We start from the raw sequence: 72,089 nt of genomic DNA on the forward strand, positions 1-72,089 counted from the left end.
CTTGATTAACGCGGTAAGTGTTAGGCAAGGCAGCTGAAGCGCTGCATTATGGGATCTGTAGTTTATTGTGTTACCAGCGCTTCATATACCGGGCCATTAATAACAATAATACAGTATATAAAATGATCTCGGGGCGGATATAATTACGCCGGGCGGATGTGGCCCGTGGCCCTTGAGTTTGACACATATGGACTAAATAGAACTTGAAAAGATATATTTTTAAATGTGATCGCGCAATTCAGATAGAGTTGGCGCACTACAGCCTGCATGCCTCAATAAGTCATCCTCCCTCGCTCTTACTTTTTACCGTTCATCTAATGAATACACTGAGTATGGCTTTACCAAAACAATCATTGATGGCGAATAAAGTATCCATTATTCGAGTATGTAGATCGGGATATATATATATACATATATATATACCCGTATCGCAGCGAGAAGTAGTGTGTTAAAAAGCTAGAAAAGAAAAGGGAACATTTTAAAAATAACGTAACATGACTGTCAATATACAGTATTTGTTTTGTGAGTGTTACTGAGTGTTGCTGTCATCAAGGATTTGATTATCATTATTTCTTTCAATCAGGTTCGTATTTGTAGGATGTGTTGTGTTCAAGTTACATTCCGTGTTTGTCAATCGTTGTAAAGATGACAGGTTTCATTCATCGATTCGTTTCTTACTGCATCAATAAACAGCTCGTCTTCTTCTTTATCTGAGACCTGACACACTGCATGCACGGGTTTTTTACACTGTCTTCCTTTAGCGGGACATTGACTTTTTCCACGTGTGCTTTGTTTCCGCAGTAGCTGGATTTATGAATATGCTTATCAGGCGCTTCATATTTTTGCTGCCTTTTCAATTGTGTAATTCGGTTTTGTTCAGCGCTCTTTGGAACTGTTGCTTTTATCTGTGCACTCGTCAGTTCACGTGAGCGCTCGGTGTACATGCATCGAAGGTTCCCAGCTGTGCTGGTGCCATCTCGTGCTATGTCCATGGCTGTATTTAATGTTACCTTAGTCCTGGCACTTAAAACTTTCTCTCGCAGTTTAGCTGAGTTTGTGTCAAACACCACCCTGACCATCTCATCTTCCTCTCCATAAGCACAGTCCTTCACCTGTGAATATTTAGTGGGAGTTTGCTATTGGATTGCCGCTGACGGACGGCCTTATATGGGCAGGCACTAAATTACAAGCGCCAGCGCAGCCTGTCTATGAACTTAATTTAAAGTGTAGGTTTACATCGTGCTTTGTTTCAGTAGCAGAACTCATGAATATGGTTGTATATGTCACTTTCGCTCGCTTCTTATTGTTTCGCTGCCTTCTCAATTATATATTGCATGTTTTCTTCAGCGCTTTTTAGAGGTCTTCCTGGTTTTCTATGTACTGCGTGATTACGTGGGAGGCGTGATGATGTCACACGAAACTCCGCCCCACGGCGTTCAAGCTCATCTCCATTACAGTAAATGGAGAAAAACAGCTTCCAGTTATGACCATTACGCGTAGAATTTCGATATAAAACCTGCCCAACTTTTGTAAGGAATCTGTAAGGAATGAACCTGCCAAATTTCAGCCTTCCACCCACACGGGAAGTTGGAGAATTAGTGATGAGTCAGTGAGTGAGTGAGTGAGTGAGTGAGTGAGTGAGTGAGGGCTTTGCCTTTTATTAGTATAGATAGATAGATATGAATGGCACTATATAATAGATAGATAACTATTTGCCCCCTTTCTGATTTCTTATTCTTTTGCATGTATGTCACACAAAATGTTTCTGATCATCGAACACATTTAACCATTAGTCAAATATAACGCATGTAAACACAAAATGCAGTTTTTAAATGATGGTTTTTATTATTTAGGGAGAAAAAAAAAATCCAAACCTACATGGCCCTGTGTGAAAAAGTAATTGGCCCCTTGTTAAAAAATAACCTAACTGTGGTGTATCACACCTGAGTTCAATTTCCGTAGCCACCCCCAGGCCTGATTACTGCCACACCTGTTTCAATCAAGAAATCACTTAAATAGGAGCTGCCTGACACAGAGAAGTAGACCAAAAGCACCTTAAAAGCTAGACATCATGCCAAGATCCAAAGAAATTCAGGAACAAATGAGAACAGAAGTAATTGAGATCTATCAGTCTGGTAAAGGTTATAAAGCCATTTCTAAAGCTTTTGGGAAATCAGGAAGGGGGCAAATAGTTTTTCACACCACTGTAGATAGATAGATAGATAGGTATGAAAGGCATTATATAATAGATAGATAGATAGGTATATATGAAAGGCACTATATAATAGATAGATAAATATGAAAGGCACTATATAATAAATAAATAGATAGAAACCTTTTTGATCTCCAAAGTGAAATCAAATTGTCAAAATACACTTAGACACAGAAACAATCTTAAAAATTCCATACTGACTATGACTTTACCAGAAATCAAATGCAGATTCCAGATGATATGAAGCTACAATACTAAACAGAGTGTTGCCCTAATTAATGTTTGTCTTCTTTGTGGATTTATAGTCTATGTAAACCACATTTACTATATTTATTTTCTTATTTATCATATAGTGGTTTTATTAATACTTTATCAATTGTCATTAATATCTCTAGATTTCAAAATAAAAGCAGGGCTATCCTATTTTATGTACTCTTTTCCTGCCTCCGAAAGGCAGCCTTGGCTCAGTGCCCATGTCCACTTGTCTACGTGGGTGTGGTGAAAATTAATTTGAAAAAGCCCGCTCTCCAAAATACTGACAAGCATATAAGGAACTTTCAAAGATTTTTTCTAATTACCCAGAGTCTACAACTTTTTAATAGTCTAAATTGAAATATTTACAATAAGATATTTAAAGTGATATTTTTTTAAATCAAAAAACATAAGGCAAGATAAAAGAAATTCTTCAAAGAAGCAACTTCTGCTCTTCTTCAGATTCATATTCCCCCTATTTGATTCTTATATAACAACCCTCATACGTATATTTTGATGGCTAGCTTAAAGCACCACAGACTCCACTGTTCTTAGCTTCTCGTCACATACGCGAGAGACCCAGCCAACAAACATAAGCAGTACTAAGTGTGCATAACAGCTTAGCTGAAGTGTTATTAGATGATGAAAGTCACTATATAAGACTGGATTCATGATTTGGCATACAACCCTCTGTTATCAACTCTAGATCACTTATTGATATGCCTGACACTCCTTTCCTTTCTTTATTATTCTATGTTTTTTTACTTTTCATCTTACAATTTATGTACATTTCCCACTTTCACTTTCACTTTGCTAATGTTCATGTTAAATGCTTTTCTGGCTGGGTATATTTAAAAAACACTTTCTGAATTTCAGATAAGAATCATGGCAAGGAAAACAGAGAAGAGCTCCTTACCTTAAGAAGCGCCGAATGCCAGTGTGCAAAAGTGGCGCGAAAGTAGAACTAATGTAGGTTATGATTTCTGCTTTGATGGGGAGGAGTACAGCATTGAATGGAAACTTCCCACTCACTGCTGGAGCGCTGATTCGTGGAGACCTTCTATAACTTTCAGGATGTACAGTATGCAAGCAATAGCTCTGAGCAAAAATAAGATTTTACTTTTGCAAACTTTTACAGTCTATGTTTACCAAAAGAAATGAGTGAGTTTAGGGTTTTTGGTCACTTTAGAATTTCTGAAGCTGTGCAAAGATGCTCCAAGATTGTATTCATTTGATGAAGGAACAATAAAGAAACACATAAACTAACTCTCTGAATGAAGTCTTTAACTTAAAAAAAAACTTGGCACCAAAGAGTCAGCAAGTCCAAGATTAATAGAGGATCTGTTCTGGTATCTGGAAGGGTGCTGGTTCATTACTGCCAGAACTCTCTTGGGTCTGTAAACTGAAAATTGCTCCACAGGTGGTATACAATGGTGGACCCTGTGCTCTGATGCCTAATGGTCAAGTGAAAATTGTATATCAAATCAAAACAAAAAAAAATTAAAACTGTACAGCTGTAGAAGTCAAGGAAAATAGATACATAATGCAAAATATATGCTATAATCATAGCGCCCCCTAACCTTTTTTATATTTGTCACTTTGCCTATTTTTGTGTAAAACCTGGATTAGGGTCCACCTATTTTATTAATTTGGTAAAACAGTCCAGGCTTTGGTCCCTATACCTGTACCCTATACCATGAACTGCTAGCTTGCCATAACCTGCTGTAATTACTGCGTAATTATATAGTATGTGAAACTTTAGAAATAAAAAGAACACCCTCTGATTACATAAATTGAATTTTAGCCTTTGACACTGAAAGTTCACTGTGTTTCCAACGTCTTGCATTGTTCATGCCATTTTAAGTGCTCTAAGTGTTGTTTCCATGCTTAGAGTTTAAGATTTTGTAATTCTTCGTTTAACTTGGTTTGTGTGCTCTTATTGAGGTATGTGGCACTCGGTGCCAAGGCCCACCTGCCAAGTTGTTTTGCCTGCCTAAGGTAAAATCATCCCTGATGGAGGATAGCAGGAATCGTGGGGTAGAAGGGTCCTTTCATCGGATTGGCTGGCCCAGCACTGTTTCAGCCGTGGAATGGCCAAATGGGGGAGGCAGCTTGATGGCTGAGGTCTCCAGGACTCTAAACAAATCCAAATCATATTATGTGATATCATCTACTGTTAAATTCTGGTCCGTACTTGTAATTTTTTTATTTTTATACTGTATTGTATGTGTTTTGTTCTTTGTATTGTATTGTATTGACCCCCTTCTTTTTGACACCCACTGCACACCCAACACACCTGGAAAGGGGTCTCTCTTTAAACTGCCTTTCCCAAGGTTTCTTCCATTTTTTCCCTACAAGGTTTTTTTTCTTGTCTTCTTAGAGAGTCAAGACTGGGGGGCTGTCAAGAGGCAGGGCCTGTAAAAGCCCATTGCAGCACTTCTTGTGTGATTTTGGGCTATACAAAAATAAATTGTATTGTATTGTATATTTTAAGGCATTTTCCTTCCATTGTTTAAGGGTTTATTTTTATTCTAAATTAAATGAACTACTCAAGTTTCTCCTAGTTTAAAAGGTTTATAAATAAATTTTATTGTTGTTGTTATTAGGTTGGACATTTGTTTAAATCCAAAAATAACAAAAATAAAATTGTGATGTCACGGGAATTAGTGTATAGTATAAATAAGGCTTGATATTTAGAAAAATGTACCGTACAAGTGTCAATATCCAGTGAGGTGATTAAAAAAAAAATTCTCCCCTAAATTGTAATCAGAGTTTTGCGTTTTTTAAATTACTAATATTGTTCACTGCTCAACAAAATTAAGGGAACGCTTAAATCACACATTGGATCTTAATGAATAAAATATTTGAGAGAAAACTCTTTCCTGAGTAATACTGGAGAACAAAGTGATGTAACAACAGTCAGTGGAAACTAAAATCACCAGCAAATTGAGGACTGAAAATCAAAGTCAGGCTGATCCAACTTCTGTGACTTTCATCACAGCAACTAATAATGTGACTCAGTCACGTGTGTGGCCTGCATGTGCCTTTATGTACTCCTGACAATGACGCCTGCTCCTGATGAGATGGTGGATGGTGTCCTGGGGAATCTCCTTCTAGACCTGGATCAGGGCATCAGTGAGCTCCTGGACAGTCTGTGGTGCTACTTTGCAGTGTCGGATGCACTGATACATAACGTCCTAGATGTTCTCAATTGGATTCAGGTCTGGGGTACATATGGGACAGTCAATGGCATCAATGTCTTTCTAATCCAGGAACTGCCTACACACTTTGGCCACATGAGGCTGGGCATTGTCCTCCACCAGGAGGAACTCAGAGCCCATGGCAACAATGTAAGGTCTGACAATGGCTCTGAGGATTTCATTCCGGTATCTAACAACAGTCCCTAGCCGAGCAAGTCTGTGTGATTCTCCAAGGATACGCCTGCCATGATCATCACTGACCCACCACCAAACTGGTCATGCTGGATAATGTTGCAGGCTACATAACATTCAACACGGCATCGGCAGACTCTTTCACATCTGTCGCATGTGCTCAGTGTGAACCTGCTCTCATCTGTGAAGAGACTGGGGCACCGATGGCAGAGCTGATAATTGTGGTATTCTCTGGCAAATGCCAGTCGAGCTGCACAGTGATGAGCTGTGAGCACAGGTCCCACTAGTGGATGTCGGGCACTGATGCCACCCTCGTGGAGTATGTTTCTGACAGTTTGGTCAGAAATATGCACACCAGTAGCCAGCTGGAGGTCAATTTGTAGTGCACCACCTGAATCGGTGTGACAGTGTGGGTCCTGGTCCATGTTCCCACTTTTGGGAGTCCTTGAACGCAACACTGTCGGTAATGTAACCGGATGAGCTAGACAATGAGGACACTAAACAAAGCAAGGGGAAGGTGCAAAAGTGTTTTTATTAAAACAACAAACAAAACCAGTGTCCAAAAAATTGTGCAGTGCATGAAAATGTCCATAAATAAATAATTCATAAAAACAGAGTGAAATGTGGAGGTTAAAATAATCCAAATAAATACATTTATTAAAACCAGTTTTAAAAACAATGGCTGGAAGCAGTTCCCTTTAAAAGCCAGATGACATCTTTCAGCTGACTGTTCCCCTGCTTCTCCCATCTGGGCCCTACAACAGGAGAGTCGCCCTACCTACAGGTTCAGCTGACTTCCGTACTGGTCTGGTAGCCTTCCGTCCCCTGGCTACATAGAGCTCATCCAGGCCGAGACTCGGGCTCCCCAGCAACCAGGACACTCACACTGGGGCTCACTCTTCCTAGCCTCCCTGACTCCCACTGCCTTCCTGGTCTTATATGGCGAGACAACCATCTTCTGGGACAATCCGGCACCTGAGATCGCTCAGCTGGAGCGACCGCTTCCTGCTGCCCCTACCAAATGTCGGCCTAACACTCCCCACAGCTGCCTGCTCTTATCAGCGAGCCTGCTCTCTTGCTCACTTCTGCACTGACTCCTTTACCTCCTGCCTTCTTCTCTCCTCTTTCTTTATGTCTTTCCTCTGCACTTGCGCTTCTCCTCTTTATAATGGGGACCTGGCACAGGTGCAGTGATTAGCAGGTTCCGATATCAATTACGGACACAGACGTTTCCTCACCTGTGCACTTCAGTGCTGAAACGCCGATGCCCGTATTGCACCTGGAAACCACTCTGGCCACACTACCATACCCCCTCTTTAAGCCATGAGTGTGGCAATTGTTTTTTTAAAAACTGGCCACCCATTTCAAGCTGTGGACCCGCTACATCACAATTGGCTACAGATACCGCCTCATGTTACTAGTAGTGATAAGGACAATAGCAAAATGTAAAATTGTAGAAGAATAAGTCAGGTAGGATAAAGAGAAAGCAATTGTCTGTGGTCACCATTTGCAAAGCCATTATTTTTTTGGGAGTTATATTGCTGTGGCCTGTCCTGTTAACCTGTTGTCACTTTCATTTGCACCAAAGCAGGTGAAGCTGATTCACAATCACTTATGCTTCCTAATTGGACAGATTGATTCCGTTGAAGCTTAAATGACTTGGTTCCTTCAATTTTTTGAGCAATATATATCTAAAGAGTAGGTAAATTAATTGTTAAAAACACGATGAACCAGGATTTTCTAGTATATTTTTATGGTAATTTTCTGTGTTTGCAAGCTAGGTTTTAAATCATGAATTCTTATATTGTTTCTTATTTCCGTGTATTTACTGTGATGTGTATTATGTTCTGTCCTTTCATTTGTGCTTATGTTCCTTGTTTTTTGTAAGTTTGGCCCTAGGAGGCAGGTCCACCTTGATATTACAACTCTTGAACCCTCCACCTGGGTATAAAATTCCTCTGAGAATTATTCGTATATTGTAGTAAATGTAAATCTTGTATTCTGTTGAAATCTACTTGTTTCTTTAACTTTCTTTCTCCTTTTTAAGGAATCTGATTTCTGGACTGTGTATTGGGACTGGTTTGCTGTGAATTTGTCTTTTAGGTGAATCCTGTTTGCCTGTTTTATTTTGCTTTGTTTAGTTTGTTGATCTTATTTGATGTTTTTGTTAATTAATCCTTTATTTATAAAGGTTCATTGTTTCCCTTTTTTATACAGGCCAAGAGTTTCTCACTACTGAAAGCACTCATTTATTAAAGGCCATTGATAAGACCTTGAGTCCTTTGATGTAAAATAATAAAATACCCTGTTAGGTAATTGTCTAACATGGCTCTCTTTTTCTTCTACACCATCAAAAGGGGGGGGCCACTTCAACCATTGCCAATGTGTAACACCCACCTGGATGATGCAACAACATCATGGTGATGAAGGAGTGAGAGAGACAGTTACAAAATTAGAGATTGGGGTGATTACGGTGCCAGAATGGACAAGGTCGTGATGGGCAATTTAGCCAGGACATCAGGATACATGCAATTCCGGCGCCGCATCCAAGTGGCAGCCTTTCCAGCAGCTCCATATACGACTTTATCTTTTTACCTTTTACCTTTTTATCTCTATTTTTCTCTATTTCACTGATCACTTCTACCACTTTCTTTTATGTGGAATTGCTCCCTGGACACTTTTTACACATTTTTACTATTTTACTATTTGACATGGATTGTTACACTCCGAGAATCGCCTATTCAAGAAGTCAGCTTAAAGCACTGAGAAGAAATGCTTATGCCGGTGTGGTTCCTTCTTTACCTGACGAGGTAAGAAGACGATATCGGGGCAGCCGAGCCAGCGCAAAGATAAAAAATAAGATTAAATTGAGACAACTTGAGAGAAAATGGCGTTATAAACCGTCGGTGCCTTCTGTGATCCTGGGAAATGTAAACTCACTACCAAATAAGATCGACGAACTGGCTGTGCTGGTGAAAAATGTCAGAACCTACAGAGAATGCAGCTTGCTGTGTTTAAGTGAAACGTGGCTAACGTCTATCATCCCAGATGCTAACGTGGAGCTACCCAGGTTTAGCACAGTTAGAGCGGACAGAGACGCAAGGACCTGTGGAAAGAAGAAAGGAGGAGGACTCGCTCTCTATGTCAATACAAAGTGGTGTAACTCAGGACATGTAAACATTAAAATCTCCACTTGCTGCAGGGACATCGAACTGTTGGCCGTAAGTCTGCGCCCCTATTACTTGCCCAGAGAGTTTGGACAGGTGATTGCTGTTATTGTTTACATCCCCCCTCAAGCGAACGCGGAGATGGCGAGTGACATCATCCATTCCGCAGTTGCTAAGTTACAAACGCAGCACCCTGAGGCTCTTGTGCTAATCGCTGGAGACTTTAACCATGTAACGCTGGATAAAACATTACCTGCCTTCTTCCAGTATGTGGATTGTAACACTCGGGGAAACAGGACTATTGACCTACTGTATGCAAACGTTAAAGACGCATACAGTGCCACCCCGCTGCCTGCGCTTGGGAAAGCAGATCATAACCTGGTTCTGCTTCAGCCTCAATACAAACCAAAAGTGAGGGCGCTACCTACAACTACACGCTCATTCAGGAAGTGGTCCCCTGAGGCAGAGCAGGCTCTGAGAGACTGCTTTGGAACTACAGACTGGGATATATTGCTGAGATCACATAGTGAGAACATTGAAGAGGCTGTTGAATGCACAACTGATTACATCAACTTCTGTATGGACATTGTAGCTCCAGAAAGAACAGTATGCTGCTATGCTAACAACAAGTCATGGATTACAAGTGACATTAAGGGCCTTTTGAACCAGAAGAAAAGGGCTTTTAAAGGTGGTGATAAGCATGAGCTGAAGTGCGTGCAGAAGGAACTCCGAGTCCAGCTCAGGGCGGCGAAAGAGCAGTACAGGAGAATGCTGGAGCAGAAGTTGCAGAACAACAGTATGAAGGAAGTGTGGGATGGGATGAAGATTATCACTGGCTGCAGCTCGAAGCGGGGTGTCGCCATCGAGACAGACGTGGAGAGGGCAAACCAAATGAACAACTTCTTTAATAGGTTTGATCACAGTAACCCACGCTCACCTCGGAGTACTGCATCCTCCAACCATCCTTCTGCTGATACCAGCATTCAGGGAGTGCAGAATTATTAGGCAAGTTGTATTTTGAGGATTAATTTTAATATGGAACAAACACAGTGCTATCAGTCAATCCAAAATGTTAATAAACCTGAAACCTGAATGTTTCACAACGGAAATGTGAGTGTGAATATCATCAGGGAATACATATGTGCACAATTATTAGGCAACTATTAGTGTGCAGATTTATTATGCAACTAAAGGAAAAATGAAAATTTTCCCATCTCACTTGTTTATTTTCATCTGTTATAGTGAGAATAATAAACAAACACCTCAAAATTTACAAATAAACATCTCTGACATTTCAAAAAAAATCAATCAATCAATGACCAATATAGCCACCCTTCTTTCCAATAACAGTCATAAGCCTTTCCATTCATGGAGTCTGTCAGTTTCTTGATCTGTTGATGATCAGCTTTTGTGGAGCAGTGACTACAGCCTCCCAGACACTCTTCAGAGAGGTGTATTGTTTTTCTCCCCCGTAAATCTAGCGTTTAAGAAGTGCCCACAAGTTCTCGATAGGGTTTAGGTCAGATGAGGAAGGGGGGCCATGTCATTATTCCTTCATCTTTAAGGCCTTAACTGGCTGGCCACGCAGTGGAGAACTTCGATGCAAGTGATGGAGCATTGGCCTGCATAAAAATCATGGTCTTTTTCCTGTATCACTGTTTGAAGAAAGTGTCTTCGAAAAACTGGCAGTAGGTTTGGGAGTTGATTTTGAGTTCATCTTCAATGCAAAAAGGTCCAACTAGCTCATCTTTAAAAATACCAGCTCATACCAGTACCCCACCTTCACGTTGGAGTGGAGCTCTGTGCCCATTACTGATCCACAGGTCCATCCATCTGGTCCATCAAGAGTCACTCTCATCTCATTGGTCCATAAAACCTTTGAAAAAAATCTGTCTTCAGATATTTCTTGGCCCAGTTTTGACGTTTCAACTTATGTTTCTTGTTCAGTGGTGGTTGGGTTTCAGCCCTCCTTACCTTGGCCATGTCTTTGAGCACTGAACACCTTGTACTTCTGGGCACTCCAGGTAGGTTGCAGCTCTGGAATATGAAAGTACTGGAGGATAATGGGTTCCTGGTAGCTTCACGTTTGATTCTTCTCAAATCTTTGGCAGCTAATTTGCGTCTTTTGTTCTCAACACGTTTCTTGCGACCCTGTTGACTATTTGCAACAAAATGTTTGATGGTTCTGTGATCACACACCAATATCTTAGCAATTCCAAAAGTGCTGCATCCCTCTGAAAGACATTTTACAATTTTGACTTTTCAGAGTCAGTTAAATCTCTTTTGGCCCATTTTGCCTGAGGAAAACTAGCTGCCTAATAATTCTGCACACCTTGATATAGGGTGTTGATCTCCTTAGGCCACACCCTCCCTCATTACACAAATACACATCACCTGACGTGCTTAAATCCAATAAGCATTCAAGTTAATACAGCTTGGAGTTGGAATATACGCATTAAAAATGATGATATGGTCAAAATACTCACTTGCCTAATAATTGTGCACACAGTGTAGGTGAGACATCCCCACCCACAATTACAGCAGCCCAGGTGAGCAGAGAGCTGAAAAGACTTTGTGCCAGCAAAGCAGCGGGTCCAGATGGTGTATCGCCACGATTGCTGAAGGCCTGTGCGTTGGAACTGGGGAGTCCTCTACAGCGCATCTTCAACCTGAGCCTGGAACAGGGGAGAGTCCCATGGCTTTGGAAAACATCTTGTATCACTTCCTGTCCCAAAGGTATCACGTCCTAGTGAGCTGAATGACTTCCGGCCTGTTGCTCTGACGTCACATTTGATGAAGACCATGGAGCGGCTGCTGCTTCACCACCTGAGGCCACAGGTCCCCCACGCCCTCGACCCTCTGCAGTTCGCATACGAGGAGAAGGTGGGAGCGGAGGATGCCATCATCTATATGCTTCACCGATCCCTCTCCCACCTGGACAGAGGCAGTGGTGCTGTAAAAATTATGTTTTTGGACTTCTCTAGCGCCTTCAACACCATCCAACCTCTGCTCCTTAGAAACAAGCTGACTGAGATGGGAGTAGACTCACACCTGGTGGCATGGATTGTGGACTATCTTACAGACAGACCTCAATATGTACGTCTTGGGAACTGCAGGTCTGACATTGTGTGCAGCAATACAGGGGCGCCGCAGGGGACTGTTCTTTCTCCGGTCCTGTTCAATCTATATACATCAGACTTCCAATATGACTCGAAGTCCTGCCACGTGCAAAAGTTCGCTGATGACACTGCTATTGTGGGCTGCATCAGGAGTGGGCAGGAGGAGGAGTACAGAAAGTTAATCAAAGACTTTGTTAAATGGTGCGACTCAAACCACTTACACCTTAACACCAGCAAGACCAAGGAGCTGGTGGTGGATTTTAGGAGGCCCAGGCCCCTCATGGACCCTGTGATCATCAGAGGTGACTGTTTGCAGAGGGTGCATACCTATAAATATCTGGGAGTGCAGCTGGATGACAAATTGGACTGGACTGCCAATACTGATGCTCTGTGTAAGAAAGGTCAGAGCCGACTATACTTTCTGAGAAGGTTGGCATCCTTCAACATCTGCAGTAAGATGCTGCAGATGTTCTACCAGATGGTTGTGGCGAGTGCCCTCTTCTACGCGGTGGTGTGCTGTGGTGGCAGCATAAAGATGAAAGACTCCTCACACCTGGACAAACTTGTTAAGAAGGCAGGCTCCATTGTAGGATTAAAGTTGGAGAGTTTAACATCTGTGGCAGAGCGACGGGCACTAAGCAAACTCCTGTCAATCATGAAGAATCCACTGCATCCACTTAACAGGATCATCTCCAGGCAGAGGAGTAGCTTCAGTGACAGACTTTTGTCACTGTCCTGCTCCACTGACAGACTGAGGAGATCGTTCCTCCCCCACACTATGCACTCTTCAATGCCACCTGGGGGAGTAAATGCGAATATTAATTTTATTTTAATTATTTTCATTTTTATTACTATTTAATTTAATATTGTTTCTTTGTATCAGTATACTACTGCTGGATTATGTGAATTTCCCCTTGGGATTAATAAAGTATCTATCTATCTATCTATCTATCTATCTATCTATCTATCTATCTATCTATCTATCTATCTATCTATCTATCTATCTATCTAATGTTTTCAAAGAATGCCTAGGGATCTTTTTATGGCCACAGTCAGGACCACAGGTTTAACTTCTTTGGCACCATTGTTACAGTGTAGTGTCCCTTTCAATGCACTGAGTCATTGAGATCCAGACACAGACCACAAAATAGGCACCCAGATGGCATCACTAACACCTCTTCCTCGTATGGGACAGACTAGAGACAGTTACCTGCTAGCTAAGATGCCAAACAGATGACACAGCCAGGAGGACACAAAAAAACATGTAATTGGAAAACTGTATGACTGTATAATAGGAAAAATGGGAAACAACCAACAACAATGAAAGTCATTAGTGTCCCAGAGAAACTCAACAGGTGGTGTTTCAGTAAATATGTCCAAAAAACAACTTAACCAAGTTAGGTGACACCTGGACAAAACCTCGTAATAAATCAAATAAAGCTTGTGTGCACTGGTTACTTCCTGCAGGGCCTACCACATAAAGAACTGCACATCCTATGCTAGAAACTGAATGTTTGACCCCAAAAAACTATAAAACGCTTCTATTTTCTGCTTTTAAATAAAGCTAAACATATTTTTTCCTTAAATAAAGAAAGCTTAATGTTTTTCCTTATATCTCCAGTTTATTCTGTTTTAATTTTTCCTTTAAGGAAAAGACTTTCACATTTTTTTCAAGCAAATTAAAGGCTAGAGTGCCTGAACTTGCGGCCTTTTTTGTCTCACTGATTTTGAAACCTGGGTAAAGTAACACCTTCTCCAGCTCAAAAAGACTAAAAGGAATCCGGTAAAAACAAATACACAGTGTATAATTACAACATCTTGACTTTGATTCTCTAATTTTTGTTTAACTGCTGCAAACAGGACACGTGCATTACAGTTAATCTCAAAACGTCTTAATTATCTCTCGTATACAGTATTTAACAAATGCATAGTTACTATAATGGCAAACACTTTTTTCCTGATAAAGAAACCACTGCATAAACATCTGCAGTACATGCTAGTGCCCTGCCTTCACTTGGGTCTGCACTCTCTAGAATGTTTAATTGTGCTAAATGCTATGATTAGTAACAAAACACCACAAATTTCTGGCCTTCCCTAGGGCAACCAAATGTTAACATTTAGAGATATCTCAAAATTAATTTTAAGAAATCTTAACATCAGTTATAGATATCTGAAAATACATATTTTTAAAAGTGTCTTAAATGTATTTTCAGACATCACAAATTTCAAGTCATCTTAAAAGACTATTTTGGGATCTCTGATATATGAAATGCAATTCAAGATATCTCAAGATAAACTGCTGTAAATTGGCATGGTTTTGCAAGGTAAATCTAGTATACCAAGATATCTTGAAATTCATTTCAGATATTTTGAAATTTCACACAGAAATACATTGAAATAATTCTGAACTATCTCAAAACGTTCAAAAAGCTATTTTAATATATGTGGAAATGCCATTTTAATTTGTGGAAAAAGTAAGCCCAGCCTTGGCTCTAATAACTGGTATTGCCCCCTCAAATAGGAGTTTCCTAGAACTCTCTAGCAGTCTCCGACATCATTTGAGAGAATTCTTCATGTAGAATTCTTTCAGCTGTGTGATTTTGAGGGGTGCCTTATGTGCACGGCCTGCTTAAAATTCCTCCACACCATCTTGATGGGAAGCAAATTAGGACTTTTGACTTAGAAGATCCAACTTGTGGTGAGTCTGAATGGTGGACTAACCTACGCAATGAAGGGAAAAAATAAATCATGAAGTAATGGAAAGAGTACGGTACTGCTGTAATTCTGCAAAGAATTGGCCATCATAACAACAGAGGTGGAGTGAAGGAGGCCATCAGGAGACCTCTGAGAACTCTAAAGGAGTTACAAGCTACAGCAATAGAGATTGGAGAGACTGCAGAGGCAACTGTGTCTGGGTGTTTTGTCAATTGTAGCTTTATGGGGATAAAAAACAAAGAGAAAAAAATGCATAGGACACTACAGCAAGAGTTTAACAAAGGGCACATGGAAGATACTGAAGTCAGATGGAAGAAGACTCTGTGGACAAATTTAACTTTTTAGCCATCGGTCTAAATGTCATGTTACAAAACACATTATCAAAAACACACCATCACCACTGTCAAGCTTGGGAGGGACAACTTCGGGATGTGGTGACATTTCTCTGTAGCAGGCACTGGAAGGCTTGTGAGGGTAAAATAAATGCAGAGAAATCCCGAAGGAAAATCTGTTGAAGTCTCCCTGCACTCTGGGAGAAGATGTGTTTTTCGGCAGGTCAGCGTCACCCAACTTAAAATAAAAGCTAGACCGCAATGGCTTCAATAACAACAATGTTAATGTCCTGGAGTGGCCGAGTCAGAGTCTAGATCTTAATCCAGTGGAGAATTTGTGGTTGGACTTAAAAATGGCTATTCATTATCCTCATGACAACTGACAGGGCCTGAACAGCTTGTAAAGAAGTAGGGGGAAAAATTGACAGAGCTGATAGAGAGAGAGACCTGTGCACTCAGACTCAAGGCTGTCATGGTTGCCATCTACTAAATATTGACTTGAAGGTGGTGAAAACTTATATGATCAATCATTTTGACTTTTATATTTGTAATTAATTTAGACCCTTTTGCAGGGATCTGTTTTCCCTTTGACATTAAAGACAAAAAAGACAAAGTAAATCAACTATGAGTAAATGTTTCCAAGTGGGTGTAGGCACTGTATCTGTTCTTATCTTTTGTCAGCTTGCTTCACTCGCCAACCCCTTCCCCCCCACCAGCCCCGCCATGCACTACACGCCATTGTGAAAAGGTGGGACTGAACGCACCCCATAGAGATGTAATCGCTCCTCCAAAACCCATCTTTAACAGTAATTCAATGGGAATCAAATAACAGTCATTCTTTTTACCCCCTCTTTGCTCAATCAGCTGCTGGATTGCTGCTGCTCCTGTGTGGTGTGAGCTGCATTTCATGCGGCACTTCGCACGTTTCAAAGTCACTGCCTTGTCTCTCTTCTACCCCAGACATCCTCAAACACTATTCGAACTCTTTTTGCTGTTCCATTATTTCACCGAGTATTATTTTCCATTTGTTTGCGCTACTGCAATCTTTACTCTGCTAGCTACGCGCCATTGTGAAGAATTGCGGGGGTGGGGGTGGGGGGAAGGGGTGTATTGGCTGAACGCACCCCAAGAACATGGGGTTGCTCCTTCAAAACCTCTCTGAAATGTTAATACATCATGCGTACCTTCTTTTTTTCTATAAAATTACTTGAAATATAGTGAGTAAATAAACATTTAGTCCATTCACTTAAAGAATTGAAGATTCAATTATGTTTTAAGAGAGACAGCAATGTGTCACCTCTACACAAAACAGAGATTCCCTCCACCCTTTCAGTTATTTGCTCAGTTCTTTGTCTCAATCTACTTTTCATCCTGGTGTTTATCCAACTATTCTCTCACTACTTTTCAGTTATTTAAGCTACTTAAAAATGAAACGTTTGCACGGATCTCAGTGTAAAATTGGGCAGTTCTTTTTTCGCTAATAATAAAATGCACTTTCTGCACAGTTCTGCATTTATGTTTGCCACTAGATGGCAGTCTGATCTAACTGATTATGTGGTGTCAACACCACAGTTATTTTCAATTTAAGGACCACTCTGGCATTCAATACTTTCCCAGTGACATCAAGGAATTAGTCCAAGATGGAACACCTGTCTATTATTAATCCAAATACTGTGAATTATTTTGACCCAATTTTCACAGCTCCTTTTTTAGGTTCCCTCTACATCAGATATTTCAGCCCAGACCAGTTTTATATTGAAGGAACATCATAAGCTGTGCTACTGATGATCCTAAGATATAGAACTGATTACATTCAGAATGTTTGTTTGATTGTACACAAAATGTTATAAATGGAGAGTAAAATTTATTGAAGTATATGATATAGTGGATTAAAAACTGAAAGACATAGCAGTGCTTAGCATTTGTAGCTGCTCTGCACATTTGGAAACTTGAAATTAGGGCCCTTTACTAAAAGCCTCCACATTTATAAGACGGAAAGATGATATTTAGGATATTTTTAAGGATTGTAAACAATAACAACAACATGTATATATATAGCACATTTTCATACAAATTATGTAGCTCAATGTGCTTCACAAGATGAAGAAAGAAAAGGTTACAAAAAATAAAAATATAAAATTAAGATTAGGCAATGCTAAGTAACAACGGATAAAGTAAGATCCAATGGCCAGGAGGACACAAGAAAACAAACAAACAAAAAAAAATAAAAAAACTCCAGAGGGCTGGAGGAAAAAAAATAAATCTGCTGGGGATTCGAGGCCACGAGACCACCCAGCCACCACTAGGCATTCTACCTAACATAAATGATCTCAATCAGTCCTCATGGTGTTCAGGCTTCACTTGAAAGAAAAGAACAGTAAACACAGTACCCTAACTGGACTGTAAAATCCACTAAAGTATACGGTGAATTACACCTGACCAGAAAGACATGGGAGAGTAATCGTTTCTTAGAACTGTACACAATATGTTTTTTACTATTTGTTAATGAGGAAAACGCGGTCACAAAGTTCCATCCTGAACAGATGAAATTTACTGTGCTTTTACTGATTTCAAACATAAAACAGAGTCAGAATTAACCTTAAATGTATATTATAAGTCATAGGCCCACTTGTGTATACACTCAGGCTCTAGCTCAGTTGTAAAACAAACTTACAAGCACATCATTAGGCAACTAGTGACTACAGGGCATTGTGTCACTTACAATCCACTGATGCTGACCATAAGCAAATGAGAGCAACCCCAGAAAACTGTTAAAACTAAAACTCAATAATATACTTAGCTTCAAGGAGGAAACAAAAACTGTGCAAAAGAACTAAGTGCAAGATCTGGGTACGGATACCATCTATGCATCCATTTTGTGTGACTGGTTTGTCCAGTTTCAGGTTGTGGGAAGTGAAACTTAACCCAACAGTGCTGAATATAAGACAAGGATCAGCTCCAAGCTCTCATCTGTCAAAGGGCACACTTACAGGCTCACAGACATGGGGCCAGTTTACCATTTAACCTAACAGAAACATTCTTTGGATTGTGGCAGGAAATTGAGAAAACTCTACTTCACAGACTCAGCGTCCAGAGTTCAAATCCCCCATGTGTTTTTTGCCTGTGTGGAATCTGCATGTTCTCCGTGTCTGTGTGGGATTTTCTCTGGTTATCCTTCCCAAAGCACATTAGGCTGATTGCTGACCTCAAATTAGCCACAGTGTGAGTACGAGTTGTCCCCAACGTGGACTGATGCCCACTGGTGCTTACTGGCATTGACTCAGTGTCCCTGAGAAAGGCACCGGCCCCCAGTGGCTCTAAATTCGATTAAATGGTCTTAAGGGTGATGATGACAGTGATGATTGTTTTGGGGTTTTGAGTTTTATTGAATGCAATTAAATGCTATATGTATCATGTTGAGTATATTACTGCATATTTTCTGTTTTAATAAATACTAATAATACTGATACTCTGTATGTTCAATTCTTCATAATAATTATTCACAGTGGCTCTAAAATCCGTACTGACCCCAACTCTCTTCTGTTTCTTTTTCCGGTTTCTTTATGGTGGCGGCCTGCACCACCACCACCTACTCAAAGCATCATGATGCTCCGACACTGATGGACTGAAAGCCAGAAGTCTACGTGACCATCATCATCAAGTCCTTCCATGAACCCTAAATACAAAGAGGACTGTTTGACTTATGTTAGGTAGATTGCCCAGAGGGGACTGGGCGGTCTCGTGGTCTGGAATCCCTACAGATTTTATTTTTTTTCTCCAGCCTTTGGAGGTTTTTTTTTTTTTTGTTTTTTCTGTCCACCCTGGCCATCGGACCTTACTTATTTCTGTTAATTAATGTTGACTTATGTTTATTTTTTATTGTGTCTTCTATTTTTCTATTCATTTTGTAAAGCACTTTGAGCTACATTTTTTTGTATGAATATGTGCTATATAAATAAATGTTGATTGATTGAAAACAAAAAATTAAAGTTATTTTCTGATTTATTGTTTTTCAAATGATGTTTCATTATTTATTGAAAGTTCTTATTTATTGTATGATGGTATGTATATTATTTAATCTATTTCTGCATATTATTTTATCATCGGCTGCTTACTTCCTGGTGCTCAGTGAAAAAGCTGTGTGAGTATTGGTGAGTATGTCCAGTGATGACCAGGCACAACCCACCAAAGTGGTTTTCTCCCTTCTGTTCGAAGCCCCTCCATGGTAGTCTACAACTATATAATGATTTAACTTGGACAAATTGGGCACAGATGTATAAAAATATATATATGAATTAATTTAACTGTGAATTCAGAACAGAACAACAAGGCAGTATTCTCTGTAGATTATGTGCAAAGTATTTTATAGTTTCAAGTGCTGGTGAGATTTACAGAGTTTATATAAAAAACACTGCCATCCTGCACCTAAATAAACAATAAAATGTCATTGTCATTTGTCTATATACTGTATATCTATATATACATCTGTTTCTATAAATACTTACATATATCCATCTTTAATTATCCTTATGTTATTAGAGACGTATAAACAAAAGACCTGTGTGTGTATGGAGCAGTCCACTATGCTCACACTCAACCACAGCCACTAGATGGTGCTTACCTCACTTCAAACTTCAAAGGACAAGTGAAGCAAATGCAACCGCACAACAATGACATTGTGGTAATGACACAGATGAAGAGACACAATGTCAAAATGAAGCAAACGCCACAGCTTAACAACATGCAAGGAAACACCTCAGAAGTGGAAGGCAAGGCTTGAAGTTTTCACTAAAAACATTGTCTATCTGGAGGTATTTTCTTGAGACAAAGATCAATAGGACTCATATGCCAACTCATATGGAGTTAGCTGACACCATTATTATTATTATTATTACCTCTCCAAGTTCACAAATATAGTAAAACTGCTAGGGAGTCTTCAGCTTGTTTTTGTCCCGAAGACCACACACAGCTAGTAAGTAATAAATGATATATTTTATTAATTGCAACAAGCATGCTAGGGTTATTGAAAGTAAATTTATTGCCACATCTTGATTACGACAGAAATAGAAAGTGTTTAATATAGACTTTTGTCCATTTATGAACCTCGTTAATAAATTGTATAAATGTCTTCATATTTCGCAGCTGGAAAATGAAACAGAGATCCCTCACTCAACCTATTATTAATTTGGTGTCCTCCTTTGTGAACATCTTGTCAAGTGTTTTAATTAATTACTAGAATTGTCAAAGGCAAAAGTGATAATTAATTAAATGAGGAATCACACACCACTCTTTTCTAAAACGGGCAACACATTTAAGCCACAGGGACATGGATATGTGACTCTGTTGCTGTTTCTAGCACTTGGACTCACTACTGAAAATGTGTTTGCCTACAGGATTGTCTGTCTGATGTGTAAAAGAGAAAAATACTGTTTACAAAATATATAAGTTCAAGCGACCTCTCTCAAGGTAATTACGATACAGCAAACGTATCTGTAATTGAAGTCACACAGAATGTTTCTCTCCTTTAAGAACAGGTGATGCACAAGAGAACGTTACTTTGGATAAAGTGAATTTAATTATAATATGCATTGAATATTAAAATATTTACATGAGGTGAAAATGATTTTCAGGAAAACAATTCCCGTTATTGCATGTTGAGTTTAGAAACATTGTTCATCAGTTGTCAGGCCCACCATAAATTCCACTCATCCGTTCAAGCATCCATCCATTTTCTAGTCCACCTCTCTAATTTATGGTCACAAAGAGCCAGTGCCTATATCAGCAACATTACCCAGAAGGCAGCAACCAAGTCTGGACAAGATGACATTCCACCATATAAAATATAGTCATGCACATGTGCAAAGTGGAAAGTACAAACTTAGAATCACTAGTTAATCTAACAAAAACACAGGAGAACAGGAGCAGACAGATATATAAAAGCAGATATGGGGAAAATGTGCAAACTCCACGCAGAGAGTGACTGAGATTTGAACAAAGAGTGCCCTTCAGACAGTCAGAGACTTGTGTTTGCTTTAGAGTTCTCACATAGAAATGGAAACTGGTTTAAGCACTGAGATGCATTACTTTGTAATAGTGTAAACTTTGAGTAGGGCTATTTAATATTTAAGGCTCCAGATTTTGCACAGATTCTCTGTTTGTAAAGGGAAAGATAGTCAGCCATGATCCATCCATCCATTATCCAATCCGCTAAATCCTAACACAGGGACACGGGGGTCTGCTGCAGCCAATCCCAGCCAACACAGCGGGCAAGGCAGGAAACAAACCCTGGGCAGGGTGCCAGCAGTCCACAGGGCACACAACACACCCACACACCAAGTAAACACTAGGGACAATTTAGATTCACCAGTGCACCTAACCTGCATGTCTTTGGACTGTGGGAGGAAATCCACGCAGACATGGGGAGAACATGCAAACTCCATGCAGGGAGGACTCGGGAAGTGAACCCAGGTTTCCTCTGTGAGGCAGCAGTGCTAACACTGTGCCACCATGCCGCCCCAGCCATGATTTATTCTGATATTTTATCTCCGGTTGGTGCCCCCACAGGGTATCCCTGCTAGTATAAAATACATGGAAGAAAATTAGAAAAGCCAGTATTTCTTTACGAGGGTCATTTCTTCTTACCCAGTCCTTTAAGCTCCTGTCTGACTTTAGTGGTGTTGAGCCTAAAGGGTGGCCTGGTGTGGTGAGGATAACCTGAGTTTAAATTAAAATCCAGCTTACCTGCTTACCCATGGCTAGTAGATGTGAGGTTTCCCTGTTGAATGTGTCCATGCTGCTCCCCCACTTCAGACTTAGAAGGAGGAGCCTTAATCTGGTAGGAACCCAAGCACTTGAAGTTTGATGTTTGACCCTCATAGGTTCCATATGGTGGAAGTCCACACCTGACCACATAAACTGTTTTCCAATCTGCAGCCAGGTTGGGTTTTTCTCTTATTTGTAGTCCTTGAATACAGAGTCAGTCTGAATATTTTTTCAGCCCCATCCTTCTCCTGAGTGTATTATTGTACCAGTAGCAGTTAGGCAGGTTTTGATTTCTTTTGACAGATGTTACTCCAGCCGCCTGGGCTGCAAGAGTGAGCACGAAAAATCAAAAAAGAGACAGAAACAGAGTAGCAAAGAGAGAAAGGCAGACTACAACAGCCCTCCCTCACCACATTCCTGCCCCCCACCCCCCGCCCCACTCGATTTCCTCAAATGTGTTTATTTATTATTGTGGCTTCCTATGTGGATCTCAGAGGTCTGACTCAGCATGTAGAAAAACAAGAGAAAAACAACACACATTCACTGCCCACAGAATCTTTATTTTTTATATTTACAAGCAGATATTTAGTAGTCTTCATCCTCATCTTCACACCAATCTTCCTCCTCCTCATCATCATCTTCATCTTCACACGATGTCTCCTCCTCCTCCTCATCATCATCATCTTCATCATCATCATCTTCATCAGATTCAGAATTTAACTCATCAGGCTCTAAAATATCTAGAACCTTGATTCTTTTAGGGTCCCAAACGCAGTCCTCCTCCAGAAGACTATCTACCATTCCACAGGCAGGTGGCACCCAAGCCGTGTCATACCCATGCTTGTGCCAGGTCTTCTGCATTGGGTGGCCCTGCCTGTTAATCTTCTTAACCATTCCCACATTGACAAGGAGCTCAAGGACAACTCGGTTTTCAGGCTTCCCTTTTAGAGGGTACCTGAGAGCCTTCCTGGGGTCTCGGCTAACGTATACCCCTGCCCCTAACATACCCTTAGTGGATCGCTTGAAGCCCTTCTCCTTGATGATGTTGGCATTTTTCCTGCTAGTTCCATGGTACATCACATAGACTTTGTTATTCGTTGGCTTAGTGTTATTGTTTAGGTTGGTGGGAACATAATTACATGTGTGCCAGTGCCTGGACATGGTGCTAGTTTGAAATGAGCAGACCCCTATAATAAAGAATAAAATAAAGGGGGTTCACATGATGTCATAAAGTTACATGATGGCATAAAGGTTACACATATAAGAGTGGAGCAGAAACAGATCTCCTCTACAATAATTAAGTAGCGATCTGAGAAGGAGAGGTAATTTCCTGAGACTAAAACCTTGGGACCTGTGGGGGTATCTATCTATCTATCTATCTATCTATCTATCTATCTATCTATCTATCTATCTATCTATCTATCTATTATATAGTGACTTTCATATCTATCTATCATATAGCACCTTTATTTCTATCTATCTATCTATCTATCTATCTATCTATCTATCTATCTATCTATCTATCTATCTATCTATCTATTATATAGTGACTTTCATATCTATCTATCATATAGCACCTTTATTTCTATCTATCTATCTATCTATCTATCTATCTATCTATCTATCTATCTATCTATCTATCTATCTATCTATCTATCTATCTAATGCAGTGTATTTGCATTAGACGAGCACATCTGCCCGATGTCTCACACACAGCTGAGCTTTGAGCACTTGGTCCTTAGAGCTACTGTTTTTAAAATCTTCAGAATCTAAATGACAAGCCAGTTGTTTTCAGTTTGGTTCCTTTGTTAAATTTCGTAGGTTGAGCCCTGTGCAGCTGGGCACTCAAACACATTTTGTTCTTTCTCAGTTTCTGTTCGCTAAGACAGCCCCTCTCCATTTCCTTGCTAATACTTCCTGCCACGTAAAGAAGCCCTGGCCCAATGCCTGTGACTTTTTTCTTTGCGAGTATGACATTTGAAATTCAAAAAGCCCGCTTTCTGAAAACTGTCAAGTATCTCCACAGGGTTCAAAGCCTTTCCTTTTATTACTCATAGGCTTCCCCTCACTAGCTCTTTTATTTGAAGAAGTTAAATGTTTAAATTGGTATATTTTTTAAACATGACATAAAAATGTATACATATACATATAGCATGATTCAGGAAAGAAAACAATCCCTGTTCTTACTGAGATTCCGAATAAAAGTTTATTTTATTTCTACATAACTCAAAACTCACAAAATCTGTGGTTCCAGGCCTGCTCTTCATTTACTAACCCCTTGAGACAAATGGTAAAAAGAAAAATTCAATTACAGTACAGCATAGTCCTCAGCTGTAGTGTAGTGAAGCACATGTTAAGTAATGAAAGGTGAACTAAACAACAAAGACCGGCTAAGAGACCGAGTCTCGACAGTACCCAGACGTCATGGTCTAACACAGGCTTTTTGTTTTTATAACTTTTCCTGCTTATTTAATTTTTTGTGTTGCCAGCACCCGATTCCCTATTTTCACTTTCATTTGACTAACATTCACGTTGTACAATTTTCTGCCTGTGCTCATTTGAGCTCACATTTGTCTCTTTCCTTGAAGGTAAACAATAAGAGAAAAAGAGAAGAGCTACTTACCCTGAGAAGTGCCAAGTGCTAGTGTGCCAAAGTGGCGCGAAATTTAACCTAAAGTAGGACTTTGCTTGTACTTTGGGAAGTGACATGGGTGGAGCGTGCATGGAAAACTTAGCGGCACGCTGATTCATACAAACTCGCCTGATACACGCTATGATGTTTTTATGACAAATAGCCCTGGGCCAGAGTAAGACTCTGCATTGGCAAAGCTTTACTCTGTGTGCTTCTCAGCAGAAGTTAATAAAAGTGACTGAGCCGGGTTTAATTGCAATGTGTTTCTGAGAATTCAGACAGGCGTCTTCACAAATCATAAAAAAACAAGCAAAGACACCACCTGATTGCTGAATTTAGTGGTTCAGACACAATAATGAAACAAATAAGTTATGACGGATGTTTGCAGTGACCTTCAAAATAACACAATTTTAGATTGAAAAAGATTTACCTGGATAGTCTGAAATTAATAAACTGCAAGGGGACCAGTGTGAGTTTCACCAAATGTAGACTGCTTCTTGAAAAGTACATTGGAGACTTCAAGATCACAGAGAGACGGACAATTGTGACAATGAAGTGTGGTAGACACACGTGTGGTGAAGAGAGGAAGGATTTATGTGAGACTGAATTTGCAGTAAGATTTACTTTTCAAAGTAAAGCAAACTGTGCTTCATTCACACTGTTTGCCCATTTACTTTAATCTCATCTGCAGCCTTTTCTTTTTTGTTTTGCGTCCTCCTCCACTGTAACCTATAGTGTATTGTGAAAGAGCGAAAGCTTTAGATTCGTCAAAGTTTTCAATATCCGTTTCTGACGGTCCCCTAATGCCGAAAACATTGATACCTGTGTGTGTGTGTGTGTCACAGTTTCTTGGGGATTGTCTAGAGCTAAAATGGCTGGACAAAAGAATGCCAAACCTGAAATGAATCCCTGTTATGAGATAACGATGTGCTGATTAGTTTTGGGCCAAATTGTGCAAGAGAACGAGGTACTCCAGAGGAACCTTCAAATAATGTCATTTGGCAATTAATTCAGAATTCTTCTCATCAATTGCTATCGTAATAACCTATTTTATGATCAGAAAGATCAGCATCAGAGGGGTAGGTAAATAATTACTGAAATGTTATAGAATAGTTTGGGTAACTTGGTTCCTAGGGCGTAAAGCCTACTGACGCTCATGTCTGAACCTTTTTTTTATTCAAAAGCACTGGAAAATATTCTGGTGCAGCTCTTGGAAATGAGGAGTGGCTGCAGACCACTTCCCTGCTGCTAAAATCCATTAGACCTGGTATGTGGCCATCATCGAGCTACCGTGATGTGGCCATCTTTCAAGGTTCCTGGTTTAGATTGGTTTACGGTGTTTTTGCCTCTGACTCCAGATGAGTGGTACAGGACAGAACCTGTGGTGCAAATGTGCTGGCAGGCAGATGAAAATGTACAGAGTTGCATAAAAGGAGATGTGTGAGATCAAGTGCCATTGCAGGACAGCCTAGGAAGCAGACCGTTGCGTTGGGTATGCAGTATTTCTTGTCTTCCTCCACTAAACATTTTTTCAAAACCCAAAACCTCATGTTAGGGAGCTTCACAAATGAAAAATTGCATGCAAAACAAATTTTAATCTGAACCAAGTTAAATTAGTCCAGCATGGTATCATAGTAGTGCATCTGCCTTATAATAAAGAAACCGGCAATATCACAAACTAAATGTTTTTCTTTTGCTCATCACAACATGGCAGGAGTCGTAAATTGTCACACATTAAGAAATTTAAACTGGGATATGTTAAACGTTCCTGTAATCAGCTGGTAGCACTGTGAGCACTACTGCCAAAGGAGCTATCTCATACCTTATCATAGAAGGAGCTTGTATGAGGATGGAAAGGATGAAGATCCGGAGCGAGGATAAAAAATAAGGCCAGCCTCCACGTAACAAGGAATGTTCAGCCACTTCATAGGTTGAAAGAACCATCATATTTAATGGCAAGTTAGGGTGAGTTCAGGTACAGTGGCATTTTTGTTACTGTGATAAACTGGCTTAAATCTCATATTTCAGATGCTATGTAACTTCATCTTATACGATCAGATGGGGTGGAAAAGGTAGGAGGAGAATTATGTGAATAAGCAATTAAAAAAAAAAATGAGCACATTATAATTGAAGCTGAAACATGTGATGCAGACTTTGAAATACTGGCTGAATTTGTCCACATTACTGTCTAGGAGCATGTTGCATCATTTTTAAACTTGGCAACAAAAATCATTCTCTCCATTATGAATTCTCCAAACATGAGTCATTCTGAATGATGGTTTCTGTCACCAGGCAATATTGAGTGGAACAAACATCTACCAGCATGATCCTTTTGTAGACACAACAAGCTGGACCTGTCGTTTTCAAATGTTAATACCTTAAAATGTACAGCTGGACGGGTCTGACCATCTTAGTTCCACAAACAAGCCTGTTATTGTTAGCAGCAGCTCTCCAGAATTCAACCCAGAAGTTCAGAAGTTGTTTGTATACATATTGTGATACTAGAGGGCGCTGTCGGCCCTCTTGGTCGACAGACAGCAATCCAGGACATCAGGTAAAAGTATAAAAAGATGTTTTAATTCTTTTCCTTTCTGTAATAGTGCCTCTAAGCACCACAATCACCATATACAGGCAAGTATTAATAATCACAATGATAAGCACAATCACCAAACAATTCTCTCCTCCACACCTCCCAGCAAGCTCTGTCTTCTACCTCCCAACTCTGGCTCGCTTGCTGGGTTTACAGCAGTCCTTTATATAGTCCTTGACTCAGATCAGATGGAGAACTTTTCTTCAGCCTGGGAATACTTCGGGACTTCTGTCCCTGTGACTTTGGAGTACTTCTGGAGGAATGGAGGCAAAAGAGAGAGGAAGAAAAGTGAAAGCCAAGGGTTGCTGTGTGCTGTGTTGTGGTTGGGACTATGCTTGGCACTGTGGGAACGATTACTTGGGAGCGTTTTGTCCATGAAGAAGAGAAATAAAAGTCTTGTTTTGTGCAACACTAGTGCCTATGTCTGGTGTGTTTGAGTGTTTAGGGAGCTGTATGCCCCCGGTGGTCACAAGATATATATATATATATATATATATATATATATATATATATATATATATATATATATATATATATATATATATATATATATATATATATATATATATATATATATATATATATAGTAATGGACGTACACATGGGAGGCAGATAAAAGAACCAAAAGACGTTAATTCCATGCCAAGCCGGGGGTGGCGGGGTGCAGTAAACCTCTGTCTTTTATTCCTATAGACTAAAAATGGGAAATTCTGCCTGGACCCAATGACTTCGGTTCCGGTTCTTCTCCCGATGATGCCATTTCCTGTTTCAGCCTCAATTACATCACTTCCGGTTTTGACCACAATGACATCCAGCCCCTCTGACATTACTTCCATCAACCTGCCTTAAATACCAGTCAACTTCTGCTTGTGAACTCAGTTCTGTTTTGGACAACTGCACTACCAATTTTCATTTCTTTGCAGCCTTATTCAAGTATATGAGTGGCTGCCCCAAACCTTTTCCTGTGTCAAGGGGTTTCCTCTCACAATATATATCTATGTATATAGATATATATTTTTAAAAGTTTGTTCTATCTATCTATCTATCTATCTATCTATCTATCTATCTATCTATCTATCTATCTATCTATCTATCTATCTATCTATCTATCTATCTATCTATCTATCTATCTAAATGGGACTGAGCTAAATAAGGGAAGCATGGTGGCACAGTGGTTATGCTCCTTCCTAGCAGTAAAGAAACTGGGGTTCACATAACTGTTGCTTCCAGTGTGGTGCTGCATGTTCTTCCCATGTCTGTGTGGGTTTCTTTGAGCCCTGAAATTTCCTCCTACAATCCAAAGAGGTAGATTGCCATTGCTGAATTTGTCCCTGCTATGATGGTGTTCACCCTGTGATGAACAGGGTGGTTGCCTAATGGTTGCTGGGATAGGCTCAAGTTACCCCATGACTTTGCTCTGGATACGTAAGCAAGTTAGAAAAATGAATGGATGGAGGAAGTAAATAAGTACTCAATACAGAAAATACTAAAGGCGGCTGTCCCTCTTGGCTACCCAATGTAAAGCTCTAAACATGTTTTCTTCACTTGTCCTTCTTATTACTACCTCTACCTTAACAGTTATTTCGCTTCACTATTTACCAGATGAGGTACTCAACTGTATGCTCAGTGATGACCCTATTTGTACCTCAGCACAGGAGTCGCCTTGTAACAGTGTTACCTAATAACATATCTTTAAGGGTTTTACTTTTATGATATAGAGCAGTAATAATGAAGAATGTGATTGAGGGAAGATTTCTGGGGAAAGATCAGGAGCAAGAAAAATGATGCCAATGCTACACTATGTTCTGAAAGGAAGGATATATGGGCAGATAAGGAGGGTAGCTGAAGCCTATGCAAAATGAACACATTGTATCTGTCAAAAGAGTAATAATAATAATTTACTAGTATGTGCGTGAAGTTTTATCCTGTGTTGATCTGGCTCCCCAGTAAGGATTTGTTCTGGTTTTGTGCTCCATGCTTGTTGGAATAGGCTCTGGCTCTCCCGCAAAATTGCCCTGGATATGTGGGCCAAGAAAATGGATGTTGGATAATAATAATGGTAATGTTATTACTATAGTTATTAATATTATTGTTGTTGTAAGGGTTTTTGCTGCTCATTATGTGTTTTTTGCATCTGTGCTCACTAGAGACTTACAGAATAAAGCAATGATGAATGGGTACTACTGTGGTTAGCACTGTAACTTTTAGGATCCAGCATTATGTGTTCCTCTACCCAAAAAGTTGTGTGTGTGGAGTTTGCCTATTGTCCTCAAGTCTGTGTGGGTTTTCCTCTGGACACTCCAGCTCCCCTTCCATATCCACAAGTACATGCAGAGTCTAGAGATGCTTCCTTGGGGACACCCTGATTATCTGTCTCTCTTTCTCAGGGAAATAACTGAGAGATGTGGGGGCAATGGTGATCTCTGAGCCCTTAAAGTTCAACAGGCAATTCCAGTTCGCTAGGCCTCACACTTGATGATGGGGCTTTAAAAGGTTTGGTTTACCTGCTGTAGGTCTGAAGCCCTTGTTATAGTATATTATGCATCCATAACTCTACTTAAGCCTAGACCAATTTATTATTAAAAGGTTTTGTCTTATATATCAAAGTACAAGGCAAAAGGCACTAATACAAGGTAAATGCTGACAATACAAATATAATGCTTAAGCTCATTGCCTCCTTAACATAATTGCTTCTTAATGGTAGTTAAAGTAAATTAAAAAAAGAAAGGTAACAATTTTCTAATAACTGAGTAGCATGGATACAGGTGTTTCTCTTCTTTTCTGTCTTCAGGACGTGTTGTTCTAATTTCTTATGAAACCTATCTTGTTATTACCTTGTTAAAAACTCCCCTTTAAGCACTTCCATTGTATTAAACATAAATTTCACTCTAGACTGATATGATTCTTTTCTTTTTCTGTTTTGTTTTTAATAACACATATTAGAACAATATAGGCGAGAACAGGCCATTCTGCCCATCAAAGCTGCCAGTCCTATCCACTTAATACTTCTAAAAAACATCAAGCTGAGTTTTAAAAGTCTCTAATGTCATATTGTCTACTACACTACTTGGTCACTTATTCCATATCTCTGTGGTCTTCTGTGTAAAGAGAACTTCATAATGTTTGTGCAACATTTACCCTTGACAAGGTTTGAACTGTGTCCCTGTGTTCAAAATGAACTCATTTTAAAATAACAGTCTCGATCCACTGGACTAATACCCTTTATAATTTTAAACAATTCAATCAGGTGTCCTCTTAATTTTCTTTTGCTTAAACTGTAAAGGCTCAGCTCTTTTATTCTTTCCTCATAACTCATCCCCTGTAGCCCTGAATCAGCCTAGTCGCTCTTCTCTGGACCGTTTCCAGTGCTTCTATGTCCTTTTTGTAGCCCGGAGACCAAAACTGCACACAGTTTTCCAGATGAGGTCTCACCAGTGCGTTATAAAGCTTGAGCAGAACCTCCTGTGACTTGTACTCCACACATCAAGGCGCTATATAACCTAACATTCTGTTAGCCTTCTTATTGGCTTATGAACACTCAGAGGCGTAGTTAGGGTTTTCAGCACTTGGGGACACCTGAAGATTTTGCGCCCCCTCCAGTTTGCCAAAATGCAATGGGGAACATCAATTCTGCGCCCCCTGGATGCTGTGCCCGGGGACAGATTCCCCCCTTGCCCCCCCCTCCCCAGCTACGCCACTGTGAACACTGTCTGTCAGTTGATAATGTCCAGTACACTCATACTCTTAAATCCTTCTCATAAGATGTATGTTTGATTTTCAGACATCCCATTGCATATTCAAACCTAATATTTTTACTTTGTACATGTAATACTTTACATTTACTTACATTAAATTTCACCTGACCAAGGCTGTATTCTGTCAAAGTCCCTCTGTAATGATTCAACATTTGCCCAGGGGCCCCAGGAGCATAGTGGCCCCATGCTAATCTATGTACAGTGGAACCTCAGTTCACGACCATAATTCATTCCAAAACTCTGGTTGTAAACCGATTTGGTCGTGAGCCAAAGTAATTTCCCCCATAGGATTGTATGTAAATACGATGAATCCGTTCCAGACCATACAAACTGTATGTAAATATATATTTTTTTAAGTTTTTAAGCACAAATATAGTTAATCAAACCATAGAATGCACAGCGTAATAGTAAACTAAATGTAAAACATTGAATAACACTGAAAACCTTGAACAACAGAAAACTAACACTGCAATATTTCACGCTATAGCGCTACCAACTGCTGGCTAAAAGCACTTTTTTTAATGAGTTTTAAGCACAGGGAAAAAAATGAACATTTGAAAAAATCCATAATTTAATAAACCACCAAGAAAAACAACTGCAACAATGCATGCTACAAACTGATCACTGGAAACAGAAGTGAAAACAAAACAAGCCCAGTGCATTCTTTAACTGACTTCCTACCTTAATGCGTTCAGCTCTCTCGTGCTGCCTGTGTGTGTGTGTGTGTCGCTCTCTCTCACGCTGCCTATGTGTGTGTCGCTCTCTCTTGCGCTGCCTGTGTGTGCGCATCTCTCTTGTGCTGCCTCTGTGTGTGTGTGTGTGTTGTTCTCTCTCGCGCTGCCTCTGTGTGTGTCACTCTTTCTTGCACTGCCTGTGTGCGCGCGTCTCTCTTGTACTGCCTCTGTGTGTGTGTGTGTCGCTCTCTCTCGCGCTGCGTGTGTGTGTGTGTCGCGCTCTCTTGCTCTCTCTCTCTTGCTCGCTGCACAGGAAATGAACCGGAAGAGACTGAACATGTACAAACCGAAAGGGAAGCTGGCTTGTTTGTATACCGAGTGTGTGGTCGTGAACTGAGGCAAAAGTTTGGCAAACTTTTTGGTCATAAACTGAGTTGTACATGTACCGAGACATTCGTGAACTGAGGTTCCACTGTATATTGTGACTTGCTGTAGGGTAAATAATACAGTATAGCGTTATTTGGACTACATGCATTTCATGTGTGTTCCGTGTCTACAAAGATCTAGGTAAGTGTAGGATGAAAGGAAATGCAAGAACACATACCTAAAGCAGAAACTTTTTCCATGTTATGCTAATAATAATGTGAAGTGTATAATGTGTCAAGACTTTAGTCCAAATATCAAATAAACACATGCGCTTTTATCCAAGAATATAACCAAAGAAAAAAAAAATCATTTGACTTACATGTGGCAGGTCAATGAGTTAAAAACCCAAGCTCTGATGTCAATCGACAGGGAGTTTGTACATGTTCTTGAATGGTGCAGAGGTAAGAACTGCTGCCTTATAACCCAAAGGTCCTGAGTTCGAAACCAGGTGCTCTGCATTTTGAGGATTAAGCTGCTATTATTATTATTACTATAATGTAATAAAAACATACATTTCATTTGAGTCTGTAAAGTTGGCTACTTGAAAAACTGTTTTTTTTATTATTTAGTTTTATTCTCTCAGTGACGTTCACATGGAACAACGAACTTGCCTTTCCCTCTCTGAGTTGATGTCATTTATTTCCATTCTTTCCACAAGATCAGCAATGACCACAGAGGGTGCTGAAGCTGATACCTGCTCAGAACTAACAATCAAAGATACAATGTCCCGTGACCGCTATCAGACTGGACAAAGGCAGAGCCGTAACAACGGATAGCTTCTTCATAGTGCTTTCTCTGGTTAATAGACTGCTGCATAACAATGCAACTCTACTTGGCACCATAAAGTAAAATGGGACTTCCACCTGCAGTTATAGTCACTTTAGTACACAAGCAATTTGCCACGCTAGTGTTTAGATCTGACAGCGCCGTGCTGGCGGTGTATGCGCCCAAAAAGAAGAAGCCTTTGATTTCAGTTTGTAACAGGCGGTGTGAAGTTTTGCTATCTATAAAAGATATAAAAGACACACAAAGGCTGGTGAATCATGTCTTCTGGGTATCTTGTTGACACCTGAATTTTTTGTTTTTCAGTTTTATTCTTGAATAAAAGCTCTTTGTTATACTTTTGTGAAAGTGTTTATTTATAGTCCAGTAACCACTTGAATGAGATCAAATCTATTTCTGCCTTTCTCGCGCACGCTTACACACAAATTCATACATGAAAACATCACTATTTAAAAACACTATGCCATGGAATACAGGCAAGATCAAAAAAACCTATTCAAATGATAATGTTCATTTTTCATTTTAAAACACTGATTTTGTTGGAAGTACCAATGCAATAAATATGTTTAATTTTATCGACTATTTACATTTTTATTCCTGTCAGTGGTTGTGTAGGTAGGGGCCCCAGTGCACTGCTTTGCCCAGGGTTCTATAATGCTGTTAAGACCACCCTACTCTTCACAATTCTAATAGGGTTCCCCACGCCATAACCCTCCTGCCTCTGAGCCAATTTTGCACCTAAAACATTTGATTCAAATATATGTTTCTTTGTATGCTTAGTATTTCCTTATTTCTAATTTTATTTTCCACTAAAACTATCAAAGGTTTCATGCTTACTAGCATCTTAAAAATCATTTTTAATTGTCTAATTGACTAACTCTGTTGTTTAATAACTTTGCCTATTGTTTCGAACAAACTTTTGAGTGGTCACCAGCTCTTTTTCAGTTCTTAAATCATCCATCATAATAGTTAAGTTTTCACATGTCAGTTTTTTTTTTTTTGATTTTTGAGCAACTCCAATCATTTCTGATCTGAATGGCTTTTTTAGGCTAAGCTTTTGTTAATGAGCCAGGAAGACCAGTTTTCTTTACAACATGTTAGACTAACTGGCAACCTCTAAATCTGCACCTTCTGGGTACATGCAGTAAACCCTGTGATGAACCAGTGTCCTCCTGTCTTGTGCCAAATACTGCTGGGAAAGTCTCCAGCTTCCCCTGATCTTGAAGTGGATTAAGCAGGCTTAAGAATGATGATAGTTTGCATAAATATACCTTGACACTTAGACCTAAGATGAGCTCAATAAGTTATGAATTATTAACATAAGGCCTAATATAAACACCAGTGTAGATTCTGCTAGGTGTGTGGATTTGAGAAGGATCTGAGGAATGTGTCTCATCTGCAAGTTTACAGTTGTAATGAAGAATAAGTTTCACTTCCTGAAACTGCACTGTTGGAGCAATTCAACAAGGTTTTTAGATGATTGGTGGAGCATCTGTGGTCCAAGTGTGGCTGACCGATTAGAAGCCAATCTATTGTGCCATATCTTTTTAATGGAGGCCTTATTGCTGCTTTCTAGTTAACATTTTCATTGTTTTTATCAGTACCAAGAAGTCTAGACCTTCTAATAACTTCAACTCAAGTGTCAATTCTCTCTTCACAAGCCCTCTCTTTAGAATGCAGTTTCTGGGTTTGATCTAATAAGGTTGATCAATCATATGCAAAACTGTATTCAGGGATGTCTCCATGATGCACAACTATAAGCACTTGGTCAGTAAACAAAGAGCAATAACTGAATAATTGGCAATCTTAATGGACAACATTTTTTAACCAATTATCAAGTAAAAGGTTGGCCTTATGTACACCCAATGTCAAAACCTCAAATCCCTCCTTTATAACCCATTGAAAGCACTAGATCTTTTTTCTGGACGTGGCTGTAACACTTGTCCATAGCAAGATCACTGTTGCATAAGGTGTAGCTGCAACAAAAGCTGCAGTGATCCCTTTTACTCTGAAGGGCTATCTGGTGCTAGACTGTAACAATGAAAGCCCTGTCTGTAATGGAGGTGGACAAGAGTGCTACAAGACCAAACCTTGCTAGAGTAAAATAAGGTGCAGAAGCAAGAGAGACCTGCATGAAGCCACATGTTTGTTGTGCTAACAGTGGGAATCGAATGATCACTGCAAATGAGGATCACTGTGTATGAAACCTCAGAGAAAACTGCAGTATTGCCCCCAACAAAAAGGTGAAACCAAACTGAAGTAAGAGATGAGCTCCTAAACAAAGAAAAAGAGTGCTTGACATCCTTCCATGAGTGCCAGAGAAAGCTTACCCAGAAGTAGCAGAACAAATCATTGCCTACACCCAGATTCAAGAAGAACCAAACCATAAGTACACAAACTTTGATTCCAAGAGCTATTGATTCTAACTTAGTAGTTAGGATAAAGTCAGCTAATATATTATGGTTATTGGTACCAGTGTAACTGAACAGTAATGACTTGTGTGAAGGATATATTTTTAGCCATTGTAAATTTCTTTTCGTACATTCAGTTGGAAAGTTCAGAGCACTTTCACAAATCACACAAACACACACAGGGAATTTGTGTGTGGGAAGGAGCTAAACCAGTACAACCTAGTTTGTGAACAAATCAATACCATCATCACTGTGCAAATGTAAAAAAAGTAATAACAAGCTAAAAGACTTATCCATCTTGAACACAATAATTCAAAGATCATCATTCATATGTTGTGTGCCTTTTTGTACATGAGAGGAAAGATCAAACTAAGCTAGCATAAATTAATGTGTCCTTTTTTATTGTCCCTCATATATATATATATATATATATATATATATATATATATATATATATATATATATATATATATATATATATATATATATATATATATATATATATACACACAGGATTGGGCAAAAGTAGGTTTACACTTGTTCATATTAGAAAAGACATGCAGGTTATGATTATTACTATAGCTTTATAAACTAAATAGCTTTATGAACTTTATTAACTCAAAACAATGGCACAGAGGCACAAATAAATAATACAATAACTAATAAATAATAATACAACCCTTGAATAGATATATATAGTTGCACACTCCTTTGAATTGGCATGTATGAAAAACTCATTCAACAACAGATTCCAACACAAAGAGTTTATTCAGAAATTCCAATATCTCCAGCAAGCAGTAATTCTTTTGTTATCATCATTATGGTTTGGTTGTGGCACTTTAGCCCTACCCGTCCCATAGAATGCAACCCAATAGCCTGCCAAAATACATGCACCCCAATTTGCTACTGCCACCAGCACTACAAACATGTTGTTCACAACGCCCTCTCTCTCTCTCTATATATATATATATATATTGTGTGCCATAAACGATGATCAGGTATCCTGCCTGGAAGGTCATAATGAAAGGATATCATAGTTGGAGATGCAACCTGGCCATGATGGTTTTGAATTCTTATACCAGATATTGGGTCTTATGCACTTATATATACACTTACTGTATATGCTCTTACATGTATCCATCTTCTGTTATCATTATGTTCAATCATTTGTATTTGGCTTATTGCAACAAGTGTGTTTGGGTTATAAAGTCTATCACCACATCTGAACCACAAACAGAGAATGTGAAAATTATTTAATGTAGTCTTTGGCTAATTTATGAACTTTTTTCATACATAAATGGTAAACAGTAAATCTCTTCATAGTTCTAGCATTCTGTCAGGAAAGTGAAACAGATGCCTACATTATACCCACCAATAGCAGCTAGAGGTCCATACTTTTCTCTCAGGATCTTAGACAGTGAAGCCTTTGCTAATGTGAACCACATGGAACTGGAGTTGACATCTGACATTAAAACCCAGTTACTTGAGGACCCAATGGTTATGTTTACAGCTTGTGATGTCAGATTAACTATGAGAAAGAATGAGTGAGACATAGTGGCATGGCATGAAGATAAAGTCAGCAGAGGGAGGGATTGATTCAGGAATACTGTGCTACTTTAATTGCCTTCTGAAAGGCCTTCCTGTGCAAAGAACGAAATGTGCACTGTGATTTCATTATTTATTTATTTTTATGTGTATTTCATCATTTCAGCATCACATGTTCACATTTATCATCATCATATTGGTCATTTAGCTAGAAATCTAGACTTTCCAGAGAACTTAATTTGTTTCTTTATTTTAGATATGTATAAAAAATATTTAGTAGTTTTCACCTTAATCTTCATAACATTCTTCTTCTTCATCATCATCATCTTCTTCATCATCAGTTAACACAGGATCTAGAATTGCTGTAACCCGAATTCTTCTGGGGTCCCAGACACAGTCTTCTTCCCGACCGCTGCGCACCATTCCACATTTGGGTGGCACCCAGGCAGTGTCATACCCATAATTGTGCCATGTCTTTTGCAATGGGTGATCCTGCTTGTTAATCTTCTTGACCCGGCCTACATTGACAAGAAGTTCAAGGACAGCTCGATTTTCGGGCCTGGAGCGTATAGGATACCTGCTGGCTTTATGGATGTCCCGGCTAACATATACTCCAGGACCTAGCATGCCATCATTGGAGCGCTGGAAGCCATACTTCTTGATGATCTTGGCTTTCCTTCTTGTGGTTCCGTGGTACATCACATAGACTTGGCCATTCTGTGGCTTGGTGTTGTATTCAAGTGTAGTTGGGTCACCATTAGAGGAGTCAAAGAAGCAAGCCATAATGAAGGATCTTACACTAAAAAAGAAACAGAGAAATGAAGTGAATTACTGTAAAGTGTAAAACCAGCAGAACTTAAATTAAGAACACATCGGAATAGCAAACAACCATAACACAGTGTCATTTCTGGTGTAAAGATGGTTGGATCTTCAACACGGCTCTTCATCAATGCAATTGCAGTTACTAAATTAAACCTTTGGTTATTTAGTGTTGGTTTCATTATTTTCTGTATTGATTTAGAGGCATATTATTTGTTGTTAGTACTTTTATGCCAAGTTATTTGACCGATGAAAAGAGTTTTCCTCTGAGGAAGAGGACAGAGAAGAAAGAGAAAAAATGAAAGAATAATATAAAAGGTAAATGCTGAGAAGATGATCTTTTTTATTTTATATTTTTGTCTTATCTTATCTCTAATTCCAGCAAGGGAACATAAGTGTGCAAAGTCAAACTAATCCCTGAGTGTGAGAGTGAAATAGCAAGAGAAGCATGGAAGCCACAAATGTTTCATCAGAGATTTTTAGATGTTTTCTTCCAGAAGAATGAGAAGAATGGAGATGCTGGAACTCCCAAGCATAGGTTGTTCCTCCAAGAACTAGAGAAAGAAAAATTAGATGGCTTGGCTGAAGATAAAAAAAAATAAGTCAAAGTGAGACATTATGCAGGTGTATTACTGTTGGTACAAAGGAGCCACCATAGTGTTTCTTGATACACTTCTGCTGAATAATTTGTTGACTGAAAGTCCTCAGTGTTATTAGTGTGTCAGAGAGGGGATGTGTAGCATTGTTCATAATGGCACTCAGTTTTTACTTCTTTCTCTCCTTTTCTATGACCAGAGGCACCAGGGGTCCAGAGTGTGTCCTATAACTGAACCTGCCCTTTTAATTAGCTTGTTGATTTTGTTGGCCTCTGTTGAAGTGATGTTACCAGCCCAGGACACCACACTGGTCATCACAAAGATGTGAAGGATGTCATCATCCATATTAATGGACCACAGCCTCCTAAGAAAGAAAAGTCTGCTCTGCCTTGCATTATGAGACCAGTCCAAAATGTACAGGCAGAAATGAGTGTGAACTTGACATCATTCTAGAGAGAAGACACTAATAATAGTGCTAATAATGTGAACAACTCAGGGTAACTAGTAAATGGCTTGTTATTATCATTTGATAGATAGATAGATAGATAGATAGATAGATAGATAGATAGATAGATAGATAGATAGATAGATAGATAGATAGATAGATAGATAGATACCATCGGGTAGAGGGATCCTTTCATTGGATTGATACTGATGGCTGAGGTCTCCAGGACTCTGAACAAATCCAAATTGTACTATGTGATATCATCTACTGTTAAATTCTGCTCTGTACTTGTAATATTTCTTATTTTATTATTATACTGTATTAAGGATTACTTGTGTTTTGTTCTGTGTATTGTATTGTATTTACCCCCTTTTTTTTTGATACCCAAGGTACGATGACAATATTATTTTTAAGATGAAATGCAGCAAGATATGTTTATTACATTATATAGATAAAATGTTAACATCTAAATAATCTATATTGTTAATAATTAAACATGTGAGGAGACGGTGTTACAGCGCTAGCGACGAGCTGGTCCTGATGGCTGCCCTGCTGAATTTTATAAAAAAAATTTCAATTAAGTTAGCTCCCCTCTTATTAGCAACATTAATAGAAGCCACAGACAAACAAATTCTACCTCAAACTTTTCGCCAAGCATTAATTACCGTTTTTCCTAAGAAATATAAGGATTTATTACAATGTGCATCATACAGACCAATCTCACTTCTGAATAATGCTGTTAAGATACTCTCCAAAGCCTTAGCTGGAAGGATTGAGAAAGTGCTTCCTTCGGTAATATAACAAGACCAAACTGGATTTATTAAAGGTAGACATTTGGCTTCCAATCTTCAACGCCTATTTAATGTAATATATTTACCCATAAAGACTAATACTCCGGAGATCATATTATCTTTGGATACAGAAAAAGCATTTGATAATGGTTGATGTGGTTACTTCTTCATCACTTTCCATAAATTTGGGTTTGGCTAGAATATCTGTGCATGGATCAAACTACTGCATACCAGTCCAGAAGCTTCAGTTTATACTAACAATACTATTTCAGACTACTTCAAACAAATACGTGGTACTAGATAAGGAAGCCCCCCGCCACAACTGCTATTTGCAATTACCATTGAGCCATTGGCTGTTCAGTTTCAAAATGCATCAATAATAAAGGGGATTTTCAGAGAAAACCTTTTACAGAAAATAGCACTATATTCAAATGATATGGTACTGTATACATCAGTCCCACAAAATGTTGTGCTTGCAGCCCTAACGGTACTAGCAGAAAAGATATTTGGCCTCGAAATTAATTTGAACGAAAGGGTGCTGTTTCCAGTGAATTCTCAAGCACACAATATTAGATTGGACACCTTCCCTTTTATCACTGCAGAACAGTTAAAATACCTAAAGGTAAACATCACAAGTAAATATAAAGCTCTTTTCTGAACAGAATATTGCTGTTTGCTTGGAAAAAAATTAAACAAGATGCGCATAGATGGTCTACCCTTCATCTTACTTTAGAATTAACACTGTCAAGATGAATATCCTCCTTAAGCTTCAGGTTTCTATTTCAGAACATCCCAATATACATTAACAAATCCTTTTTTAAGAAATTACATCAAATCATAACTTCATTTATTTGGAATTTGAAAAATCCACACATCCAATAGGTGACCCTACAATGACCTAAATCAGAAGGCCGCATGGCTGTACCTAACTTTCACTTTTATTACTGGGCAGCAAACATACAAGCTATAAAAACCTGGACATTGACACAAAGAGATGACCACACACTAGCATGGTCTGCAATGGAAATGAAATCCTGTAGTACTTCTTTATGTTCCTTGCTTTGTGCACCAGTAAATACAAGGTATTGTCAATATACTAACAACCCAATTGTCCTTCATTCACTCAGATTATGGAACCAATGTAGGAGAATAGAGGATATTTTATCTGTGACACCTCTACATGATAACTATCATTTTTCACCCTCTCGAACTTACAGTTTTTAATGTTTGGAAAATGTACGGTATTAAATCATTTAGAGATTTGTATATAAATAATATCCTTATATCCTATGGACAATTACACTTCAAATTTAGTCTCCCACTAACACAGTTTTTCCACTATCTCCAAATTAGAAAGTTTGCTAAACCCAATTTTCCTCACCTCCCACCTATTTCTATTCCAGAAAAGATATTGATCAGTCTTAAAGACTCAGACAGCATCTCTATAATACATAAAAACATTTTAAAGTCTCTTCCTTTTAAAGATCCCAGAGTACAGTGGGTAAAGGATCTCTTACTGATCATTTCAGAAACAGAGCGGAAGGCCACACACAGAATTCACTCTAGCTCCATATGTGCAAAGCATTTAATTATTCAACTTAATATCTTTTATCAAGCACATCTATCTCACTTTAAATTGTCCAAAATGTTTCCAGGGCAAGATCCAACCTGCGAACATTGCAATCGAGCTCCAGCATCACTGGGCCATATGTTTTGGGCATGCACCAAATTAACATCATTCTGAACAAAAATTTTAAGACAACCTTAGTGTCACAAACCCTCCTAATCAGTGGCGGCTCATAGCTAAAATTAGTGGGGGTGCTGCTCCAGAAGATTTTTAGCCTTTGTTTTAAAATTGTGTAAAAGGAAACAAACATGTATAAAAAGAAAATTTATTCAGAAACTTGATAAAATCCTAAAAGAACAAAATCAAACATTTTTTACTTACTATAACCTAAATTGTTACAGTTCAAGCTTGATCTATTCATTTAAAAATGAAATCCATTCTTCTTGTTTTAATTTGCACGAAAAGATCAATAATTTTCTCCTTGATCTCTGGATGACAACTGAGGAAAATGTTCTCCATTGAAAGCACTGCAAGTGCATTTTATCTTTCTGAATTCATGGTGCTTTAAGCACAACACACATGGAGTAAAAAAAAAAAACACTACCTTCCACCAGCACGCCAGGGTCGGCACTGCGGGAGCAACAGTGCTCTCTCTCCCTCAGCTTCCTATGTGTGCATGCGCACAACAGCCAAACACCACGCCGCTTAAACTGTGAAGCGCACAGTTCCATTCAAAGATTTTTTTTATCTTTTTCATAAACTGGGGGATGGCTACTGAAATTAAGCTTAAGGACTATATATTGTACAAGTATAAAGAAAGAATTAAAGAAAAAAGGACTCATTATATTAAATGTTATAGATAATATCAAGTGGAAATAGGGGGTGCTGCAGTTCCACAGTGCCTATACGCGAGCCGCCAATGCTCCTAATGCACTAACAGCTGTGTTTGGTGGACTCCCGGAGGGGCTTAAAGTGGAGAAGGACACAAACTGTGATTGCCTTTACTTCACTATTAGCAGGTAGACTTGTCTTGCTCAACTGGAAGAATCCTAACCCACTGTTAAGTCAGTGGGAAACTGATGTTATGTACTATTTGAAACTGGAAAAAATCAAATTCTCACTTAGAGGATCTGTGCAAAACTTTTAAACCTTGGCAGGATCTAATCAATAACATTTTAGAATAAGCATTTATATTGGGGGGAAAAGACTCCTTTCTCTCTTTACTACTCTCAACAGTTTTACTTGGGCTGTTGGGTTGAGGACGATTTGAATTTAGTTTTAAGTTTGACTTGATTGTATGGAATGTTATATGCTTTTAATAAATTCAATAAAAGATAAAAACTAACAAATTATCTAATAATAATCCATCCTTCCATCCATTTTCCAACCTGCTGAATCCGAACACAGGGTCACGGGGGTCTGCTGGAGCCAATCCCAGCCAACACAGGGCACAAGGCAGGAACCAATCCTGGGCAGGGTGCCAACCCACCGCAGTCTAATACTAATAAAAACAATAATAAAACATATTTAAAAAGTAATGAAATATATATTTTGAAAAACATTTTAAATATTTATTTGACCTATTTTAATATATAAAGGTTAATTTCCAATCATTATGCATAAATGAAAAAAAAGTTACAAAATGAAAGTAAAAAACTAAAGCTCCACTTGCTATATAAAAACTATAAAAATGAGGCAGTAAATGTCCAGCTTAATAAACAAAACTATGGTCAAATGCCCAAGTAGGCGAAGAATACAACTAGCTGGCGAGCTGCTAGAGTAAATAAATCACTAAGGTGGTCCCAATGTCAAAAAAACTTTTAGTCCCCAGTGGTAGTTTCCAATATACTTTAACAAACATATTTTCAACCATATGGTATATAAGATATGCAATATACTGTGTGCCTCTACACCTGTGATCCTGCCAGAGCATCTATCTATCTATCTATCTATCTATCTATCTATCTATCTATCTATCTATCTATCTATCTATCTATCTATCTATCTATCTATCTGGCAAATGTAAACCCCATTCTTCTGTGTGAATTCGCTTTATTTTCAACTCCCAATATCTCACTAGAAGTCATTTAGTTTAGTAGCTGTGTGCAGGCTTGAAAGGAATGTGTAAGTTTAATTTTTTTTGGGGGTGCACTATATTAATCCCTGGGGGGAAATTATCTTTTCGTCCAATTTTTGGTTTATTGTGTTGATATCAATAGTGATAATAATTTTGGTCTCATCTGATATAGAATCTTTTTATTATAAGTAAATTAACCCTTGTAAGGAAGTTGTGTGTATGCTTCCACTAAAGTTTTTTATTTAATTCTCTAGGTATCTTTGCACAAATGTTATTCTCTACTATTCTTAACTTCAAATTCTGCTCCTATACATTGTTTCAACTTTTAAGAAACATTTTTGTGCTGCAGGCTTAATGTGTTTTAATATACATTTTAAGCAAAAGGTTCATTTTTGTTTCTGGAAGTGAGTAAATATGCTGTCAGGCTAAAATTTTAAGTTTGAGTATGCTTGGAATATTAGATCAAATTTTCTTTAGAAAGCCAATTCAAACATATTACAAGAAAGTTGTACAGTCTCATGCATCATCTCAAAATACAAAATAAAACTACTACTGAAAAACTCTTTCCATACAATTTGGAAAGACTGAGCTACTCTTATCATACTTTGTCTGTTATCATCTAATTTTGTCAATGCATGTACGTCTGTTTATCTTTGAAAGTCCTCTAAAGTACAACAGACTGGATATGCTGTCTGCCTAAATGTGTGTAAATTCTAACGCTGATGATAAAACAAATCGTAGAATCACTTAAATAAAAAGACAGGAGAATATGACTTACTAGTCAAGAGAAGAGAATTATTTGGAAAAGAATATTTAGAAATGTTAACTTTGAATAAAACTTACACACCAATTACTGGGCTGTTAACAAAACTCTGCAGACAAGGACCTCACTTTTTACTTGTACTGCACCAGCACTCAGTTTAGAAAGTGTGCTGTCATAACTGGATTTGGTGCAGAATACAGAATGTATATATAAAGTAAGATGCATACTGAATATAAGCAGTTTCAAAAAGCCCTCTTACCTAAGTTTTAAAAGGATATTTTCTTTTTCACAGAATCTTAATTTTTCAATTGGATCTTGTCTTGTTTTTTCTTTGTTTTTTTGCAACAGGCTCTGCTCTCTGCATGAAGTAAAGAAACAGTAACATTTAGATGATCTGTATAGAAAGACAGACAGATAGAATTGAAAGGCATTATACGATAGATAGATAGATAGATAGATAGATAGATAGATAGATAGATAGATAGATAGATAGATAGATAGATAGATCTTTACAGTCCCAACAGAGAAATCATGCATATAGTTGATATACACAAAAAGACAGTGAAGAGTTATAGAGGGGTCCTGGCACACAGAGCTGCCTTTCCCGTTCTTCTCATGGTTTCCTTTTCAGGCTGGTTTATTTTTAAATATTGTTCTTTCATATTGGATTTAGACAAATTCTTGCCAGCTGATGAAAAGATTGCCGAGTGACTATTTTTAAACATCTGGTTGGAAATCAAGCTCTTTTGGTCACTGAGTCAAAAGACTTATTGGTTTATCACACACTTCTTCATTTTATCTTCTCTTTCACTTAATAAATGTCCCTGCTAGACACTTTCCAGTGCTGATGATGAAACAATTAGTGAAAAATAATTGTTAACTGCACAAAAAGAGAAGAGGAAAAGAGCAGCCTACCTTGAGAAATGCCAAGTGCCAAACTAGTGAGAGGGCACCGTTCTTTTTGTAGGGTGTGATTTTGCTTCAAGACATAAAGCAGACAGACAATGTAACCTCATTAGAAAGTCCCCAGTGCTTAATCATGATGTCACCTTTACCACAAACAGATGAGGAAACAACTGTTGCAAGACTTTGCATATTTTGACATTTTAATCCCTTAGACAGGGCGACTTTCAAAAACCACATTATTCCACACAGAAATACATCTTGTTGATACACTGCTTAAATGCATCTTGTTATGATATCAGCGCCTTTGCCACAGAAAATACATAGTCATGGCAGTTCTTAATTCTGCTTAATCTAAGTACGTTTACATCAGCACTTAATGCAAAACAGAAAATCCCCCTGAAGATGGTGCCCACTTCACCTGCACAGTACGGAGGCCAGCCCATACTGCATGTCTTTGGGAATGAGGGAGTAAAAATCTGATCACCTGGAAGAAATTTTCCCACTTACACACATGGAGAACATGCAAACTCCACAAGGATAACTTTGGGTGTAGGATTAGAACCCCAGGCACTTACCACTGTGATGTTTTGCCACCCACACAGAATACGGTGAATAATAAATGAATGTGTATAGTGTCTGTCAACATTTGGACCATCTTTTTAAATAAGCTTATGCATGGCAAGTACACTGGTAAGGGACTTGCATGAATACTGCCCAGTGCCTTCTCAGGGTCTACAAAAGTATATGTTCAAGAGTAGAAATGGCCTGCCTGCCTGCCTCCTTTCACCAGTTGTGTTAAAACAGGATAATGTGCCCACTGTGGAAAGAGGTTCCCATGACCATCGTAAGATGTACCTCAGCATGTGGTTGCAATCCATCATTGAAAGATCTTCTAAAAGACACATTTTAAACATATGCATGTGTTTTGTGTGTGCGGAGAACACTTTATGTGTATTTAAGCATCACTTGCTGCAAAGTACGAATGACGCATTGACAGCGGCTGTGTGTGCTCGCTGTTACTCGCAGTTAAGATGATACAATGGGAGTAAATGTGAGGCCTGAAAAAACTGCTAACCACATTTACGACAAAAGGAAACTGCAGGCAAATATTAAGAATCAGAACACTTTTGTGTTAATATTAGAAGTTTTTTTTTTTCTTTGATGCATGTTCTCTGTTTGGGGGACTTAATTACTTCAAAAGGCAAATTTTCAAGCTTATGTTTCATGTGTGTATTTTCATTTAAAATTCTTTTAGCATTGTTTACAAAAGATTCCAATTTTTTTTTTGTTTATTCTTCAAGTCTGCCAATCCTCCATTTGGGAAATTCAGTAGGTGGTTAATGGGTCACAAGGAAAACTACATTGCTGCTAGGGACCAACTCCCAGAAAGCAGCAGGATTCGCCTCATCAAGATTAACTTGCATATTCCAGTACAGTCACCTTCTTCTTCTTCTTTCGGCTGCTCCCGTTAGGGGTTGCCACAGCGAATCATCTTCTTCCATATCTTTCTATCCTCAGCATCTTGCTCTGTTACAACTTCATATCCTCTCTCACCACATCCATAAACCTTCTCTTAGGCCTCCCACTTTTCCTCTTCCCTGGCAGCTCTGTCCTTAGCATCCTTCTCCCAATATACTCAGCATCTCTCCTCTGCACATGTCCAAACCAACGCAATCTTGCCTCTCTGACTTTGTCTCCCAACCGTCCCACTTCAGCTGACCCTCTAATGTCTTCGTTTCTAATCTTATCCATCTTCGTCACACCCAGTGCAAATCTTGGCATCTTTAACTCTGCCACCTCCAGCTCTGTCTCCTGTCTTTTTGTCAGTGCCACCGTCTTCAACCCATATAACACAGCTGGTCTCACTTCCGTCTTGTAGACCTTCCCTTTCACTCTTGCTGATATCCGTCTGTCACAGATCACTCTTGACACTTTTCTCCACCCATTCCACCCTGCCTGCACTCTCTTCTTCACCTCTCTTCCACACTCCCCGTTAGTCTGTACTGTTGATCCCAAGTATTTAAACTCATCCACCTTTACCAACTCTACTCCTTGCATTCTCACCATTCCTCTGACCTCCCTCCCATTTACACATGTATTCTGTCTTGTTCCTACTGACCTTCATTCCTCTCCTCTCTACAGCATATCTCCACCTCTCCTGGGTCTTCTCAACCTGCTCCTTACTATCGCTACAGATTTTTTCCAGTACAACCACCATCCTTTATTCGGGATTGAAGGAAGGACAAACACAGGTTAAAAATTTTGGGGGTGCCAACCCTGTAATCTCTGTTTAAAAAAAAGAGAAGCAAATTAGTATAGGCAAAAAATAAATCATGGCCACTGCTGTTAACAAACAAAGTGGTTCTTTTAATTCTGAGAAATTCCACTATACTCTCTCAGTCACACCCACATTCAAATGAAGACGCCAACTTCTGTCGGGCAGTTGTTTAAATACGTCTGAGCTCAGATACGGCAGGGCTGGTGAGGTCTGCAGAGGCGTGCACAGGCAACAGGAAAACAAAAGTTTGTCGCGACAGCATCCCTGTCTTCCCCGTGGTGGCATCACTTACCTTGTTAGAGCCTTGTGACACTAGATTTATGAATTTCAGCTGTAAACAAGTGTCATAATGCTTTAGTTTCTGATTTTCTGGTAGTTACTTATAGCTTACTACGTATTTATTCAATTCCTTAATTGTTGTGCTCTTATTATGAACTCCTGAAAATTCTTGTTTGTCTACAATACCAGTTAATCCCTCTACATTGTAGAAACTTATTTGTTTTCTAATTTTTGTCTCATAGAACATGCTTATTACATCTCTCTACTTTTAATAATTTTACGTTGTTTTCAAATATGCATATTACAATAAAAGATTTGTACCAAAACAAGCAAATGCATAGAAAACAAAATAAAAGAAAAAAGTCTAATTAATATAATAAATACAATCAATGCAACTTATCAAGCAAAGAGTTAAGAAACATTAACCACAAAAAACGTTTATTTCTCCCTATCTTAGTCTATTAATAAGAGTTGCAAGCTCTTCTGTAGCCTATTAGGAGTTACTACATTTTCTAGAAATGTCTGACATGACTTTATCCTGCATAAGGTATGGTTTTGATTAACATTTGTTATTGTTGTACACTATGCTAACTATATATTTTACATACCCTGCACATTGCCAAAAACAGTAATCTTAATAGCAAGAAGGCCAAAATATACAAATATAAATGATTTATTAAATAAAGAAACAGAAGGAAAGGGTGAACAAAGAAAGAGCACAGCTATACAGTGTGACAGATTGCTGGGGTCCTTACCTGGCCGGGATGCCTGGAAGGACCGGAAGTGGACATTAAAAGCTTCTGGGACACGAGGGGGCAACTGCCCTGGACTATAAAAGGACTACGGGAAAAGATGGAAAAGGATTTACCTCGTTGGGACCCGTGGCCACCGCCAGGGGGCACTTTCAGACTCTTAGAACCCGGAAACAGATACTTCCGTCACACCCGACAAGATGGCAGAGGAACCTGCCACGGATGCCCGGAGTGCTTCCGGGACAAAGGGCAGCACTTCTGCCACACCAGGAAGTGCTGCTGGAAGATCGTCATTAGTCACCTGGAGCACATCCAGACAGGAATAAAAGGCGCCGCTTTCATACAATCGGGGAGCCAGAGTTGGGAGTGGGAGTAGGACAAAGCTCCCAGGAGGAGATAGGTGGTCAAAGACTGAGGAAGAAAGAGTCAGATTATTGTGGGGATTAATAGCTGAGTGCATTGTGTGGTGTTTGGGACTGAAACCTGTGTTTATTTATGAGTAATAAACGTGTGACTTTTATAAAGATGTGGTTTCCGACTGGTGGTGTCCAGGCAAGTCTCACAACAGGTAAGGCTTATCCACTTGCCTACCTCCAAGTAACACAAAGAACATCCAAAACTCACCTCCAGGTTCTCTTTCTCTGTCTCTCTAGCTTTCTGTTTCTGATCTGATTCTGGCCTCACATTCTTTCACCATTTAAGTCCTTGCTCCAGAAATTCATATTCTTTTCATTGCTTTTATCAGAACCACTTCAGTAAAATTCACATTTAGCTCTTACAGACTTTGGTTATAATGGTTGTTCCAGAAAATACCTTCTCCTAACTTCTTTTCAATATGAAAAGTCATTCACAGGATACAAAAACCTGCAATCCATCCATTTTCTGACCTCACCATTTTCTCAGTTTTTTTTTATTAAGGTCATGAAATTCATGTCCTGTACGCTATCAGAATCACTCCTTCATTTTTTTGATAGTCAAGAGCCTCTGGAAGTCATGCTGTGTATCAAAGAATCTTGGGAAGACTTAGACCTTCTACACCTTTGTAACTGTAGTTTTGTAACACCTAAACATCACAAACCTTACTTCTGCACCATTATGAATATTTTCTGTTTGTTATTGTTTATTTAAAAGTAATTTTTCACATTACTATTTGTTATTATTTCATTGGTGACATCATTCCAGTACCATCATTGGGTCATGTTGTTGTCTGTGGCAATCACATCTGATGCCAGTTATGTGTATTAACTGAAGCTCTACATGTGATGTCTTGATGCAGACAGTAATTTAAAATAGTATTGAACCAACGCTTGTCATACTCAGGCCAGAGATCTTCACCTGGCATATATTTATACTTCATGTTGATGTCTTTTTGCTACATTTTTTGATTTTAATTATAATTTATGTCAATAGTTATAGTTACTTTTGCTATTTTTCTAGTTATGTAGTTTATGCCAATTTATTTTCTTAATTATTTAGTTTCTGTTTGCATATTTTTGTTCTGCTATGTTCCATATATTTTGCGGGTTGACTAACAAGAGGTGGAATCTCCAGTAATTCACTGCCCACAGCCTTTAAAGGCAAGGTGAAAGAGCAAACTCCTTGCAGTTTTTAGTGGGAACTGAATGGGGAGCAGACAGGTCAGCTTTAAAAACAATGCACACCAGATTACAGTTGTGTGGTATACAGCACAGTTTCTGATACAATATAAAAAAATCCAGACCATATTCAATATCAAATTCTGAGATTGTGTACTGGTGTATTTAAGACAACACTGACATCGCTAAGGTAATTCATCTCTCTTGACTGTCTATTTCTACTCCTAACCCCTTCTGTAATGCTATTGCTTTGCTAGGACATGTTATTCTTTAAGAAAGTCATCCACAAAAGTGCACTATATTACTACTCTAATAACTAATCACAATGCATGTAAAAAATCTAGGCAATGCGGCATAAACACTAATAATTTAATTACAATTACACCTTTAGATGAACAATGTATTAAATCTATAAAAACAGATTATAGATTAAATAAAAAATACACACAGAGCGGCGCTAATAAAAATAACTTAATTTTTATTCCAAATACCCATAACGCACATAGAATTCCTCCAAAACATTAAATATGGCACTATTAAATGTTAATGTTAAATGTTAGAGCATTAAACAAGACGTTTTTCATCAACAATCTTATTAGTGATAGAAAAATTGATTTTATTGCACTAAGTGAAACGTGGCTTAGCTCAGATGGTGCGGCTGTTTTAATCGAATCTGTGCCTCTGAATTACAGTTTTACTCGTGCCGATCGCTAGGGAAAGAAGGATGCAAACATTTATTCGAGCCGGTTAAAGTGTAAAGATGTCAGTTTTGGTAAATTCAAGTCCTTTGAGTATCTTGCCATTGTTATTCATGGAGATTCTCAATTTCTAGTATTATCCGTGTACAGACCTCCTAAATTTAATGCATCTTTCTTTGAGGAATTCTCAGACTTAGTGTCAATTATAATAACGAACTATGACACAAACCTAATAGTTGGCGATTTTAACTTTCATATCGATAATCAGTGTGACCAAAAAGTATAAGAATTCATGAACCTCCTGGACTCTTTTGATTTGAGACAGCTTGTTAATCAACCTACACATAAAGCAGGTCATACGTTAGACTTAGTGATTACCAAAGGACTAAAAGTTGATGTAAAGCAGATCATTGATATTGGTCTATCAGACCATTTTTTTTTACTATTTAATATAGAAATATTGATAGAAAACATTCATGAGACGCATATTGTTAAAAAACACTTCTTTGATTCATCAGCAGCTTTAAAATTTACAAACATTCTAAGCAACCAATCCATCTATAGTGCTAACTACAATAGCGAGGATAATGTAAATAGTAAGGTGGAAAATTTAATACTAAGGTGAGAGCTGCTGTTGACATAGTTGTACCTGAAAAGACAGTTAAAAAATCTTCTAGCATTGTTATTACCATGGAAGACCCAAAGAGTGTCGGATTTAAAGAGAACACGGTGTAGAGCCGAGCGTAAATTGAGAAAAGCTAAACTAACTATCCACTATGAGATATTGAAGGTTAAAATAACAGAATACAATAACACAGTCCGTCTTGAGAGGCGTTGCTATTTCTCTAAGATAATAAATAACAATGCTAGTAATCCCAGAGTCTTATTCTCTACGATTGATCATCTGCTAAACCCAGGTAACTCAAAGGAATGCCTCCAAAATACTTCCAGTGAAATTTGTGAGGCTATTGCTGTATTTTTCAATCAAAAAATGAATGATATTAGAAATAATATAGTATATCTCCCCAACACTGTGGCTCATCCTAAGCCCCAGTACTCCATTATAAACAAATTAAATTCTTTCACCAGCATAGATTTACCTGATTTACATAAAATAATTTCTCAACTGAGACCCTCCACCTGCGTCCTTGACCCAATACCAACAAGTTTTTTCAAAGAAGTATCAGGCGTGCTAATTGATAATATTCTTGACATAGTAAACTCATCATTAGATACGGGGGTCTTCCCAGACTGTCTTAAGACTGCTGTAGTTAAACCCTACTCAAGAAAAATAATCTTGACCCCTCTGCTTTTGAAAATTTTAGACCCATTTCTAACCTGCCTTCTTAAGTAAAATTCTAGAGAAGGCAGTCATTATGCAGCTAAATGAGCACCTCAATAAACATGCTATTTTTGATAAGTTTCAATCATTTTAGAACAAATCATCGTACAGAAACTGCACTCGTTAAAGTAGTAAATGACTTGTGGGTAAATGCAGACAGAGGCCATTTATCTGTTCTCATCCTCTTAGATCTGAGTGCTGCATTTGACACCATTGATCACAATATTCTTAGAAATCATCTTAGTCAATGGGTGGGCCTCTCTGGTAGTGTCTTAAATCGGTTTGAATCCTACCTGGCAGGTAGAAAATTCTTTGTTAGGTGTGGTAATTACAATTCAAACACACATGCTATTCTATATGGTGTTCCACAAGGCTCTATCCTTGGTCCGCTGCTCTTTTCGATCTACATGCTTCCGTTAGGTCAGATTATCTCAGGGCATAACGTGAGCTACCACAGCTATGCTGATGACACACAACTGTATTTATCAATAGCACCTGATGACCCTGACTCTTTGTTTCACTAACACAATGTCTTACTTGTGTTTCTAAATGGATGAATAGTAATTTTCTCAAGCTAAATAAAGAGAAAACTGAAATTTTAGTGATTGGCAATAATGGATATAATGAGGTTATTAGAAATAAACTTGATGCATTAGGATTAAAAGTCAAGACGAAGGTAAAGAATTTAGGGGTGATTGTTGACTGTAACCTGAATTTTAAATCGCATATTAATCAGATCACTAGGACAGCATTTTTTCACTTAAGAAACACAGCAAAAGTTAGACCTCTTATATCACAGAAAGATGCTGAGAAATTAGTTCACGCTTTTGTTTTCAGTCGACTAGATTACTTTAATGCACTCCTCTCAGGACTACCCAAAAAATACATCAATCGATTGCAACTAGTGCAGAATGCAGCTGCTAGAATCCTAACTAGGAAAAGAAAATCTGAGCACATTTCTCCAGTTTTGATGTCACTACACTGGTTACCTGTGTCATTCAGAATTGACTTTAAAATACTGCTTATGGTTTATAAAGCCTTAAATAATCTGCTCCATCTTATATATCGGAATGTCTGACACCTTATATTCCAAATTGTAACCTTAGATCTTCAAATGAGTGTCTGCTTAGAATTCCAAGAGCTAAAATTAAAAGAAGTGTTGTGGCAGCCTTCTGCTGTTATGCACCTAATATCTGGAATAGCCTGCCAGTAGGAATTTGCCAGGCTAATACAGTTGAGCACTTTAAAAAAACTGCTAAAAACTCATTACTTTAACATGGCCTTCTCATACAGTAACTTCATTTTAGTTTAATCCTGATGCTGTGTATATTCAATTAATTATCATAACTATTCATGGTGGCTCTAAAATCCGTACTAACCCCTACTCTCTCTTCTGTTTCTTCTCCCGGTTTTCTGTGGTGGCGACCTGCACCACCACCACCTAATCAAAGTACCATGATGTTCCTACATTGATGGATTAAAAGCCAGAATTCTACATGACCATCATCATCAAGTCTTTCCTTGAGAACCCTAAATACAAAGAGGACTGTTCATTTATGTTAGGTAGAATGCCCAGAGGGGGCTGGACGGTCTCATGGTCTGGACCCCTGCAGATTTTATTTTTTCTCTCCAGCCGTCTAGATTATTTTTTGTTTCTACTATCCTCACTGGCCATCGGACCTTACTCTTATCGTATGTTAATTAGTGTTGTCTTATTTTAATTCTTACTTTGTCTTTTTTTCTCTTTTCTTCATCATGTAAAGCACTTTGAGCTACATTATTTGTATGAAAATGCGCTATATAAATAAATGTTGTTGTAGTTGTTATCAGCAATGCAAGTGGAGATGGGGATAATACCTCTAGAAATTAGAAGAGAACAATTGAAAATAAATTACTAGGTTAGTTTAATGGGGTATAGTCCAGATCATCCAACTAAAGAAACATTGAAACCTTGTTGGGAGAAGGAGAGGAAGAAAATGAGAACTTTTGGGTGGGAAGAGGCGCAGAAAGCAGAAAAACTCATGATAGACACATTAAACATTACTCCAACAATACCGTTACCTGCAATACAACCTTGGTTGCTTCTAGACACGATTGTAGATTTCACACTTTTACACATGAAGAACAAGAATAGATAATGCAATTTCAGTGCATATACTGTACAGAAATACATTGACAAGTATCACAGGTATGGACAGATTTATAAAGATGCATCAAAGGATTCAGACAATAAAATAGGAGTAGCAGTCATTGTTCCAGAGTTATGTCTACAATACGGTAACAGGATTACCAGTTATCAGTCTATGCAAGAGAAATGATTGCATTACTGCTTGCGTTACAATGGATTGAAGAGGGTGGTCCAGTATGATCAGAAATTTGTTCAGATTCAACTTCATCTCTATTTAGACCTAAAGTAAAGGTGCTCCGACAGTAGTCCAGACTTTTTGGTTGAAATTCAGCAAACATTATACAGAATTCAAATAATGGGTCTCACTGTAACTTTTTTATGGATACCATCTTATATTGATATTAAAGGTAATGAAACAGAAGATTAAATATCTAGAAATCTAGAATGTAGAAAATACAAACAGTTAGTAGTTGGTGTGAGTAAATATCAAGGCAAAAGGTATTGTTAAACAAATGATGAAGGAAAGATATAAAAAACAATGGAAGGAAGAAAGGTTATGCAGGGAGGAACAGAAATAATGAATGATTGATAACAAGACTTAGATTTGGACACACTGGTCTAAACAGTTATAAGACTTTATAAGACAGGGAAGCATTATACCAATTATATGTAGATACTAGCAACTGGGAGCCCGATAGAATCAGGGTACAATTTCTACTTTTGTGAAATCCATACTTTCTCTTCAAAGAATTATTTATTTTTTTAAGTCCTTGAAATGATTTTGTTATCATGACAATGATTTGTGCTTAAAATAGACCTTTTCGGCCGATGTAATGAAGAGCTTCCTGTTTAAACAGGGCTACGGGATATGAACTCAACTCTTCGGTGCACCTCATTTGATTTTACAACTCTTATCAGAGTTGGAGTAATAATTATGTTGGCGTGGTCATTTTAGATCAATTTATTTATTGTTAATACCCTGCCGGTATTACTCAGTTTGCAAATAGATGTCAGAAGGACGGATGCCAAAACCGAACTGGCCAAAGATAGATTTCGACGTACCAAGCAAATGGTGATACGTTCTAACTTACTTACGGTTCTGGAGCTGTCTAAGGGTTTAAGTTAGTCGACGATTGTAGTCCTGGAAAGTACTCCCGACCAAACCAAACTTCCAAAAACCAACTGAACTTACTGTTATCTGCTCGAACCAACACCGACTTACTATACTCGGCCATCCAGCGGCGTCACTGAAGCATTCAAACATTCTTAGCCAATCATGCATTACTGCATCCGCGTTTGCCACGTTATGTTCTAACTACAGAGGCAGAGTCCCATTGCATGGTTCTAACTTGTATTGAATCGAGATATTGACACGAACACCATACATACAGGTTATTGATGTGAACACCATACATAAGGATAGTATCAAATTATATATAAGGATTGTGGAAAGGTAGAAACAGAAGAACATGTGATATTACAATGTAGGAAATATGACAAGGATAGGAAAATATTAATAAAGAACTTCAGGGAACTGAAAGTGAATCTTACTTTGAATGATGTTTTGCAGAAGAAATTGGGGGATGCATGCCATCGGTGTATATTACAATTTTTGAAGAACACCAAGTTGACTGAGAGGTTGTAGTAATGAGAACATTCTGATCCACACTCCATACCAGTGTGGTGGGGTTAATGTATCAAATTGTTGTTTGCCAACTGCCAGTAAAGAAGAAGAATGTAAATGTCAATATCAATTTATTTATAGAGCTCATTTAAAACATCAGTAATGCTGTAGCCAAAGTGCTTTACAATAAGATATCCAATAAACAGAAATAGAATAAAATACAATAAAAACACAATACAAACCAACAATAAACTGAAACAAACAAATGTCAATGTGGAAGTAACCATCAGTATCACTAAAGGTCATGGAAAGCTACAGAATGGAAATGCGTCTTCAGTCTCGTTTTAAACAGTTCAATTGAGGACTCCTTAATGTAATTAGGTAATGAATGCCACAGATGAGACGCAGCAGCTGCAAAAGCCCTGTCACCCATAGTTTTGCACTTAGTATGAGGGACAACAAGAGACAACCTATGGTTTGATCTAAGCTCTCTGGAAGGCAGGTGTATAACACATAATTCAGATAAACAAGTGGGAGCACACCCATGTAATGATTTAAAAAAACAGTAGTAAAATTTTAAAATAAATTCTGAAACTAACAGGTAGCCAGAGTACAGAATCTAAAATGGGAGAAACAGAATCAGACTTTCTTGCCCAAACCAAAAAACGGGCAGCAGCATTCTGGACCAACTGCAAACTACGTATCAAGGATTGGCTGAACCCAGAATACAATGAATTGCAGTAATCAAGCCAAGAAAAGATGAAAGCATGAATAACTTTTTCAAGATCTCTAAGAGATAAAAAGGCTTAACCTTGGCTAAAAGACAAAGCTGAAAAAAGCAACTCTTAACCACAGAACGTATCTGTTTCTCAAATGAGAGGTTACTATCAAAAATAACCCCAAGATTCTGAACATGAGGTTTGCAAAAGTCCACAAAAGAGCCAAGGAGTTCAAACGCAATTTGAACTTTGGCAGGAGGACCAACCATCAGCATTTCCAATTTATTTTGAATAAGATCAAGAAAATTGCCAGCCATCCAGGATCTTAATTCTACACGACAATTGCACAGCCAATTCATTGCAGAGTTACACACAGTGATATAGACTTGCATGTCATCAGCATTACAATGAAAAGAAACATTATACTTCCTAAAAATAGCTCCTATAGGATGAAGATAAATAGAGAATGAAATAGGACCCAGAATGGATCCCTGAGGTACACAACATTTAACAGGAGCAGTAGACAAAAAAAGAGGAATTCAAAGTCACGGAAAAGTGTCTTATCTTTAAGATTTGATCTGAACCAGTTAAGAGCTGTCCCTTTAAGCCCCAGCAAGATCTCATGGTCAATAGTATCAAAAGCTGCAGAAAGGTCAAGGAGGACAAGGACTGCTGCCCAACCTGAGTTGGTAATGAAAGAGATGTCATTAAATACTTTCAGGAGAGCCGTCTCGACATTACGAATCGCCTAAAGCCAGATTGGTATATCTCAAATAAATTATTGAAGTTAAGATATCAACCAATTGATTATAAATAATTGTTTTCTAATATACTAGCCAAAAATGGCAATTTGGAAATCGGGGAAAATTAGCTAACACACCCAGATCTAATTCTGCCTTTTTAAGACAGGGTCGCACCACTGCATGTTTAAAAAATGAGGACACAACCCCCTCACTAATAGAACCATTTATAACAGCCAACAATGCTGGACCCAAGACATGAAACACTTCCAGTAAAATGCATGGTGGAACAACATTAAGAGGAAAAAAAGTAGGTCTAAGTGTGTCAATAGTATTTTTTAGCTGTGAAAGTGAAACCACATCAAGGGATTACAATGCAATGCCATGATTAACAACAAGAAGTACATAATCAGTTGGAACAATACCAGAGCAGATAAAGAATGAAGAATGAAAGAAACTGCTGACATGAATGAACAGTACTATTTAATCCCATTTCTGAATGGCGGTAAATAACTGTATTAATCGGATTAAATAAGACCCTGGTTTTCTTACAATGAGTGGATACCAAATCTGAGAAGTAATCATGTTTACATTTAACTTCCTCCTGGAAGCTGAACAGAAAAGTCCTAAGAATCTGCTTAGATACAGAAGGCCTGACCTTCTTCCAACACCGTCCATCCATCCTGCAGACGCGGCATGAGGTTTCATTAAGCCATGGAGCAGGTCTCCCTTTTCACAGCATATTTTGATGGGAGCAATAGAGTATAAAACCGTTTTACATGATGAATTTAAAGCTAAGACAGAATCATCAATACTATCACACTGGTTTGTAGATCAAAACTAGAAAATATGGTTTTAAAATCAGATATAATAGGAGAATTTAAAAAGCGAGAATAGCTTGGAGCACAACCTGTAGTAGCAACATCAACAGTAATGTTCAAATCCATCATTACAGAAAAATGATCAGTAGAAGGAACATCACACATATCAGTGTTATTAACTGAAATACCACATGCAAGATCAAGATCAAGGGTGTGACCAAGAGAATGGCACTAGATAAGAGTACACAGGATGTTGCAAGTCTGTATTGACTTAAATTTTCCATCATATCAACCCTGCAACTGCAAACCTCTGCACACCAACACATCCTGATTCAGGGTGATATAATTCTGCTTTTAGTACTTTCTGCTTTAGCACTTTCAGGGAGGGTGTACATAGAGAAGTATATTGCTCCTAATGTCCAGTTATGTCACACATTTCCTCTTACTGCATTTCTCTTTTTTATAAGGTTCATAAGTAAGTTTAAAATACCACTGTGGTTTGAAACCTCATATGACTTTTTCCAGTTACTTTGTGTTCTTTTAATGTCTAATGTGAGCTGTGCTCTTGTGATCTTGAATAGTTTCAATCCATCCATCCATCCATCCCTGAACGTAACAGTTATATTAAAGTATTACAAGAGGTTATTGCCTATTGTGGTAGCATCAGGCTCAAATCAGACACTGAAAAGGGAAGGCAGTGACATGGCATTGAAAGCTACACTGCATACAGTAGCTGGACTAAAATAAATGGACAGTCTTTGCAATATAACTAAACACCAAAGACTCAGATCCCAGCACGGAGGCAGGAGTGAGAACCACCATGTTGCACATTGTCACAAAAACGAGACATAAACAGATAAAGGTTTGGGGCAGCCACCCGTATAATATGGTATCCTGGCTGCAAAAGTCGTTTTTCCAATAATCAGCACTGAAGTGCATACAACTGAGTCCTGAACAAGACTGAGGGAAAAGGGTAGGCTTTAAAAAAGGAAGACAGGAAGTGAGGTCATAAGGATCGGGCCCATGTTTGTCAATCATTGGTTCAAGCGCGGATGTGACATCACAGGGGCCGGAGCCGGTAAGGTCTACTTCCATTGGCTCGGTCCCGGAAGTGACGTCAAGAGAACCAGGTGGAATCTCCCGGGAATGGCCTACAGGAAAGGAAGAAAAAGAGTCAGTGCACTCTGCCACATCCAGGCATGCCTCAGAACTGCCTTCACTCAAGCCCTTTACCTGCCTCCCATGCGCACGTGTGTGACAAGATATTCCATTTGCCCACCTGTGTATCTGAGCTTGCATAGTCCAATTTAGTCTGGGGGCTGTGGTCTATCCCAGCAGCTTTAATAATTTAGTACCAGACCATCAAAAAGTACATTCACACACACACACACACATGCCCACACACCCAACTCATTATGTTGGTGGAAAACTCTGATTCTGAGGAAGGCCCAGAAGTTTCTATGGTGCACCATGGGGATCATAATGTCAAGAAGGCTTTAATAATTGCTAATTCTTGCTTATTTATATTTTACCATCAGTTTGGTGGTGGCATTCTTTTACCATATTTTATGTAAATTGTTATGGGCACTTCACACTTTGGAGCTTATAGTTTCAGGGATGCTGCATGTTGTTAGACAGGTGATGCGCATGGTGCATCATACAATTTAGTTCAATTCAATTTACTTTTGTATAGTGCAGGCTCAGTGTGCTATTACAGGCTCAGCAGATAAAATGCAAGCTGAAATTCTGCAAATTACTAATTACATATTGAACAGATGACTCATTCATCATAGGCTCCATTAATAATGGAGATGAGTAAGACTACAGGAAGGTTGTGATGGACTTTGTCTTGTGGTGCAGGGACAACAATCTACAACTCAACATCCGCAAGACAGATGAGCTGGTGGTGGACTTCCAGCATGCCAAAGAGCCTCTGAGACCAGTCATCATTCAAGGGGAGGACTTTGAAGTGGTGCAGAGCTACAAGTACCTCAGGATTCACATGGGCAACAAGCTGGCCTGGTCTGACAACACAGTAACACTGTACAAGAAGAGGCAGAGCAGACTGTCCTTGCTAAGAAGACTCAGATCTTTTGATATATGCAGCAAGCTGCTGGAAATGCTCTTCCAGTCCATAGTAGCTAGTGTGGTGTTCTACACTGCAGTATGATGGGTAAGCAACCTGAGCACAAAGGAAGTACAATGTCTGAACAAACTTATCAGGAAAGTGTGCTATATCACCAGGGTAACCATGGACACAATGGAAACTGTTGTGGAAAAATAAATGACGGCAAAATTGGCCATCACTATTGAATTGCCATCATGAAAAATCCCCTCTACCCCCTTTTAATCACAGGCTCATTCAACCACAATGTGCTAAGAAGCACCACTGGGGGTCTTTTTCTGTTCACTGCTATCAGGCAATTCACTGCTTTCACCTGATGTACTTGCTAATTGTAATTTATTTATTTACTTATCAATTAATCGATTGATTAGTTGGCCATATTTTCTATCCTATTCTTTTTTTGTATGTTTCTGCTGCTGTATGCATCTAAAATTCCTCATGGGATTAATAAAGTGTATCTAATCTAATCTAATACACATAAAGATACAGATTTGAGAATACACAGTAAAACTAAGCAGTTCCAAACTGATGAACATAAATGAAACCTAACAATAGTTGTCTATCAACATTATCATTGGACTATGGGCAATTCATAACAGAGGGGAAGAAAACAAATACTTTTATTTTAAATGGAGAATTAAAAAGCAGAACATTTTTTAAAAACAGATTAATCTAAAGATCAAGAAGCTATTCAGCAGAGGTCTAAGCATAAATATTTCTACTCTTATGAAAATTAAGTATATACCAGAAAAATATGTGGATGTATCTTTCAATATAATGAAAAAATATTTATCTCGAACACATTATTTGAAATTTAATGAAATATATATTTCCTATAATTTATTTTCACAACCATACTGTACTTCTGCCTCGCAGTTAGGAGGCCCAGGTTCGCTTCCCGGGTCCTCCCTGCGTGGAGTTTGCATGTTCTCCCCGTGTCTGCGTGGGTTTCCTCCGGGCGCTCCGGTTTCCTCCCACACTCCAAAGACATGCGGGTTAGGTGGATTGGCGTTTCTAAATTGGCCCTAGTGTGTGCTTGGTGTGTGGGTGTGTTTGTGTGTGTCCTGCGGTGGGTTGGCACCCTGCCCTGGATTGGTTCCTGCCTTGTGCCCTGTGTTGGCTGGGATTGGCTCCAGCAGACCCCCGTGACCCTGTATTCGGATTCAGCGGGTTAGTAAATGGATGGATGGATACTGTACTTCTAAATATATGCTGCGTAATATGGTGTGCCTTTTGCAAAATCTTAAGTGGGCTTCCATGAATCTTTAACTAAGGAGAGACTTCTGTGTGGCCACTTTGTTTTAAAGCCCAAACGTTCATGGAGTGTTGCAGTCATGGTTGTCTTCTGGAATTATCTCCCATCTCTAGAAAGGTTCCCTGGTGATCCATTAGAGTGGCTATTTGTTTCTTGGACACTGCTTTTATCGCTTCCCTTCTGCTGTGATTGCTCAGTTTGGCTAGCTTTGAAAGAGGCATAGTTGTTCCAAAGGTCTGCGCTCATGGGAACCTTTAGTCCATCCATCCATCCATCCATCCATCCTCTTCCGCTTATCCAAGATCGGGTTGCGGGGGCAGCAGCTTGAACAGAGATGCCCAGACTTCCCTCTCCTCAGCCACTTCTTCTGGCTCTTCTGGGGGAATCCCAAGGTGTTCCCAGGCTAGCCGGGAAACATAGTCCCTCCAGTGTGTCCTGGGTCTTTCCCGGGGCCTCCTCCTGGTTGGACGTGCCCGGAACACCTCACCAGGGAGGTGTCCAGGAGGCATCCTGATCAGATGCCCGAGCCACCTCATCTGACTCCTCTCGATGCGGAGGAGCAGCAGCTCTACTCTGAGCCCCTCCCAGGTGACTGAGCTTCTCACCCTATCTTTAAGGGAAAGCCCAGACACCCTGCAGAGGAAACTCATTTCAGCCGCTTGTAATCGCAATCTTGTACTTTCGGTCACTACCCATAGCTCCTACCCATAGCTCATGACCATAGGTGAGGGTAGGAATGTAGACCGACTGGTAAATTGAGAGCTTTGCCTTATGGCTCAGCTCCTTTTTCACCACGACAGACTAGTGCAGAGCCTGCAACACTGCGGACACCACACCGATCCGCCTGTCGATCTCACGCTCCATTCTTCCCTCACTCATGAACAAGACCCCGAGATACTTAAACTCCTCCACTTGGGGCAGGATATCGCCTCCAACCCTAAAAGGGCACTTCACCCTTTTTCACTGAGGACCATGGTCCCGGATTTGGAGGTGCTGATTCCCATCCCAGCCACTTCACACTCAGCTGTGAACCGATCCTGAGAGAGCTGAAGATCATGGCCTGATGAAGCAAACAGGACAAATCATCTGCAAAAAGCAGTGACCCAGTCCTGAGTCCACCAAACCGGATCCCCTCAACGCCCTGGCTGCACCTAGAAATTCTGTCCATAAAAGTTATGAACAAAATTGGTGACAAAGGGCAGCCCTGGCGGAGTCCAATTTTCACTGGAAACGGGTTCAACTTACTGCCGGCAATGTGGACCAAGTTCTGACACCGGTTGTACAGGAACCGAACAGCTCTTATCAGGGCCCATACTCCTGGAGCACCCCACACAGGATTCCCAAGGGAAACGTGTGAAAGCCTTTTCCAAGTCAACAAAACACATGTAGACTGGTTGGGCAAACTCCCATGCATCCTCCAGGACCCTGTTAAGGGTGTAGAGCTGGTCCAATGTTCCACGACCAGGACGAAAACCACACTGTTCCTCCTGAATCTGAGGTTTGACTATCCGATGGACCCTCCTCTCCAGGACTCCCGAAAAGACTTTTCCAGGGAGGCTGAGGAGTGTGATCCCTCTGTAGTTGCAACACACCCTCTGGTCCCCTTTCTTAAAGAGGGGTACCACCACCCCGGTCTGTCAATCCAGAGGCACTGTCCCCGATGTCCATGCGATGTTGCAGAGGCGTGTCAACCAAGACAGTCCTACAACATCCAGATCCTTGAGGAACTCCGGGCACATTCACCCCTAGGGATCTGCAACTGATGGACTGATTGATTGCGTTTAGAACTCTTGGGATGAAACTATTTCTGAACCGATAGGTCCATACAGGTTTTGATGCGTTTGTCATGTGAAAAGCAGTTCAAAAGACAGCATGGCTGAGGCAGTGTGTGCTTGATGCTGTATAACGATAATTCTGTTTCCGATCAGCTGCTCTCAGTGGTGCAGTGAGATTAATATGGAAAAGATGATCCGCTGTGGCAACCCCTAACGGGAGCAACTGAAAGAAGAAAAAGAAGGTGCAGTGAGAGTAACAACGCTAAAGCAGCTATGGTATTTAGAATAGTTTGACCATTCTGTGAACCATCATATTGTTACACGTTAATTACAATCAGATGCATTAAACTAATAAACAAAATGTGGTTAATTTCATTGTATTTATAAAGCCGTGTGAGTAATGTGGATCTGAAAATTGAAAGATAAACCCACAGGAACAGTAGCACTGCTTTGATGCTGGGTGCCGCCAGTCTGCAAAACCGAGTGGAGAACTTGCGTATGACAGGGTATGAGGTACCGTGGAAATGTGCATGGCTTTACGCCAAGTTAAGTTTTTATATATCGCGATTTGAACGTGGAAACGTTCTTACGCAACATTTCTGTGTGTACACACCGTTTATACATGAGGGCCCAGGACTCACTGTCATTGCCATCGGGAGCACTGAAGTCTCCCAGCAGAATGAGGGAGTCCTCAGAAGGTATGCTTTAAAGGGAACCTCTAGTGCTGAAATTATTTTTCTGTAGCCTTCCTTCCACCGCCTTCTTGAGATCTGTGCCTGGACACAATCACATCTCAAAGCTCAGCTGGCAATTCCTGCTTATTTAATCACTGCCTCTGAAAACTGTCTCATCTTGACCAAGTCGCTCATGGAAGAATTATATGTAAAAAAATACATAGCATAGGTGCACGTTTGTATGACACATTGGTACAATGGTTACTAAAAGTTAAAAAAAGTAAGCTTTACGCAGCATTTTTTCTGAAAATGATCTCAGCACTCCAATGACTTACATTTCTACTAACCTTATAATTAGGGCTAAAAAAGGCACAAAAATATAAAAAGAGTTTTTCTCCATGTCAGAGTGGGAGTGGAGTAGAGTGTCAAACCCCTTGCAGTTTCATTCCATATAAGAGCAGAGTGCAAGAAAAGGCTTTGTAATTACTTACATAATGTGCTCAATGCGCTCTTTATGAAGCACTAATGTATGGCATTATTGTTGCGTATTCACCTGATGTTTGCTAAGAAATCTAACATAGGTTAAAAAAAAGGATGTGAAATGAAAAAAGTAAACCTGGTTGGGAAAGTTGGGCCGAGGTGTGAAACACCAAGAAAAATAGACAGTTTTGTAAAATCTGCTTGGACGCCACAATAGGGGCCTAAAAAGAGGACATTTCAAAACCTGGATGTATGGTAGCCCTATTAGATCTAACCAAATTTTTGCATAGCTTGCGTGCACAAAGAATTTTCTGTTACGTGTACCAATACATTTTTTTTAGAAAAAAATTTTCTTAAGTTTTGCTCAATAACAGAATGCATTTAATTAGTATTTTGAAATAACACCCTGATATTAAATTGTTGTCAGAAAGAAATTTACCCATTTTCACTGTGCCAGTTAATGTGTTAAAATTCTTGCTGCAGCCTTTTGAACAATTGATGTCACGATTTTTAATAGAGTTTATTATTATGGTCCAATATGTTAACAGTAGAGGATTACTTAACATTTTTTTCATAGGCTATCGTGTAGCCTTTGACCATCAGCTTATCATTTAAATGTTCCACTTTTTACATTGCTAGTTTTATTAGAATATGCAGTAAATGCTTCGAGGTTAATAACAGACAACCTTCAAGCAGTTTTGGCATCAAAGAAGGGTTTATTAACAATGCACTACTCCTCCTTTCAGTCACAGGTGTTACATTAAAAAAAAATACAGATACAGTAATTTATTCTGATTTCCAGAACCAATGATATACGTATGCCTTTGAAATAATGAAATCTAAAAGATAAAATCCTTTGTTTTGGTTGAATGACATGTTCTTTGAGAACTAAAAAAATACAGTAAGTTTATAAATTCTCTTGCTTTAGCTCACACTGGTTAGCTAAATCTTCTTCTTTTGGCTGTTCCTGTTAGGGGTTGCCACAGCAGATCATCTTCTTCCATATCTTTCTGTCCTCTTCATCTTGCTCTGTTACACCCATCACCTGTATTGTTTTCTCTCACCACATCCATAAACCTTCGCTTAGACCTTCCTCTTTTCCTCTTCTTGGCAGCTCTATCCTTAGCATCCTTTTCCCAAAATACCCAGCATTTCTCCTATGCACATGTCCACACCAACGCAATCTCACCTCTCTGACTTTGTCTCCCAACCATCCAACTTTATCTGACCCTCTAATATACTCATTTCTAATCCTATCCAGCCTCATTACACAGAGTGCAAATCTTAGCATCATTAACTCTGCTGCCTCCAGCTCTGTCTCCTGCTTTCTGGTGAGCGCAACCGTGTCCAACCCATATAACATAGCTGGTCTCACTACCATCCTGTAGACCTTCCCTTTCACTCTTGCTGATATCCGTCTGTCACAAATTACTCCTGACACTCTTCTCCACCCATTCCACCCTGCCTACACTCTCCTTTTCACCTCTCTTCCACAATCCCCATTACTCTGTACTGTTGATCCCAAGTATTTAAACTGATCCACCTTCGCAATCTCTACTCCCTGCATCCTCACCATTCCATTGACCTCCCTCTCATTTACACACATATATTCTGTTCTGTTCCTACTGGCCTTCATTCCTCTTCTCTCTAGAACATATGTCCACCTCTCCAAGGTCTCCTCAACCTGCTCCCTACTATCACTACAGATCACAATGTCATCAGCAAACATTATAGTCCACGGGGACTCCTGTCTGATCTCATCTGTCAACCTGTCCATCACCATTGCAAATAAGAAAGGAGCCAAGCCCTGATGTAATCCCACCTCCACGTTGAATGCATCCATCGCTCTTACCGCAGACCTCACCACTGTCACACTTCCCTTGTACATATTATGTACAACTCTTACGTACTTCTCTGCCACTCCCGACTTCCTCATACAATGCCACAGCTCCTCTCTTGTCACTCTGCCATATGCTTTCTCCATGTCCACAAAGACGTAATGCAACTACTTCTGGCCTTCTCTAAATATCTTCATCAACATCCTCAGAGCAAACATTGCATCTGTGGTGTTCTTTCTTGGAATGAAACCATCCTGCTGCTCACTAATCATCACCTCACAACCTAGCTTCCACTACTGTTTCCCATAAATTCATTTTGTGGCTCATCAATTTTATTCCCCTGTAGTTACTACAATCCTGCACATCCCTATTATTCTTAAATATCGGCACCAGTACACTTCTTCTGCACTCCTTAGGCATCCTCTCACTTTCCAAGATTCCATTAAACAATCTGTTTAAAAACTCCACTGCCATCTCTCCTAAACACCTCCATGCTTCCATAGGTATGTCTTCTGGACCAACGGCCTTTCCATTTTTCATCCTCTTCATAGCTGTCCTTACTTCCTCCTTGCTAATCCATTGCACTTCCTGATTCACTATCTCAACATCCAACCTCTTCTGTCTCTCATTCTCTTCATTCATCAGCCTCTCAAAGTACTCTTTCCATCTGCTCAACACACTCTCCTCGCTTGTGAGTACATTTCCATCTTTATCCTATATCACCCTAACCTGCTGCGCATCTTTCCCAGCTCGGTCCCTCTGTCTAGCCAATCCGTACAGGTCCTTTTCTCCCTCCTTAGTGTCCAACCTCTCGTACAACTCATCATATGCTTTTTCTTTAGCCTTCACCACCTCTCTCTTCACCTTGTGCCTTATCTCCTTGTATTCTTGTCTACATTCTGCATCTCTCTGACTATCCCACTTCTTCTTTGCCATCCTCTTGCTCTGTATACTCTCCTGTATTTCCTCATTCCACCACCAGGTTTCATTTTCCTCCTTTCTTTTTTTTTATCTCTTTTTTTATCTACACTGGTTAGGTAAATAAAAACTGCAATTGCCTACTATTAGAAACCTGTCATAAGTAGTTATTATAATAGATAATTAATCATTTAATCAACAAAAGAGGAGTTTAGAGGATAACAGATGGTCAGAATGAAAGAACAAAAGTAAGATATGCTATGGAAGAAAAAGTCTAAAAGTTCTCAAAGCTGAGACTTGCTGAGTTCCTGAGAATTTTTGTGTTTTCTGTGGTGTGAGAATTAATTTAAAATACATTTTGCTGCTACAAACCTGGGTCTTGGTTGCCACTAAGGAACCATATAGGAATTTTTAAAGCTTTTTTTTTTTTTTGCCTGCACAGGAGCAAAAGTAGCTGCGTGTTTCAGATGGGCCCGACATTTGGATTCCCATATGGAAAAGGATGGATACCAGACAGGTCACAAGAGGGATCCTTACAAGTAAAAACAGTTGCCCCACATGGGTTTTATGTGGCATATATTGCATCTTCAGTATTGAGTACAGCAATGGCCCTGCATGGGTTGTAAATGGAAATTTCAAGGGTGTCTTGTGGACTGCCTTATGTTACCTTATTTTATAGTAACCATTTCTAACCCCACCCGCCAAAAAAAAAACATAATTAAGTGCCCAATCAAAGAATACTATTAATGGTTTATTATATAAACTAATAACAAAACAAATTATTGATAAGCATAAACAAAAATTGACATAATTATCTTACAATAAAATATAGAAATAAAAAACATTTAAAATTATTAAAAAATGCAACAGAAGAATACAAAGTAAATTATATTAACAATTACAGGAATATATATACTTAAGTATTATTTGCATAATGTATGTGTTAAATAGTTGAATAACAATAACTATCTAAAATTCAGTTAACAGTTAAACAAATAATTCGTATATGATAAAGTTTAATAATAAGTAAATAATAAACAATACAGGAAACAGTTAAAAACAAATGTGAGGGTAAACATGTATAAAACAAAAAGTAAAAATTCTACAAAAAAACAGCAGGGATCCACTGTTGAGCAAGCTGAATATCAAAAAGTACAATACAGTTCCAAAAGCTTGGACCTCTAATTATATATGCAATAAAAACTATTAATCTTATTTGATGCCTAAAAGTGTACATCATTCACTTGTCAGCCCTGTGTAGTTTTCGGCAAGCTCTTCAGAGTGTCTAAATGAGGGAGGAAAAAAAACCTTTGGTTATATTGAGTAAGCATCCCTTTAATAACACAAACATACACATATAATGTTTCTTTCCTCCAGTGTAGTAATACAAATAGCCAAAGAGCAAATTTGATGACTGCAAATTGGTACATAAAGTCTTGTTCAAGAGGTTCGACTGTTGCTTGGACCAAAAATCACATTGCTTGTACATTGACAGTTATAATTTAGTAAAGATCTAATCTAACTGATTATAAACAAACAACAGACATAAAATAGGAAATTATTAATTCAGGTGTGGGCAACCCTCCTCCTGGAGTTTCCATTTCAAATCATTTTTAATATATATGAATGATTTGGATAGAAATATAAGTAACAAGCTGGTTAAGTTTCCAGATGATACCAAGATAGGTGGATTGGGAGACAATCTAGAATCTGTTATATCATTACAGAGGGAAATGGACAGCATACAAGCTTGGGCGGATACGTGGAAGATGAAATTTAATGTCAATAAATTTAACGTAGTACACATAGGAAGTAAAATGTGAGGTTTGAAAACACAATGGCTGGTCGGAAAATCGAGAGTACACCTTATGAAAAGGATTTAGGAGTCATATTGGACTCTAAGCTATCAACTTCCTGACAGTCTTCAGAAGCCATTAAGAAGGCAAACAGAATGTCAGGTTATATAGCGCCTTGATGTGTGGAGTACAAGTCCAAGAAGATTCTGCTGAAGCTTTATAAAATAATGATGAGTCCTCAGCTTGAGTAAATTCATGATTGCTTCTTTTTTTTTTTTTTTTACAAATTTTCGCTATGTTAAGATCAAAATTTTGTTTGCTCTCAACAATTTTTCCCAGGATATTTGTATTACTCTACCATCTCCACTGTCTCCCCTTTAATTAAAGTTTAGATTTATATTTTTTTCTATAATTTCTTGAACATTTCAGTTGATTTTGCGACTTCTCTCTTCACGCCAAGTATCATAGTTCGCTTGCAGGATCAATTTATTTGTGGGAATCTGAGAGCCGAGGGGAGGGGAGGGGTGTCAGGAGTGTGGAGCCTTCCTTATTCACAAGTCAGCCTCTGTTCAAGTTGGACTACCTGTCACCACATGTTGGAGCGTACCTTGCCTCTGCTTACCTAGCGATACCTGTTTGCTCAGCAGACATTATCATCTACAGATTATTAAGGAGTAATGTTTGACGTTTTTGGGAGATGGAGAGATCAGAACTACATGTGTTTTAGAGTTACAGTTTTTTTCACAGGACACTTCTGTCTTTGGGCAGAACTGCGGGGGACAGCTAGTATTAAATATCAGTGTGGACTGTCTATAAATGAAGACCAAGCAAGGAGATAAATGAGGAAGTTACACACAGTAAAAGTTGCCAGACCAGATGGAGTCAGTCCTCGAGTTCTTCAGGTCTGTGTCGACCAATTTTGTGGTGTCCTCTGTCACTTGTTCAGTCTGTCCCTATGGCTTCAGAAAGTGCCTCTTCACCTAATGACTACAGACCAATGGCAGTTAGGCCTCACATCATGAAGACCTTTGAGAGAATAGCCCTGGACTATAATTTGAAAGAGGTGTAGTGTTCGAAATTCAACCAAGTTGAACTGCTGGGACAAGTCATTTGTCACCAGGAACGTCATCATTCGTCACATTGCTTAATCAATAAAACCACTAATGTCTATGACTACAGAGACCTACAAAAAACATATATTTTTTGCTTGACTAGATAACATTTAGAGGGGAAAGAAAGGTTATGTAGTTCTGTGGCTACTTTTTAGAAATTACATTAAAAACAGGCATCTGTACAAGTTCTGTACTGTATAGGTTGATAATTATTTTGTGTTTACTCATTAGTAAAATTAACATTAAACTTGTATAATTTGCAAATGGAAGAAAGCAATGTAACCAGTTGCTTTACCACATTTATGATCCTACCAAATTAGATAACATTTTTGAGCCATCATTTTTGTGTGTGACCCGACATTTGCACGATAGACATATGAGCGCCGACAAAATAGCGCCAATTAAAACGCAGCGTCAAAATCGCGCAGACAAAATTGCCCCGACAAAATCGCGAAAGTTTAATTAAATATGAATTACTGGTTTAAAGCATATATAATGATGTTTATTTTAGAAGTCAATATTATGAGACTCAGCATGCCATCAGCACGGCACACAGATAGTCCTTAAGATCACGCCCTACATATGTAGGAAGAATTGCAGCAAGACATCTTGATAGTTGAGCGTATTTAGACTTGCTGGCTGCCTGACTGCTGGTAATTCCACTTTGTATACGACGCGTTATGCCAACCCTCGACTGAGTTATTTGTTCGCGGCATGCCATCAGCAGTTATAACAGTTATAACCTAGCACATAATGTGTACATAATGCGCACGTACGCGTCCCACTCTCTTGGCCTCTCTCACGATTTTGTCGGCGCGCATTTGTCGAAAACCAGTTAGCGGGTTTGTTGGCGCTCATTTGTCCGTCGTGGTTTTGTCGGGGTGCATATGTCTATCGCACTTTTGTTTTTTGAACCATTTTTGTGTGTGTGTGGGGGTGTGGATTGCCAAAGTAGACTAGGTGTTTATGGGTGCACTTACATTGTCTTAGTTTGTTTAAGCTTACAAGCCCGCCACCCAGAAAGAAACTCTGGACTGGGGGGGTCATGTTTGAAAAAACAGTTTTTGCGTCCATTGGTCCAGTTGTGCTGAAATAGGATTAGATGTACCAAAGGGACCAGCCTGCACCCATTGGTCCAGAGGAAGACCAAAGTACAATTTGGACCAGTATAAAGACAAAGCCCATCCTCTCCCTTCTGACTTCTGTTAGTGTCACCAATGTAAAAGAGCTACAGTCTCTGCCACTCCATGCAGAGGCTATGCTGGATCCAGACAAAGGACTGAACAAAAGAAGACAGCATGCCGCCTGGTCATATTAATATTACTTTATCAATACTCATTGTACAACTTATAAATTGAACATATTATCCTGCCTGTTTATTTACTCTGTCTAATTGCCTGAGGTTTTAGATGTTAAAGGGAAGAGATGAGAAAGTGCGGAACTAAAGTACCTGACAGTGTAGTAAATTTATGAAATTTGAGACATTCTGGAAAAGTCTACTAATAAAGAGTATAAAAGGGAAAACAGGGTAACACAAGGACCCTAAGAAGACAAAACACAGGCTTTATGTAGCGACTGAATCAATGGGTATAAGTTACAACCTATTGATTTAACTTAAATAATATGTAAGTGTTGGGTTTGTGAGCTGATGGCCATAGATACAAATACTGAATTCAATGAATATTCTTCTCAGTAGGCTTTCTTTATTGCAGCCATACACTCTCTCTGTCCAAACATACCAACATTCAGTTCCTGTTCTTCCCTTTTATTTCTTTTTACATCTCCACATAACCAATTGCTTTACAGAGCACTAGCTGGAACCTTAGAACACTGAGTCTTCAAATCTTTTAAAGAATCAATCAATCAATCAACATATAGCACATATTCATACAAAAAAAAATGTAGCTCAGAGTGCTTTACAAAATGAATAGAAAAATAGAAGACACAATAAAAAATAAACATAAGTTAACATTAATTAACATAGAATAAGTAAGGTCCGATGGCCAGGGTGGACAGAAAAAAAAAAAAAATCTGTAGGGGTTTCAGACCAAGAGACCGCCCAGTCCCCTCTGGGCAATCTACCTAACATAAGTCAAACAGTCCTCTTTGTATTTAGGGTTTTCATGGAAGGACCTGATGATGATGGTCACGTAGACTTCTGGCTTTCAGTCCATCAATGTTGATGCATCATGAACACAGAAATATATTCAACTTATACATTTCTAATTAAAAACTGTATAAATTATTTAAGTGAACTTAATAGTTTACCTCTAACTAGAATATTATAAATATGTTATTCCATTTTACCATAAAATATTACAATCTTAATATAAATCCTAATATTCTAAATGTTCGGAAAGCATCAATTTAACATATTCTGTGTGGCGACCCCTGCGTGTGGCTACAGTC

General features: G+C 38.9%; 1 protein-coding gene across 3 annotated transcripts; it reads right to left on the reverse strand.

Annotated features, from left to right (window-relative positions):
* Positions 1 to 22,490: 22,490 nt before the first annotated feature.
* On the reverse strand, positions 22,491 to 44,808 carry LOC120528071 (calsequestrin-2-like). 3 transcript variants are annotated; one of them, XM_039752066.1, is made up of 4 exons: positions 44,741 to 44,808; positions 44,085 to 44,183; positions 37,055 to 37,566; positions 23,059 to 23,138 (listed from the first exon to the last, which is right to left on the reverse strand). In XM_039752066.1, exon 3 carries the CDS (start codon positions 37,548 to 37,550, stop codon positions 37,056 to 37,058), a length of 495 nt encoding a protein of 164 aa, XP_039608000.1. In that variant the 5' UTR covers positions 37,551 to 37,566; positions 44,085 to 44,183; positions 44,741 to 44,808; the 3' UTR covers positions 23,059 to 23,138; position 37,055. The 3 variants fall into 3 exon arrangements, with proteins under 3 accessions (XP_039607999.1, XP_039607998.1, XP_039608000.1); XM_039752065.1 differs by lacking the exons at positions 44,085 to 44,183; positions 44,741 to 44,808 and having other exon boundaries at positions 22,491 to 23,138; positions 37,055 to 37,138; XM_039752064.1 differs by lacking the exons at positions 37,055 to 37,566; positions 44,085 to 44,183; positions 44,741 to 44,808 and adding an exon at positions 24,575 to 24,662 and having other exon boundaries at positions 22,491 to 23,138.
* Between the last annotated feature and the right edge of the window lie 27,281 nt (positions 44,809 to 72,089).

The sequence above is a fragment of the Polypterus senegalus genome, chromosome 4, assembly GCF_016835505.1.
Source record: "Polypterus senegalus isolate Bchr_013 chromosome 4, ASM1683550v1, whole genome shotgun sequence".
NCBI classification, from domain to species: domain Eukaryota; kingdom Metazoa; phylum Chordata; class Cladistia; order Polypteriformes; family Polypteridae; genus Polypterus; species Polypterus senegalus.

Coding starts and splice junctions, on each gene's coding strand:
- LOC120528071 (XM_039752065.1), bottom strand. CDS start 23,112: ATGTCCAGGCACTGGCACACATGTAATTATGTTCCCACCAACCTAAAC.